General features: G+C 38.1%; 7 protein-coding genes and 1 pseudogene across 9 annotated transcripts in view; 4 read left to right on the top strand and 4 right to left on the bottom strand.

Annotated features, from left to right (window-relative positions):
• Window positions 1-395, top strand: part of G6PD2 (glucose-6-phosphate dehydrogenase 2) — a 3599-nt gene extending 3204 nt beyond the window's left edge. The window contains exon 10 of the mRNA XM_021958235.2: window positions 1-395. This exon is cut by the window's left edge and continues 80 nt beyond it. Coding sequence (XP_021813927.1) covers window positions 1-170 — 170 coding nt within the window. The 3' untranslated portion in view covers window positions 171-395.
• A 6170-nt stretch (window positions 396-6565) lies between these two features.
• Window positions 6566-8862, top strand: LOC110756785 (transcription factor TCP20). 3 transcript variants are annotated; one of them, XM_021958245.2, is made up of 3 exons: window positions 6566-7603; window positions 7686-7856; window positions 8309-8862. In XM_021958245.2, exon 1 carries the CDS (start codon window positions 6704-6706, stop codon window positions 7508-7510), a length of 807 nt encoding a protein of 268 aa, XP_021813937.1. In that variant the 5' UTR covers window positions 6566-6703; the 3' UTR covers window positions 7511-7603; window positions 7686-7856; window positions 8309-8862. The 3 variants fall into 3 exon arrangements, with proteins under 3 accessions (XP_021813937.1, XP_021813936.1, XP_021813935.1); XM_021958244.2 differs by having other exon boundaries at window positions 8306-8862; XM_021958243.2 differs by lacking the exon at window positions 8309-8862 and having other exon boundaries at window positions 7686-7940.
• A 20057-nt stretch (window positions 8863-28919) lies between these two features.
• On the top strand, window positions 28920-31789 carry LOC110756780 (ACT domain-containing protein ACR4). The gene is made up of 7 exons (XM_021958236.1): window positions 28920-29233; window positions 29442-29487; window positions 29611-29725; window positions 29805-29872; window positions 30331-30930; window positions 31043-31147; window positions 31235-31789. The coding sequence occupies exons 1-7, from the start codon at window positions 29160-29162 to the stop codon at window positions 31577-31579; spliced, it is 1353 nt and encodes a 450-aa protein (XP_021813928.1). The 5' UTR covers window positions 28920-29159; the 3' UTR covers window positions 31580-31789.
• Window positions 31790-37496: 5707 nt separating this feature from the next.
• PNSL5 (cyclophilin 20-2) lies at window positions 37497-40377 on the bottom strand. Its single transcript, XM_021958234.2, has 7 exons — window positions 40198-40377; window positions 39853-40083; window positions 39608-39758; window positions 39419-39507; window positions 38500-38554; window positions 38122-38207; window positions 37497-37886 (listed from the first exon to the last, which is right to left on the bottom strand). Exons 1-7 carry the CDS (start codon window positions 40219-40221, stop codon window positions 37734-37736), a joined length of 789 nt encoding a protein of 262 aa, XP_021813926.1. The 5' UTR covers window positions 40222-40377; the 3' UTR covers window positions 37497-37733.
• A 100-nt stretch (window positions 40378-40477) lies between these two features.
• Window positions 40478-43694, top strand: LOC110756776 (catalytic/ hydrolase). Its single transcript, XM_021958233.2, has 10 exons — window positions 40478-40732; window positions 40825-40896; window positions 41184-41263; window positions 41785-41884; window positions 41974-42027; window positions 42254-42331; window positions 42546-42643; window positions 42746-42803; window positions 43199-43320; window positions 43419-43694. Exons 1-10 carry the CDS (start codon window positions 40493-40495, stop codon window positions 43570-43572), a joined length of 1056 nt encoding a protein of 351 aa, XP_021813925.2. The 5' UTR covers window positions 40478-40492; the 3' UTR covers window positions 43573-43694.
• Window positions 43695-43915: 221 nt separating this feature from the next.
• LOC110756775 (uncharacterized) lies at window positions 43916-51664 on the bottom strand. Its single transcript, XM_021958232.2, has 11 exons — window positions 51227-51664; window positions 50277-50339; window positions 50065-50138; window positions 48931-49779; window positions 48735-48828; window positions 48505-48654; window positions 47599-48393; window positions 45326-47503; window positions 45153-45225; window positions 44896-45038; window positions 43916-44622 (listed from the first exon to the last, which is right to left on the bottom strand). Exons 1-11 carry the CDS (start codon window positions 51300-51302, stop codon window positions 44285-44287), a joined length of 4833 nt encoding a protein of 1610 aa, XP_021813924.2. The 5' UTR covers window positions 51303-51664; the 3' UTR covers window positions 43916-44284.
• A 5942-nt stretch (window positions 51665-57606) lies between these two features.
• LOC110756768 (uncharacterized) lies at window positions 57607-59049 on the bottom strand (annotated as a pseudogene).
• An 827-nt stretch (window positions 59050-59876) lies between these two features.
• LOC110756792 (uncharacterized) lies at window positions 59877-63575 on the bottom strand. The gene is made up of 10 exons (XM_021958251.2): window positions 63015-63575; window positions 62750-62922; window positions 62478-62636; window positions 62155-62304; window positions 61921-62064; window positions 61525-61681; window positions 61245-61417; window positions 61027-61082; window positions 60557-60659; window positions 59877-60298 (listed from the first exon to the last, which is right to left on the bottom strand). The coding sequence occupies exons 1-10, from the start codon at window positions 63226-63228 to the stop codon at window positions 60209-60211; spliced, it is 1419 nt and encodes a 472-aa protein (XP_021813943.1). The 5' UTR covers window positions 63229-63575; the 3' UTR covers window positions 59877-60208.
• Between the last annotated feature and the right edge of the window lie 6159 nt (window positions 63576-69734).

Genomic DNA, 69734 nt, shown 5'->3' with positions numbered 1-69734 from the left:
GTGATGAACTTGATGCTGCTTGGGCACTCTTCACACCTTTATTGAAAGAGATAGAAGAGAAGAAGATTATTCCCGAGTACTATCCTTACGGAAGTAGGGGTCCTGTTGGGGCACACTATCTTGCAGCAAGATACAAAGTCCGGTGGGGTGATGTTGGTGTGGAGCAGTGATTCTCTGACTGAAGTCCTCATTTCCATTACTATCAGATGAAATGGAGTAATTTTTTTTTTTGAAATTTTTGCTTTGTAATTTGTTCGCGGTAGATTAGGAGTGTGGTCTTACTAATCAACAAGCAATTAGAACTAGGTCTTGGATTATCCTTGAGTTTTTGTGAAATCTGCTCTTTGTCAACGGAAAGAAACATTGAAGTAAATTCACTCCAGGTTTCTTCTCCAGTACTGCAGTCTCGGCATATATGTGCGTAAATTAATTACTTGATAATTAGTGTACTTTGAATCTGTTCCTAGTACTGATTAAGAAACAGAGGCTTAATAGTAAGTTGAGTTTCACTGTGTAGGCTTGCGAATTACATTGATGGCATGTTTACTAATCAGGAATTGGAATTCTCATCCGGAATTGAATTCCGCCTATGGAGAATTCATTCGTTTATTTCACATCAAGGAATTGAAAAGTAAGCGGGGCCCACACAAAATTAGGAATTGAATTCCTGATTTTGGAGGAATTCAATTCCGGAATTGGAGGTGGTATTCTAATTCCGGGAGAATTCACCCATTAGGAATTTATCTTTTTTACCCATTATATCCTCACACAATTTTCAAAATTCCAAATATGCCATCTATTTTAACAAAAAAATGTGAACATTTTAGTAATTAGTAGCACTTCTACCCCAATTCCATATAGTTTAGTAAACAACTTCAATAGGAATTCGGAATCTAACTCCCCTCAATCCATATGGTTTAGTAAACAACTTCATTAGGAATCCGGAATCTAATTCTCCTCAATCCAACTCCTCCTCAATTCAATTCCCCCTAATTCAATTCCGGATTAGTAAACATGCCATGAAAGCCAAACGCCTTGTGGCAGAGTGAAGGCAACAACACATCGAGCAAATCCAAACAAACTCTAGAAATTTACTCTCAAAATAGTCCACAGTAATAGAGGGAGAATGTAACCTGAAAATTGATGCCACGATTGAGACTCAAATAACAAATTCTAACAATAATAATCAGCTTAGAATTCTAGTGAATGCCTTATCTAAAGCATTTAGATGATGCCCTATTTCTTACCGTTTGATCCAACGATTAAGGGATATAGGCTCATCTAAAAGTCTTCGGTAAGGCTTAATCAGCAGGCTTGTATTTTCTCGTAAATCAACCCTCAGCCCGGTTCGAAATTAGAAAATGGGTCATCAACTGAGGCCCAAATTTTGAAGCCACTTTTGCTCCGACGTGCAGTTGACCTTTTTTTTTTTTTTTTTCTCTCTCTCTCTTGGCCATAGGCCACAGCAGACGAGAACCCTCTTAGGCATCTGGTTAGCGAAAATGAATTCATGGAAATCAGTTCTTATGCCTTTTTCAGAGAATAGAAAATGGAAGATTGGTTTTCTATGTTTTCTATGTTTGGGAAAGTAATTGAAAAATATTAATTGATTTCCTTTTTCATATTTGTTTGTGCATGAATTGGGAACAAAATTTGTAGGAAGATATCTGGAAAATTAAACAAAATGTATCATTTGTATTTAAAAAAATTATCTTAAATTAGAAATATGCAAATCTGGGAAGAAAAAAAAAACATAATTCTTTTTCAATTGTTTAAAATTAATTTCTCAAGGGAAGGAAAGATGAACATCATTTTCCCAAATTTAGACTTACCAAACAAAGGAAAATAAATGATTAACCATTCAAGACTCCTTTTCCTGCAAACCAAACACCATAGGGTTTATCTTTTGACATGTTTTAACACCATAGGCTAGCCCAAGAATCATCACATGAATTGTAGGAATGAACACAGGGGCGACCCTAGAGTGGTGCAAGTGGTGCCATCGCACAAGGTCCCCGAAAAAAAAATTCTTTATATTATATATATATATATATATATATATATATTATAGGAATTGTATATATACTTTAGCATGTTATATATAAGCAAAAAAAACATGTGTGGCAGAGTTGACTCGTACCATTCTAGCTTATGATTTGGTTATGTTTTTGAGTTAAACTTGTGTTTTTAACCCTCTTTTATCTTTGTTTCAGTGTATTAAGCTTTGAGACTCACTTCATGCATTTTGGAGTCAAGTTAGCTCAAAATTGTGTCTATAGATCAGTTAACTTCATGGATTGGACTGTACGTGCTCAGGAAGAAGATAATGAGCTATACGTCATTGGACAGATGTGGAAGTCTAGTTTCTGGAGCATTTTATGGTTCATAATTCCGAATCTTTTAGAAGAAGTTATGCAAGTTTTGGCAGCTTAAGGTGAAATTCGGCAACTCTGCGTTATTGTGCCAAAAATGACATTTGAAGGCCTTTCCGATTTTTCCTTGTGATGGGCTGCATATGGTTGGAAATATAAGACAAAAAGCTTAAAGGTCCATATTTTTCCAGAATTTATTGAGAAGAGGAACAAGCCCAAATTCGGCCTACAAGCAGACTACAGTTCATTGTCATACATGACATATGCATGAGCTAATTGTTTTTTAGGGGGAAGTTAGGTAAAGTTGGTGAAGTAAGTGTTGTAGGTAGATGCAATACTCAAATCAAATTTTTACTTCCCTTAGGCCTATAAATAGTGAGGTTCTCCAAGCTATCAAACACACCCCAAGGGGGGGAGCTCTCAAACACCTCTTTACTTCCCTTCTCTTTCTCAAATTTTCTAAGTTCTCAAACAAACCCTAAGGGGGGAAGCTCTCAACACCTCTCCAGAGGTCCTCTTCCTTCTCTTCCTCAAATTCTCTAAGTTCTCAAACACACCCCAAGGGGGGAAGCTCTCAACACCTCTCTAGAGCTCCTCTCTCTTCTCTCCCTCAAATTCTTTTAGTCTTTCTTTTAAGTTCTCAATTGTTGTAATAAAACTCTTTTGCTAAATTTTCCTTTATGTTTTTCTTAGTTGTAATTTGTTTTTCATTATCATGTAAATTCTTATTTTAAGTTTTCAAGTTTAATTAGTTTCCAAGTTTCAATTACGGTTCTTGTTCTTATTCATTATGCTTATAAGTTAATATGCTTGTTTGAATGATTAATTACCATTAAAACTTATATGTTAGTTATCTTAGTTGGGATTAAGAGTAGACACCATATGCTTTAATTCGAATTGAACTATGAATAGGAAGAGTATGTATGGACATTCGACAACATGGATTGACACATGCTTGGTTGTTTAAAACATTCTTCTATGCTTAATGAATTTCTAATGCTTAATTTAGGTTCGACAACAAGGATTTAATTAGAGAATTAGGAATACAAGGTTAGGACCCAACACCATAGCTTAATCATATTTTAGCTAGAATCAATTTGAGAATCTGAATTAAACTTGTTAACTTATTTACTTGAGTTAGTTTCTTTTCTTTCTTTCTTGTTTTATGTTATCTTCTTTCTTGTTTTCTGTTTTGTGCAGGGAATCAAATTGAATCAATCTATCATCAATCCTCATAGGATCGACCTCGCACTTACATATGCTATACTACCGAATGGCTCGTGCACTTGCGAGTATCACAAGTTGAGGATGCAGCTGAATCGATTTTGGTGTAGCTGATCCGACACAACACTTATCCCCTTAACAGAAAGGGCCCTGGTTTGAGTCTCATTGAGGCATTCCATTCGCCTTTTTTTTTTTTTTTGCGCATTATAACAACAAATTTTAAATTAAAAAAACAAAAAGTACTTTTAACAAGGGAAACATCAAACTAAGCAGCAGTATATATATCCCCCCCACCCCAACTTGAAACAAAACAAAACAAAATTCATGGCTTCTTATTGCTCTTAAGTAATTATCATGATTCATCAATCTTTCTTTGGTTCTTTTTTCAATCCTTTGGCAATATTTGTTATTCTTTCAATTTCAGGAATTTCAACACCAAAAAGAGAAAACCCTAATTCCTGAATTCATGAAGACCACTCAAAATCAAAATAGTCAGATTCAAGTCTCAATTCAAATTCAGGAGACCATTGACCTGGTGTTTCATGAAAAGCAAAAATTTCGTAGAATAAAACATTTTGATGAGAATGCTTGTGAGCCATCCCAATCGGTTCTTGAATCAGCTTAAGAAAAGTTTAGAATTGATAATTTATTGTATTTAGTGGATCAAGCTATTGGTTCTTTACGGAGAAGGTTTCAACAATATCAAGAGTATGAGAATATTTTTGGGTTTTTGTTTACTTCGAAGAAGTTAAATTCAGTTGATGACGACAATTTGAAGACTTGTTGCAGTCATCTGGAAAGCATTTTGAAAAATGACAAGTTTTCTGATGTTGATGGGGATGATTTATTTGTTGAGTTGAAAGTTTTACAAGAACTTTTACCAAAATAAAAAATCACAGCTACTGCAATATTAATTTTTTTGAAAAGAATAAATAGTTTTCCGAATGCATCAATTGCATATAGAATTCTATTGACTATTCTTGTTATTGTTGCATCTGCAGAAAAAAGTTTTTCAAAATTAAAATTGTTAAAATCATACTTGCGATCAACTATGTCACAAGAAAGATTAAACGGACTAGATTTAATTTCAATTGAAAGTGAACTCCTAGAAAAACTTGATTATGAGCATTTGATTGATGTTTTCTCTTCTAAAAATTCAAGAAGATCAATTTTCAGACATTAGTATTGTATTGGTTGTGTAATTTTTGTTTTTTTGTTTTTGTGAAAAAGCTCTCATAATAGTTTTAATTCTTCGAATAAAGACAACAAATACAATGTGAGTATTTTTGTATAGTTATCTATATTTTTGTTGTTGCTTTTCAGTTTGCAGTATAATCTAATTTGTTAATGACATTTGTGTGCAACTACTCTTTAATTTGTGATTGGCAATTTTTTGTCCTATTAAACATAGATTGCTTATTGGAGGTAGCAAGGGACCTTATGAAGGCATAATGAGCTTATTTTTGTACCAAACATACTAATATTTAACTTTATCAAATAGAAACATTTAAATTTTTATGAATTTGATTTCTGATTGTCATTACATGTTTATTGATGACGACTTTTAGTTATAAAAAAATTATTTTATGACATTAAATTATGGCAAAAAAATGTATATAGTATTTTCGTATTAGATTATGGGAGGCCCCAATTTAAATTTCGCACAAGGCCCACAAAATCTCAAAAACGGCCCTATATGAACATTGGAATGAAACCACTCTCCTTCACTTTCCGTCTTTGGCCAAAAAGGTCGAAGAAAATTAAGAGCAAACTACTTATATATATATATATATATATATATATATATATATATATATATATATATATATATAATAAATAAAAAAGTAGAACAAAAGAATGGGTTTTATCTTTAAACCTACTCGTTTTTAAAGTAAGAATTTCAGCATAAACTTTAGAAATTGGGTAATTTGTCAATAGAAAATTTTATAAAGATCCCTTTTTGACTCCTGGATGGCTAACACATGAAAAAAATAACACAAGAATCAGATACATATCTCATACCTACCTACCCATTCATAATTGATTCATTAAAGAAACCAACGTCGACGAAAATAAAGACATTAAGCAAAGTCATCCACACTTTTATGTTTGCAAGTTTTTAAAAAGATTTTGCAAAATTTCGTTTGCTTTAATTTACTAATAAAATATTCTTCCAAACATTATCCGCTATGGTTATAAAAGTCACGTCTTCTTTTATGTATGCTCATCAAGTTGGATGATTTGGCTGTATCTCCGACGTTTCATGTGATGAGTTGTCAAAAATGATCAAAGAAAATAGGGGCAATTCCTCTTTCAATCAAGAATCAAGGGGGCCTACTTAATTATTGTTTGCACCAAACGCTTAGACCATTTCATCATTTTTTTCATGCCAATTTGGACCCATTACTATCAATCTCCTTAGTGTCAGAAACAGTTGAATCTATGCAAAGACGAAAGCCAAGCCTGGCCAATCAGTTACTGCTTTTGAGGCACAATAGAATAGACGCCCCCACTGCCTTACTTAAGGCGCAATGCAGTCTTTGACGTTTATCACGGTTAAAAGTTCTTCTAAAAGTGCTTTTATTAACTCCTGTGTTATAATATAATAAATATTTTATATTTTTAGTCACATGTCCCATAGTATAATTACATAGTAAGAGGTTCCCTCGAATTTCATTTTTAAAAAATCTTATGTAATTCGTATTTCATCATTTTTAATATGTAGTTTTTAAATAGATTAATATGAAGCACTTAAAAATTTGGAGGAAATTGACAATACTATGTGATGTTCCCATTTTTTGGAGCATGTGTGAACTATGATACGAAAAAACAAAAGAAAAAGAAAAAGGAAAAGGAAATAGCGTGAGAGGGAGGGTGGCGGTCCGAGTTGTAACTTTCCGACTTCAATTATTGAATTTCAAGATATTTCGCATTGACAAATTTACGCGTGCCAATAAAAGAACAAGCCTTGAGAAGTGGCCTTCAAATTTAAAACGCCCCCCCAAACTTCCTTCTCTCACTGAACCAAAGGGCTTACATCATCGTCCCCAACAAGAGGTGCCCACCATTTTGGGTCCTGAGCTGAGCTTGATCCCACAAAAGCAGACATGGCAGAGAACAAGCCTGCGCAAATCAAGGACTTGCAGATTCTGAAAGCAAACAAAGATGATGAAAACAAGAAGCACCTGGCGCCCAAGAGGAGCTCCAACAAGGACAGGCACAAAAAGGTGGACGGTAGAGGCCGAAGAATACGGATGCCTGCCTTGTGTGCAGCTAGGGTTTTTCAATTGACCAGAGAATTGGGTCACAAGTCTGATGGGGAAACAATTCAGTGGCTGCTGCAGCAAGCTGAGCCATCGATTATAGCTGCCACTGGCTCTGGAACTGTACCTGCTTCAGCTCTTGCAGCTGCAGGGTCCTCTGTTTCTGAACAGGGGAGCTCTGTTTCCTCTGTTTCTTCTGGGTTGCATACAAGGATGGAAGGACTAATAAGACCAAGTGTTGGGTCTGAAGGCAGTGCCAACTGGGCATTTCATATGGGCAGATCTAATGTGGCAAGTGGGGTTTGGCCCTTGCCCTTTCTCAGTGGGGTTAGGTCAGGTTTTGATCAAAATTCTGGTCAGGCAACAGTCAATTTTGGGAGTGAAAACTTGAACATCATGCAGCATAAGTTTGGGTTTCATGGGTTTGATGTTCCTGGTATGAATTTGGGGTCAATGGGTTTTCCCACAATTCTAAGTGGAAGCAACCAGCAAGTTCCAGGTTTAGAGCTTGGCCTCTCACAGGATGGTCATATTGGGGTTGTGAGTTCTCAAGCTTTGACCCAATTTCACCAGAACAAGGGACAGAGGCCAGGTAGTGTAGCTTCCTTCAATCAGCAGCAGCAGCAGCAGCCATCTGATACGAATGAATGATTTTCAATGATCAAAACAGAAGAGAAAATCAAAATAGCTCAGATACTGGCTTTTGCAGGGTTACCCTTCTTTCAGTATTTTTCATTTGATCAGGTGTTTCTCTCTCTCTCTCTTTCTTTCAGAGTCTCCTTTATTGGAAATTCTTTTTTTGAATGTTTAATTTTGTCACATGCAGGATGAAGTATGAAGAGAAAAATGGCTTGGAGATTGGATTTGCTTTCTATTTCTGGTTCCTTTTTTGATGTGTGTGCTATCATGTCCCAATTAGAATATGGCTGTTGCTTGCATCCAACCAAAAAAATTGTTGAATGTTTAGCATATACTATATAGATTTCATGCAGTGCAGGTATGCAATTTCATTTAGATATGATCTGGTTCCTGTTTCACTGAGTCTTTATATATATTTAGCTCAAGAAGATGCTCTTTTAAAGTTGCTTCTTTCAAACTTGGCAATGATTTGCCCTTGGTTAGTTCTTGGAAGTGGTGTGGTGCTTTCCTTTCTTGTTAAACAATACGTCTTAGTCTTGGATTTGATCTTAATGAAATAGGATTATTGAGCCTTAATTTAAAGGATACATGTGATGGTGCTCGTGTCGTTTTCGTTAAATAAAAAATGTAAAGGAAAAAAAGAAACTAAGGTTGTTCATAACACTAGTTAAAAATGAACAAGGACGATATATGTGGCAATGGGCTTGTAGCTTAAGTAGTTAAGAGGAGTTACACGTGCATGTACTTGTGGTAAGTGAATGACCCATCGTCATGAAAAAGTAACGGTTGTTGTTCTCCCAATTGCAGCAGGCCGTCAATCCAAGCCCAGTCAAATCAAACAATGCACCAAAGAAGATGGCAAATGAACCCAACCCATTTCCAACATTGAGTTTTACCATTGTTTACCTATCCCATCCAGGCACAACCCAACCGAACCCGGTTATGCACCAGTTTGGGCCATAACCAATCAAAAAGTGGCCTTTGTGTTTTCCGTTACAAGCGAGGTCATGGTGAAGGTGTGAAGCTCAATCTGTCAACACAGAAAATGTCCAGAAAGTTTTACAGATAGGGATGAGGACGAGACGTTGCCATAGCGGTGCCTGCCAGTAAGCTTAATCAATTAGTAACCAGAGACAAAAATTTAGGGTGGTCCAAGCAACCCAAGTGACTTGTTGGACCACATCAAATCAAAGATTCAAATATATATCGGACATTAATTGGATCGGATTGGATCTATAGACTATATAGCCTGTGTTCTCTCTGAGCCTCTAACTTAATATGGAGGCCGTTTTAAATTGTACGGACTGCAAAATATACCATGCAATCCCTTATCGGCAACAAATATCTTCTCGTCTTTTCTTTTACCCTTTTTGTTTCTTTGGCTGACAAAAGTTGCATGGCAATCAATACATTATACATGTATATTATATATATTACAAATATACATATATCATATTCTCTCTCTTATCTATTACATTAAAGAAAATGTGTGGATCCAATTAATACATATTAGTCGGCTAATCAGCTAATGGATGTGAGTATTGTAGTATTTTTTATTATTATAGAAAAGATGGTATTTCATTAAACCGAAAGGAACATTATATGGTACGATCTAACATGTTAACGGCGGCCTTGTTAAAACCTTCCCATAGAAACAAAATTCTGGGGTAAGAAATAGTACCGCCCATGCTATTTACTAAACAAAAGAGTCAAACAACTTATATGAAACAAACCAACCTAAACCCCAACCACAAAACCTTTAAAACAACATCCCATCACTACGTAGGTACTGTCAAAGAAGTCCTCCTATGATCTAGAAAAAGCATCATAGTTCTTTGTACAGAGTCAAAAATGTACTATGGATATCAGAATAGATCCAGTCAATCACCCAACCGCAAAACCATTGAAACATATCCCATCACTACGCATATATTGTCAAAGAAAGCCTCCTATGATCTAAAGAAAGCATCATACTTTTTCGTACAAAGCCAAAAACATATTGTGATCATCATAACTGATCCAGCTAAACAATAATCGCCACCTCCAATTTTCTTGATCCAGAACCCCAGCTAACAAGTAAGGGAGACTAAGATTGGCCTCTTAACCTGAAGAAAATTCCAAAGAAAGATCTTCATAGTAGGAACGTTTATCAGTTGCCAAGCCCACGAACGTTCCATAGGAGAATTATTAGGGAGATCTTGGAGACCCCTCGGGGTTGGTCTCCTCCGCCTTGTCAACAAAATCCTTGATACAAATACTATGCTTACCAGAAAAATCCATGCCACTAATAATCAAATGCCCAACACCAATTTTCGCACGCTTTTGATTCTCGCTTGGTGCTGCATACTTGTCATCCCCTTGATCAGAAGAGGCGGTGGCCATCTCCATAGTGTTAAGATGGAGACCCCTCACCAGAGACTGGCTCCTTAGGAACCCATAAAGGAAGCCCACGCAGCCACCCTACGGAGAACAAATGAGTAAAAAAATGTCATACCTAATTTACCAAGAAGAACCCAAATAGACAATCAGAGAAGACTAAGGGAGATGGTGCAGAGAATGAGTAAAGAAAACTGGAGAAACCCTAACCCTAGTAGTCAAGGCTCTTGTCGCATGAACGAGAGAGCAACCGTGAGTATTGTAGTGTTACATGCTAGGTTTTCTTAGAAATAATGAGAATTAAATTAAAACGAGAAATGTACTTAGAATGCAAAGTGAACTTAGACGAATGCGGAAAACAAAAGAGATATTTAGTCATATACCCATTCTTAGCACTAAAACTATAAATAAACCCTACACCATTTAATTTCTATAAACAAACCCAAAAAAAACCTTAAAAATGATAGCTGGGCTTATTGAATTTAATTTTGATTATTAAATTACTTTGATGCCCTATTGAGTGTTTTGGGCTTTTTTATGAGGTTTTGGGTTGGGTTTGTTTTAAGAAATCAATGGTAGTTTTGTAATTTAAAAGAAGTTAAAAACCTTTTTGTTATGTTGAAAATGAGTTTTGGGTGTGTTTCTAAAGTCCATTTCATATAAGTTTTTCTTTTTCTTTTTATAATTTGGGTTCTTATATTGGGTATAATAGTGAATCTCCCAAAAAAAAAAAATCTAAATTCTTTGTTTTATTGTTGGTAAGCACCAGCTCGGAGTCCCGGGCTTATGAAGATGTGCAAGTGGAATTGCCACTTGAGATCTGGTTTGATGTGAGTAGATTTGCACAACCTCCCCCAGGGCCAGTGGAATTAGATGAGCTGCTTTGTGATGCAAGTGCATGTGATGAAGATGCCAACACTTAACTTCACTAAACCCATCAACCATTTGCTAAATCCACTTGAAAAAGACATATGATTAATAAGTCCAGGTAATATTATATAATTATACTTGGCCTCAGGTACTTACATAAACCCTGAATTTGACTTTAATATACTTTTTACTCATCTTTGACTATTAAAATAATTTGAACCTCAAATTGCAATGAAGTTTGTGTGAGCATGGTATTGTGGTAATTATATTTCTTTTTTACTTTCTTTTTTTGTTTTGGGTGCTGTTAGCAACTGATGTTGCTACCCCATTTTATGCACATGATTTCTCAGCACATCAAAAATGCATTTATGGTCATTTATGGTCTGAGTGTCATTCTATGAAGTAAACACCATCAATGATTCATTTTTTTCACTTACAAGATTGTCAATCCCATACTCCTTGTTCATCTATCGGAAAAGGAAAAAGAAAAACCCAATCACATGGAATGTTGCCATGGCGGGTGGACCTAAAAGCCTTACAATCTTTACTTCCTGGTACTCACATGTTGTTCCCCTATGATTTTCTAGTTCCTCTCAATTAGAAGTAATACAAGAGATAGTTTAAACTATAAAGGAATGACAGTTTCTCACACATATTAACAAGGTATCATGGATTCGAATCTAAGACCATTGACCTACAAGTCAAAGCGAGCTCTAAGATCACATCTTTGGAATAAAATCCAATTAGAAAAAGGAAATCCAATTAGAAAAGTCCTTTTCCACTAAGTTAAACCCTGTGAACAGTGTTACTTCTCTTTTTTTTTTTTGGTTTCCCAAGGTAAACCAAAGCATGGCATAGGCCTAATCCTCCGAGGTATTGTCGGGCGCATATGCGGGGACCTCTCCCAAGAAAGTTTTCTGCATCCACAAGGACTCGAACCCGAGACCACTTGCTTAAGCGACCAAAGCCCCTTCCACTCTGACCAACCTTCATTGGTGTGTTACATCTCTTTTAAATGTTAGAAGAAGTTACACGTTCGAATTTCCCCACTCTCTAACTAATAAATAAGAATATCATTATATTTTATGCAGGTTCACATGGTTTTAAGCCCCTCCTTTTTTTTCTTTTTTCTTAGACTGTGTTTCTTCCATGTATGTGTCATGTGCAGATCCTACAGAATAGTAGTTATGGCAAGTGGCATGTTTCAATGAGTGGCCCTAGGCTCCCTCTTTATGTGTCCCTGTGATGTTTCATTTGTTTGACTTTACAGTCTTACTTAACCAATAATATCTTTTGCATTCAACTCTGCAATGCAACTATATAATAATATTTCAGATATAGTCAGTTTATTCCTAAGGCTGCTGGGGGGCTCCTACCGATCTTATGCCGTCCAGCTGTCCAGGGTAGAATATGATCCAACAGTATAGGGTGGCAAAGAATGAGAACAAGTTTGGCAAGTATTCTCTGTTTTTTGATTTCATGACACATGTTGTATTGTATCTTATAAGTTAAGATCCCTCCCTCCTTCTCTCTTCCCATATCAATGTCATTTATATACAAATACAATACCAAAGGTGTGGGCTGAGGCAGACGCCCTCCATATTCCGCATTAGATTCATAGAAATTTATTTTTCTTTTACACCCAGTCTCTGGCTCACAACTTCACCTCATTGTAAGACAATTCATTGTCTTAACCACGAATTGTGGTCTTCTAATCATGTGAGGACTCGAGAAGTTTGCATGTTCAGGAAGTATACTCAGATTTATCGAATTATTTCTGTATAAAAGCTACCCTAACAGAATTCCTAATTCTACATGGATTGAAACAACCTAATCTAATGCAACTGGAACACTCGACTGCTCCTTGATGGGCAAGACTTTCGTGTAATGCATATATACATAGAGGTCCCTTCTCTAGCAACAACATATGCTAAAACAGTTCTGTTTGTACAATATCTGGCCAAGCATTTCCAAGCATTTCCAAGCTAATCCAAGCAAAGGGAAGGGAGTCCCACATCGACAAAACACAAGAGAAGGGGACTCTCCCTTTCCTATAAAAGAAGACCCCTCTCCTTCAGAGGAGGGGGAGAAAGAAAAGAGGAGTTGGGCAGGCTACTGGGGCCCCATGGGTTTACCCATGAGCCCATTTACAAGCCCACGGATCATCGGCCATCAGCCAGATCCTCAGCCTTCGGCCTTCGGCCTTCAGCATCTGCCTTCAACCTTCGGTATTCTTCCTCTTCCCCTTGGGTCTAACCCTATGTACAATGTATACACACATTATCATAATGAAAACATACTTCTCCGTGGACGTAGCCCATCATTTGGGTGAACCACGTACATTTGTCTTCTGTATGCATGTCAATTTACTTACCGAATGCTCTTACATACTGAGGGTCCTCACCTTCAGCATCCACCTCCTCTTTAAGTTGGCCTACATACTACCTGTCTAGTTTTAGCGCAAACAAGTTCTGACCCCATCTAGAGAAATAGCATTGCAATGTTGCATAGAGAAGAAGATCCTCTACAGTCAATATGTCTGATTAAGGTTAGTGTTGCGTTATGAAAGTCTGGTACAGATTAACATGTGGTATCATAGCTCTAGGCTTTTGTTTCTTAATCTAACCCATGTTTTCGATAAAATCTGCATATAAGTTTCTATTTCAATTAATAGTCACAAATTTCAAACAGTTTGCATATCTTATCTGTTTAAGTATGAGCAAGGGCAAAAAGTATTACTGCTCGATCATACTGCAAAAGACTTTTGATCAAGTTTTGGGATCTACTGTGCAAACTGAGTAAGCTACAACTGCTCAGTTTGTATGAGAGATTTTAAAACGGCAATTTGATTTAAAAAAAAATTACATTAATATAAGTAGCCTTCTGTATTTTTCTCCATCCACATATGGGAATTGTATAGATTGATAACGATATTGATGGAACAATATGGACAATGTTGCGTAGATACAGCTGCACCAAAATGGATTCAGTTGCATCCTCAACTTGTGATACTCGCAAGTGCACGAACCGTTGGTAGTTTAGCGTATGTAAGTGCAAGGTCGATTCCATAGGGATTGGTGATTGAATGATCCAATTTAGTTTCCCTACACAAAACAGAAAAGAAAAAGAAAGGAAATAAATAAAACAAGGAAGAAAGAAATAACTAACTCAAGCAAATAAGTTCCCAAGTTCAATTAGATTAATGGATTGGTTCTAGCTAAAGTATAATTAAGCCATGGTGTGTGGTCATAACCTTGTGTTCCTAATTCCCTAATTTGATCATTTGTTGTCTAACCTAAAATTAAGCATTAGGAACCCATTAAGCATAGAAGAACAATTTAAACAACCAAGCATGTATCTAATCCCTGTTGTCGAATGTCCATACATACTCTTCCTATTCATAGTTCAATTCGAATTAAAGCATGGTGTCTACTCTTAATTCAAACCAAGATAGCTAACATGCAAGCCTAAATGGTGATCAATCATTCAAACTAGCATATTAACTTATAAGCATAATGAATAAGAACAAAAACCATAATTGAAACTTGGAAACTAATCAAACTTGAAACTAAAGAAAAGAATTTACATAATGAAAAGTAAAGTGGAACTAAGAAAAACTTAAGGAGAATTTCAGCACAAAGATCTCATTACAACAATTGAAAACTAGAAAATGAAACTAAGAGAATTTGAGGGAGAGAAGGGAAGGGAGCTCTAGAGAAGTGTTTGAGAGCTCCCCCCCTTGGGGTGTGTTTACAAGCTTAGAGAACATCCCTATTTATAGGCCTAGGGGAAGTGAAAATCTGAATTCAATATGGCTAATGCATACAACACTTGTATTATAAAATCTGAATTGGTTGATGCACTTGAATTAGAAAATCTGAATTGGTTGATGCACTTGAATTAGAAAATCTGAATTGGTTGATGCACTTCACCAATAAATCCCACCAGCAGCCCTAGCTCATCTTCATGTCACCATGACCAAGCTTCCAACCAGCTCAATAGCTCATGCCTAGCTCACCATGACCAAGCTTCCAACCAGCTCATCCTGAGGTCACCATGACCAGCAACTTCAAGGGCTTACGAATTGGGCTAGGCTGAATCAAATGAAGACTTTAAGATGTCCATTGTGAAGTTCAGAATGTGTATGATCCAACCACACAAGTATTGGCCCAATCCAAGCTCGGAGGAGGAAGTTAAGGCCGAAACAAATTGCTAACTCGTTTTGCTCGCTGACAAAAATCCATCCTGAGCATGGTTCAGTGTTTGCTAGGTAACAGACTCCATATTTATCCAATGGGGCTGAATTTTGGATATGTTATATTATACACCCATTGGAACAACATTCATGAAGAATGTTGCCTCATCCGAGCTATGTAGGTTGCTGAACCAAAGCTTGCAATATGACCTACGGAACTAGACTAGCAGGGGGCTGTAGCCAAAATGAGTTTGTCTTTAAGCTCTTCTTCCCTTCATCCAAATTAGGCCTTAACATGCTTGAATTGCATGAATTATGCTCTCTTGCTCTTTTGGCCTACAAAACACACAAAGGGAGGCAAATAACTCAAAATTATAAGAAACTAAGCAAAAGAAGTAAGTAAATTTGGGCATGTATATGTATGAAATTATGAGCTTAACAGACAACAGACTGCACAAACTAGCAAGTTTCTCTACATCCACAGATGTGAGATTTCTTGCGCAGTTTGCTGTTTGGGATTTTGGAATATGGCAATTTAAACGCACAGGTGTAAACTGACATATTTAAGTAAAGTTTTGGGGACAGTTTTGTTTATCTGATTTTATAAAATCTCTACAGTGGACCACAACACCTTCGAAACTCTGATTGGATCATGTTGGCACTAAAACTGAACAGATAGAGATGAGTGCAACTTACAAGTGGTGAGGACGATCTAGCAGATCGATTGAATGATAGATGCAGATTCTTCTTGTCCTTGGATGCAGATCCTGAATAGAAGAGAGTTGAGACTCGTGAGGTCTATGGAACCGGTGTAAAACCAGCCTAAGACCCTCCGATGCCAAAGTAAGTTTGTTTCTAAGAGCTCTTGCTGTTGACCATATAAAAGTATAAAAGTCAAGCTGAAAAGTCTTACCCCTGTATTGTAGTGGAGGGGCCTATTTATAGAGGGCATTTCGTATGCTCTTAGTACTTAATTTCGATGTGGGACTCGTGGGAGGGCCCTATGAGGTTGACACGAGTCCTTAGATATTTCGGGCGGGTGCTTCGAGGTTGATTCTGCAGAATCGGTAAGGGATACCGATTGTAGGCTGTGTTGGGCCTGTAGCGATCTTTTGCTGCTTTGAGACAATATCATCGGTAGCCGATGCCGATTGTTCGGAGCCTTTGGGCATTTAGGGAGTTTAAGAGATCCACATGTTAATGGATGAGTGGAGGATCAGATATGGTACAAACAGTAGTCCCCCAAGTTACCGATTGAGAAGCTTTCTCGGTTGGGGACTTGAATCTGTCTTCGGCATTCTGATCCGGATTCGATGGTCTCATTGTTGCCGATGGTGGCATGTAGTCCCCCAAGTGCCCGAGCGGGTGAGCTTGGAAAAGAGATGGCATTCGGTACCGAATGGCCTGAGAGGATAGTGTAGGGCAAGGTTTAGGAACACCTGCCGTTCGGCACGAGAGGTGAGTGAGAACTCATCAATGTGCGCCTGCCGTTCGCTAATGGAGTTGTGCTTGAAAGTGGCTAGGGGTGCAACGTTCGGGAAGTTGAAGTGTCGCTGAGGATTGAAAACGTTTCAACTGACAACGCTTGGGTTCTCTTGTGCATGCGTGACACGTGTCGGCATGGCTGTGAAGGGTCGCGTCGTTTCGTATCCCGATGCGTCGCTTCGCTTCCCGATGCTAGATCGGCTTTATAAATGTGAGGAAGGGACGAGAGTTCGAATACTTGGAATTTTTGAGAGCGATCAGAGCTTGTGAGAGGCGATTTCCGGCGACCGTGCGAGGCTGAGCAGGCGATTTCCGGCGAGTGTGAACTAGGCGGAGGCGATTTCCGGCGATCTTGAACCACCGTGCAAACAAGGTATGTTGCCGTGTTGTTGCATTTTTACGAATCAAAGTGTTGAATTCGTTGATTTTTTGTTTGATTAATGTATGAACGAGCATGAATGAGCATGAACATAAGTGTTTAGGAGGTAGAATAGGATTTTGATTCTAGCATAGCACTTAGTTTCCCGTCATTTGTGTTTGTAGATGTCAGATACCGAATCCGAGAGTAGGCGTAGTCCGAGGGCCTATGAGGACGAATCGTCCTTGGGGAGTTCGTCCGAGGGGAGTGAAAGTACCGATTCTAGGAGCTCTTCAAGTTGTGAGATAGTGGAGGGGGCAAGGGTGCGTGCCGAGGCTGGGGGCACTTCGACGAGAGTGCTTGAAGATGGTGAGCCTTCGACTTCGGGTCGTGAGGCCGATGGGGGTGGCGTGTCCGTTGCCGCCCCAGGGGAAGGGGTGTTGAGGGTTTTCAGGGGGAGGCAACGGATTCCGATGGCGAAGCCCACGGAACCTTTGTTCGGAGTAGATGACTTAGAGCCGAACACACTGACTAAGGCTGAGCTGGCGAAGATTCGAGCGAAGTTCAATATTCCGGAATCGGTAGGGATGCGAATTCCGGGGCCCTTAGAGTCGCTCAGTGACAATGACAAGGGCGTAGTCTTCTTCACCGACGTGTTTAAGCATGGGCTTCGGCTACCGTTGAGACATTCGGTGCAGAAGATTTTGGCTGCGATCGGGTATGCACCAGGGCAGTATAATCCAAACTTTTGGATTACGTTGCTCGGGACGATCACGGCGTTCAGCTTGGCTGGTGAGGGGGAGCCGAGCTACGAACAGTTTGCCCAACTGTATAGTGTGACGAGGGCGAAGAGTGCTGATGATGGGGGGTGGGTTCAGTCCAACTGTCTATCGGCAGGGCAGCGTGGACACTTTGTGGTTGGGGTGCCGAGCTCTCAAAAGACCTGGCGCAAGCGTCGGGTTATTGTCTCCGGTGATTGGGAATCGGCACCAGGGGTTATCATGGCGCGGAAAAAGCAGGGGCAGGGGGTGCCGTTCGGTAGGGGGCCTGATTTGTCGCCGGATCCGCTGGGAATCGGTCATAGTGTTGTGTCGAAGGCTGACCGGTCGGTACCGTTTTGTTTGGTAGGGCCGAAGCCGATCCTTTGGAGTTGAAGTTCTCGGCCTTGGCGTGGATAGCTGCCTGCTTCATCAATTCGGAGTAAGTGGTCCAGTTGCTACTGTGGACCAGATAGCGAAATTGGGACGACCGAAGGCCGCTTTTGAAGGCACCGAAGGCTGCTCTATCATCAGTTTCCGGACACCGGGAATATTCATGGCTGAATCTAGCCGCGTACTCCCGTAGGGGCTCATTGTCTCGCTGCCGAACGGTGTAGAGGTCATCGGCGGAATACAGACGATCGGTCTGAATCATAAAATGGTTGAGGAAGGTTTGTTTCAACTGATCGAAAGAGTCAACCGTACCTGGTTCCATTCGGTAGAACCAATTCAGAGCAGCTCCGGTCAGGGTGGAGGGGAATAGTAAACATTGGCCCTCATCCGTCAGTCCCTTGCAACCCAAAGCTGATTGGAAGGTATGAATGTGGGTAACGAGATCTTCCACCCCTGAGTAGAACGATATTCGGAGTGCTTGGACCTCTTTCTCGTGTTTGAACGTCCGGATTCGATCGATGAATGGCCCTGGCTGTACTGTTCCCCACGTTGGTGTTCGAGCCTGGTTCTGTTCCTCTTCAATGCGGTTCATCTTTTGTAAGAGGAGGCGAATGGTTGGATCGGTAGAGGGAAGATCATCACCGAAGGGCTCAATCGCTCGGTTCCCCGTGCGTTGGCCAGCATTGTGGCCTCGTATTCCTTGGTCTGCCGAACGGTTGGGGCTTCTCACGTAATCTCCCCTTCGCCGATCGTTGTCCTGGTTCGATCGGTGGCTGTAGTGTTTTGTAGAGGGCCCCGCTGATGAGATGGTGGTTCTTGGAGATGTTGGAACGTAATCTGATTCGTCCGTTTCTTCCAGACCGATCGTACTGTACCTTTGGCGTATGGGGGATTTTGGTCCAAGTACCTCCAGGCGTGGATCGTCGAGCTTCGCCCCGACCTGGATGGGTGAGGACTGCCGTTCCCTCTGCCGATCGTTGATCCTATCGCGGCAATCGGAATAAACTCGATATTCGGGATGGCGCTCCTTTGGAGTGGGCACGAACAGTCTTCGGGAGACAGTCGGTTCGTGTGCGGCTTGCTGCTTCCCTCTATCCTGGACAGTGGGCTTTCGTACGCTTTTAAACGATTTCTCCTGCCGAAGTTGTGTGGTTGGTTCCCGACTGTTCTGCAATTGGGCGGAGAGTGTTTGTTGATGATGCAGCTGCCTCTGGGTGTCATCCAGTTTAGAGGCGAGAATATTGTTGTGCTCCTGCATCCTTGCCATATCCTGCTGTAGGGTCTCCATACGAGCCTCCAGGGTGGTCGGTCCAGTAGGTGTTTCTGTTCGTGGCGTCTGAAGCAAGGGAGCTAGACTTGGCTCGCTGCCGAGGCCAAGGATAGGACCATCGGCAGGGAGGATCGAAGATGGATTCATTTTTTGGTCTCAGAGCTTTTTGAGATATGGGTTAATCGATAAGCGATTCCCACAGACGACGCCAATCTGTTGGCACTAAAACTGAACAGATAGAGATGAGTGCAACTTACAAGTGGTGAGGACGATCTAGCACATTGATTGAATGATAGATGCAGATTCTTCTTGTCCTTGGATGCAGATCCTGAATAGAAGAGAGTTGAGACTCGTGAGGTCTATGGAACCGATGTGGAACCAGCCTAAGACCCTCCGATGCCAAAGTAAGTTTGTTTCTAAGAGCTCTTGTTGTTGACCATATAAAAGTATAAAAGTCAAGCTGAAAAGTCTTACCCCTGTATTGTAGTGGAGGGGCCTATTTATAGAGGGCATTTCGTATGCTCTTAGTACTTAATTTCGATGTGGGACTCATGGGAGGGCCCTATGAGGTTGACACGAGTCCTTAGATATTTCGGGCGGGTGCTTCGAGGTTGATTCTGCAGAATCGGTAAGGGATACCGATTGTAGGCTGTGTTGGGCCTGTAGCGATCTTTTGCTGCTTTGAGACAATATCATCGGTAGCCGATGCCGATTGTTCGGAGCCTTTGGGCATTTGGGGAGTTTAAGCGATCCACGTGTCAATGGATGAGTGGAGAATCAGATATGGTACAAACAGATCAAACTACCAAAAATGGAAGTAGAATCTAGAAATATCCCTTGGTTTTCTAGACTATGATCTTGTTCTCAAAGAAGACCTTCCTCAAGAACCTGCTACAGATGCTTCTACAGAAATCAAGACCAAGTTTGCTAAATGGAGTAAAGCAAATAAGATGGCTAGATTAATTATGCAGAGAGCTATCGCATCATCAGTCAAAGGTAGCATTCCCAAGTCCGAGAATGCTAAGCAATACTATGAGGCAATTGTATAGAGGTTTAAGGAATATGAGAAAGCAGTCAAAAGCACTTTACTGAATAAGTTGATTGACATGAAGTATGATGGACAAGGCTGTGTGAGGGCTTATATTCTGAATATGATTGACATAGGAACCAAATTGCATGAACTAGAGATGACAGTTGATGAGGACATGATGGTGCATTTTGCTTTGAACTCATTGCCAAAGGATTTCAAGTCCCTTAAAGAAACCTACATTGCTCAGAAGGAATGCTAGACATTAAATGATCTGATCACCATCTGTGTTCAACAAGAACACAACATCATAAGGGAAAGAGGAGCAAAAGTGGTGAACATGGTTCAGACCAAGAAGAAAAAGGAAAATAGGCACAGTGCAATGACTGGAAAAGGAAAAGGTTGCAGCACTGAAAAGTATCTGAAACCAGCAACTGGGATGAAATATTTCTTATGCAAGAAACCAGGACACATGAAGAAAGAGTGCAGGAAGTACAAAAAATGGCTGGATAAGTAGAAAATTAAAGGTAACTGTGAACAAACTCTAGTTTGTTTTGAATCAAATTTGGTAGATTTCTCACATGATTCATGGTGGCTAGACAGTGGTGCTTCTATTCATGTAGCTAATTCTTTGCAGGGATTCATAAGGACGAGACTGCCAAGCAAGGATGAAGTAAAGGTGTTCGTTGGCAATGGAGAAAAAGTTCAAGTAGAATTCATAGGGAGCAGTTAGAATTGAATTAGATTTTGGTTTTGTTTTGGAGTTAGATGAAGTAGTTTACATTCCTTCTATGAAGAAGAGTTTAATTTCAGTTACTAGACTTGTAAAATCAAAGTTCAAATTGAATTTTGATGGAATTGGTTGTTCTATTTTCAAGAATAAAGAGTTAATTGGCAAAGCAAGGCTCATTGATGGAATGTTTCAATTAAATTGCAAAAGAACTTAAATGGAAGTTAACACTGTGCAAACCAAAACAAGCAATGAAGTCGCCTATAAACTATGGCATAAAAGGCTTGGCCACATTTCAAAAGAAAGGATTAATCAACTATGCAAAGAATCAATCTTGCCACCAATGAATCATAACAATACAAATGAAATATGCATTGAATGTGTCAAGGGGAAATTGACGAACTTAAGGAAAAGGGAGCAATAGGAAGCAAACGTGTCTAACTTATTCACACAAATATTTGTGGTCCTTTTCCCAATCCAACTCATGAAGGATTCACTTACTTCATAACCTTCACAGACAATTTCTCAAGGTTTGGACATGTATTTCTCATAAAAGAAAAATCAAGTGCCTTAGACATGTTCAAAATTTACAAGGCTGAAGTAGAAAATCAACTGAACCTCAAAATTAAAGTAGTTCGATCGGATAGAGGTGGAGAATACTATGGAAGGTTTGATGAAACTGGGAGAAATCCTGGACCCTTTGCAAAATTCCAACAGCAAGAAGGAATTATAGCTCAATACACAAATCCAGGTACTCCTCAACAGAATAGAGTCTCAGAAAGAAGATATAGAACATGAAAAGACATGATAAGAAGCATGATGAGTTGTGCAAACTAACCAATTTTCCTCTAGGGATAAGCCTTGAAAACTACAAATTATGTTCTAAATAAAGTCCCAACCAAGAGCATTAACCAGATCCCTTATGAGATTTGGAATGGAAGAAAACCTAGCCTAAAACATCTAAGAACCTGGGGTTGTAAAGCAGAAGCCAAACCCTATCATCCTGCATAAAAAAAACTGGATCCCAAAACCATAAGTTGTCATTTTATTGGTTACCCTGAGAGAACTAAGGGCTATAGGTTTTAATGCCTTCATCACACCAAGAGATTCATAGAGACATCAAGAGCAGTATTTATAGAAACTGATGAAGAGAGAACTGCATAAGAGAATTTCAATTTTGATGAGATTACTGCAGACAGCTTGACATCAAAGAATTCTGCAAAAGAAAATGTCAGATTACCTCAAATAGATTTAGACAACTCACAACTGGATCAGATTAAGGATACAATTACAGTCCAAAATGAAACTGCAGAACCAATGCAAATGGACAATAATTAGACATTGCCATCTGAAAACCAAGACACAGTCTAAGTAGAAGAAGATGCAGAAATGCAACAAAACACAGAACTAAGATGATCACACATAGTAAGAAGGCCTGCATTGACAGATGATTATTTCGTGTATCTACAAGGAGCTAAGCATGATATAAACAGAACTGATGATCCCATGACTTTCAAACAAACCATGATGAGTGAAAAGAGTGATATTTGGTGGGCAGCAATGAAATCAGAATTGAATTCAATGGAGAAGAATGGAGTTCGGAAGCTTGTGACCTTACCTCAAGGTTGCAAACCAATAGGTTGTAAATGGGTGTTTAAGACAAAGAGAAACTCAAAAGGGCAGGTGGATAGATATAAGGCAAGAGTGGTTGCCAAAGGGTTTACACAGAAGGAAGGAATTGATTACAATGAGACCCTTTCATCAGTCTCAACCAAAGATTCATTAAGAATAATCATGGCACTAGTGGCATAGTTTAATCTGCATTTGCATCAGATGGATGTTAAAACTACGTTCTTAAATGGAGAGCTTGAATAAGAGATTTACATGATGCAACCAAAAGGTTTTATTCAAGAAAAGGAGAAGAATTTGGTCTGCAAACTGTACAAATCAATTTATGGATGAAAGCAAGCCTCAAGACAATGGTACTTGAAATTTAATAAGGTTGCACAAAAAATGCATTGGATGAGTGCATATATATGAAGATCAGTGGGAGACATCCCATTATTCTGGTTCTCTATGTGGATGACATTTTATTGGCTTGTACAAATCTTACCATGTTACATGACTGTAAAAGTTTTCTGTTCAAACACTTTGATATGACTGATCTGGCAGAAGCAAGCTATGTTTTGGGCATAGACATAAGTATAAATCGAGAAAAGGATTTGCTTGGACTATCACAGAGATCTTACATAGAGAAGGTGCTCAAAAGGTGCAAGATTGTGCAGGCAGTTATGTTCCCATCACAAAAGGTGATAACTTAAGCATTGAGCAGGCACCTAAAACTGAACAAGAAAAGCTTGAAATGGCTTACAAACCTTATGCTTCACTATTCAGGAGTTTAATGTATGCACAAGTGTGTACAAGACCTGATCTGGCTTTTGCAGTTAGCATGTTAGGGAGATTTCAGTCAAATCCTGGACAAGCACATTGGGTTGCAGGAAAGAAAGTTATGAGATACTTGCAGAGAACAAAGGACTACAAATTGGTATTCACAAAAAAGTGAGCAACTAGAATTGCAAGGATTTGCATATGCAGACTTTGCAGGATGTCAAGATACACTAAAATCCACATCTTGATTTGTGTTTATGTTTAGAGGAGCTGCAGTTTCATGGAGAAGCATCAAACAGCCTCTTACAGTTGGTTTTACAATGCTTGCTAAATTTCTAACCTGCTATGAAGCTACTTCTCAGGCTATGTGGTTAAGGAATTTCATCATCAGCTTAAGTGTGGTGGAATCAATACACAGACCTATCCAACTATGGAATGACAATAGTGTGGCAGTGCTATTTGCTAAGGGAAACAAAAGAACAAGAGGTTCGAGACTGCTGGATGTCAAATTCATAATAGTCAAGGAGAAAATCAGTCAAGGATACACTACTTTAGATCACATAGGAACATATCAAATGATTGCAGATCCGCTTACTAAAGAAGTACCAAATGCTGTTTTTCATAGGCATGTTTAGCTGACATGGATGCCTAAATCAGTGGGAGCTCGATTTGTTTCAAGTTTTAAACATTTGTTTTGTTTTTCTGTAGTTTCGATGGATGTTGATTCAGTTTGGTTCAAATTAAAGTTAATTTTATTTTAAAATTATGTTGTTATGTTTTGAAAACGCATGAATAACATTTACTAGCATTGCTAGCTTAAAGAAGTGATCGGTTCATAATTGTATATTATTTCTTACCCTTCTAGCTTATGATTTGGTTATGTTTTTGAGTTAAACTTGTGCTTTTAATCCTTTTTGTGTTTATCTTTCAGTTAATTGAGCTTTAGGTAACAATGATGGCTTTGGAGAACATAATTCATGCAATTCAAGCATGTTAAGGCCTAATTTGGATGAATTGATGAAGAGCTTAAAGACAAATTCATTATGGCTACAGCCCCCTGCCAGTCCAGTTCCGTAGGTCATATTGCAAGCTTTGTTTCAGAAACCTACATAGCTCGGATGAGGCCACATTCTTCATGAAAGTTGCTCCAATTGGTGTGTACTATAACATATCCAAAATTCAGCCCCATTGGATAAATCTGGAGTCCGTTACCTAGCAAACACAGAACCATGCTCAGGATGGATCTTATCAGCGCGGAAAATGAGTTAGCAATTTGTTTCGGCCTTAACTTCTTCCTCCGACCTTGTATTGGCCCAAATAACATATGGCTGGAAAGAAGACATTCTGAACTTCAATTTAGAGTGCTTAAAGTCCTAATTTGATTAAGAGAAGCCCAAGTTGTAAGCCCTTGAAGTTGCTGGTCATGCTGACCTCAGCATGTGCTGGTTGGATGCTTGGTCATGGTGAGCTAGGTATGAGCTATCATTTCTGGTTGGAAGCTTGGTCATGGTGACATGAAGATGAGCTAGGGCTGCTGGTGGGATTTAGTGGTGAAGTGCATCAACCAATTCAAGATTTTCTAATACAAGTGCATCACCCATTTCAGATTTTCTAATACAAGTGCATCAACCATTTCAGATTTTATAATTCAAGTGTTGTATGCATTAGTCTTATTGAATTCTGATTTTCACTTCCCCTAGGCCTATAAATAGGGAAGTTCTCTAAGCTTGTAATAACACCCCAAGGGGGGGAGCTCTCAAGCACTTCTCTAGAGCTCCCTTCCCTTATCTCCCTCAAATTCTCTTAATTTCCCTTTGTAGTTCTCAATTGTTGTAATATGATCCTTGTACTAAATATCAAACACTTTTCCTTTCTCTTCTTCTAAATTCTTCAAATACTCTCTTCTCCAAACACTTCCCAAACACTTCTCCCATTTCCTTCATCAAATTCTCTAAAGCTTTCAAACACATGTTCTTCCAAAATCCTCAAAGTTCTCAAACATCTCTCTACTTCCCTTCTCTTCCAAAAGTCTCCATGTCTCAAACACTTCACAAACACATTTCTCTTCCTTCCCTAAGTTCTCAAATTCTCCAAGTTCACAAACATCCTCCAAGTTCTCAACCACTCTCTTCCAAATTCTCAAAGTTCCTAAACACTCTCTTCCAAAATCCACAAAGCTCTCAAAACACCTCTCTACTTTCTTCTCCAAATCCTCCAAGTTCTCAAACACTCTCTTCCAAATTCCCCATGTCTTAAACACATTCCCTTCCAAAATCCTCAAAGCTCTCAAACACATGTTCTTCCAAAATTCTCTAAAGTTCCCAAACACTTTCTTCTCCCTCCTCAAAGTTCTCAAACACTTCCTTTCTTCCTCAAAGTTCTCTTAGTTTCCTTAATGTTTTCTTAGTTGTAATTTATTTTTCTTTGTTATGTAAATTCTTTTCTTAAGTTTTCAAGTTGAATTAGTTTCCAAGTTTCAATTATGGTTTTTGTTCTTATTCATTATGCTTATAAGTTAATATGCTAGTTTGAAAGATTGATCACCATTTAGGCTTGCATGTTAGCTATCTTGGTTTGAATTAAGAGTATACACCATGCTTTAATTCGAATTGAACTATGAATAGGAAGAGTATGTATGGACATTCGACAACAGGGATTAGATACATGCTTGGTTGTTTAAATTGTTCTTCTATGCTTAATGGGTTCCTAATGCTTAATTTTAGGTTAGACAACAAATGATCAAATTAGGGAATTAGGAACACAAGGTTATGACCACACACCATGGCTTAATCATACATTAGCTAGAATCAATCCGTTAATCTAATTGAACTTGGGAACTTATCTGCTTGAGTTAGTTATTTTCTTTCTTCCTTGTTTTATTTATTTCCCTTCTTTTTCATTTCTGTTTTGTGTAGGGAAAATGAATTGAATCATTCAATCACCAATCCTCGTGGGATCGACCTCGCACTTACATACGCTATACTACCGAACGGCTCGTGCACTTGCGAGTATCACAAGTTGAGGATGCAGCTGAATCCATTTTGGTGCAGTTGTATCTACACAACAAGAAGCTACGCATGGTACTGTATTCATGACAGTGAACACAATAAGACCTTGGCAGTCAAATCAGGGACATTGACACAAACATGGTAATGTTTTAGCTTTTAGAGTATATCATGTTGTTCTGCTGTTTAATCTTGATCGAAGCTTATGTGGCTTTAAAGGGTGATGAGTGTGGTTATAAAGACCTTGAAGTACAAGATATTCAAAGAAGTCTTGATGACCCCTCCTCGTACTTTACAATTGACAATTGCTTAGTGGGAATTAGTTTGAGTCATATTTCACAAGGCCTTTAAGTGATCTATGCAAACACTCTTATGATTAATTGACCAAGTGGGAGAATGTAAGACAATTCATTGTCTTAACCATGAATTGTGGTCCTATAATCATGTGAGGATTCAAGAAGTTTGCATGTTCAGGAAGTATACTCAGACTTATCAAATTATCTATGTATAAAAGCTATCATAATTGAAATACAAGAGATAATAGAATTCCTAATTCTATATGGATTGAAACAACCTAATTCTAATGTGACTGGAACACTCGACTGCTCCTTGATGGGCAAGACTTTCGAGCAATGCATATATATATATATATATATATATATATATATATATAGAGGTCCCTTCTCTAGCAACAACACATGCTAAAACAATTCTGACCCCATCTAGAGAAATAGCATTGCAGTGTTGCATAGAGAAGAAGATCCTCTACAGTCAATATGTCTGATCAAGGTTAGTGTTGGGTTATGAAAGTCTAGTACAGATTAACACCCATTCTTTAATAGAAAATTTTACTTGTGTAGTTCTTGTTTGATGATTTCATCGGGAGAGATTCTTAAGTAGGGTTTCTGCCTAGGGTGGAACTCACGGTACCCCAAGTGCAGGAGACTCACCCACCCTACTAATACTATGAGAGGAGCTTACATACACTCCATTTCACTCAAGAAAGACTCTTAATCACAACATGATCCTATATAAAATCAGTTCAATGAATTAGAGAAGAGTTGCGTTTAAAAATAATAATTAGTTACTAACTGAAATATCACAACACCGAAACCTAATGTTGACCTCCACAACGTTCAAGCCATCTTGACTAACACTGTGGCATTTGCCAACACTTGGGTGCTATTTGTGTTGACTCATGCCTTAGTGTTGGCTTTTCTCACGTAAGTGATGTTGGTGATAGTGGCCAATGTAAAAATAACAAGAAAAATAAATGAAAGGCATGTGTGCTATTTCTCAATATAATAAAAATGTAGACTTGTAGTGTCTAGTGGCGGAGCCAGGAATCTTACCACAAAGGGTCCTACTATATGGCAAGTCCAACCACTTGGGTGCTATTCATCTGGACTCTTATCCTGGTGTTGGCTTTTGTCACACAAGTATTGTCGTTGATAGTGTACGTTGTAAAAATAAGAAGAAAAATAAATAAAAGGCATTTTAGGATGTATCCTTGGCAAAAAAAAAGGTTCTTATGCGTGCTCTTTCTCGATATAATAAAGATTTAATAAATCCAATTGAAAGATGTTACATGTTATTAGTGTATAATTATGTAACATGACATATTTTAATGCCATGTGATGTGAGAGAGTCACTTACAACTTAAGTTTTCCTCCACAGTGAGGAGCAGATTGGATACTGAGGTCAGGTTCGAAAGTAGCCAAGCAAATCAAATCAGAAAAAAAAGGCAGATGCTTAGTAGCAAAATAGAGGGACAAAAGGGGATCCCTCCAGCTGAGGACAGCCCGACTAAATATGGAAAGGCCTTTATTTATTTTATTATTATTTGAAGGGATCAGAAACTTTGGGACAATAATTGAATGAAAGAGAGGAAATCAGACATGTTCAGGTTTCCTTAAAATAAAGGGATGCTTATAGTTAAATCCTTCTATATTCAAAATGAAAATCCAAGAGCGATCAGTGGCCAAAAAGCCCAACAAAATCCCTCTAGATTTCGAATAATTATGAGATAAGAGAGGCTTCCCCAAGTCGGAGGAGGGGTCTCGAAAGCTGTAAAGCACAGCATAATCCTACTAGATTTCCATATGATATATAGAGAGAGAGAAGATAAAAAAGCCGATGTGTCATGTGTACCTTTAATTTATAAGATTTGGGGGCACCTTATCCCTCCTGGGAAGACCAACTTGCATGGATAAAAGGATAAGGTACTAGATTAATTGATAATCCCTACAATATTAAAGATCCCTAAAAATATAATAAACGTGAGTTATATCAGTTGGTTAAGGAAGTGTACTCGGACTTGTCACACTTGAATTCAAACCTGTTTTAGTTTAAAATATCGCACTTGTCAAAAATAAAATTAAAAAAAGGGAAGAGAAAATTAAGAAAAATTCGCCGCCTTGTCCTTGTGATTGTGAGAGAAAAACACAAACAGAACCCTGGAAGACCAAGTTTTTTAGGAGGCGAGATGGGTCCCACTTGGCATTGACATAAGAGTCGCATGCGCTCTTTTTTTTAATATATATTTTGATTATTGAATATGATTTTGTTAATATTTTGTTGTTATGTCCCTCCAAAACTCTTCGCCAGCTCAAGAGCCACCACCACCCAACCAACACTTAACACACAGCCACAAAGCCTCGTTCTCATTTCATTTTCGAAGCAACGCAGAAACTGCGAGAGACTCTCAGAGAGAGCAAACTAGAAAGCCCTGTCTCAAACACAGAGCTCAAGTTTTGCTCTTTTTTTTGCGCTTCTGGAATCCCAACCTCTCTTTTCATTGTTTCTAATGGATTGGTCTTCCTCTTCTCTCGCTGTTGACGATGAGTTTGAGAAGCTCGCGATGAGAATTAACCCCCCAAGGTAATTCACTCTCCGTTCTCTTCATTTTTGGTTTTGTTTCCTTTATGGGGTTTTTTTGGGGATGAATTGCTCTTGGTTTTCGTTGAACAAAATGGGTTTTGCTCATTTTCTTGAAAGTTCATTGTTTCTTGAGCTGCAATTGTCCATTTTGAGTGTTTTTAATGATACAGTTTTTTGATATGGTTTCTTCTTGATATGGGATTTGTAGGGTTACCGTTGATAATACCTCAAGCAGGAAAGCCACTTTGATAAAGGTATATCTGACTGAATTTCTTGAATTATCTTTGCAAGCAATCCAAAAGGGCCATTCTTTTTAACATTGGTTCTTTGTCCTTATCCTTTTTTTTTTTCTTTTTTTTTTTTGGAGAAAATTGTAGGTAGATAGTGCAAATAAGCGTGGGAGTTTGCTGGAGTTGGTTCAGGTTCTGAATGATTTAAATCTCATTATAAGACGAGCTTACATTTCGTCGGATGGGGAATGGTTCATGGATGGTGAGCTTTTTATTTCCAAGTGCTGAAAAATCTCAAATTTTTATTCTTTATGAATAATTTTCAATGATTCTTTTTGCAGTATTTCATGTCACTGATCAACAGGGGAATAAGCTCTCTGATGATGGAATAGCTGAACGCATTCAACAGGTCAATCCGCAAAACTAGTAGCCCTCTTTCTTTCTTCTAATATCGAAATTGAGAATGGGGTTTAGACTGACTTTTAATAGGTGGAACTTTCCGCAAACTTGATTGATCGATGTGTTTTCTATCTGTATTTTGGAAGCAATAGTTTGAGTCTTACTGCATTTGGAGGTTTACTTCATTCAGTTTTCGTATGGTTCTATGTGCTTCTTGACCTGCTCATATATTAACTGAATTTCAGTATTAGTCACGATTTGTATATATTCACTTTATAAAACATGATGCACATTGTGGCAAGATCTATTCAAGAGGATAACTCTCTTTCCCCACCCCAGGAGAGAAGACTGTCTAGAACCTTACTAGACACTCTTCTCTATTTGGTTTGTAATGGAAATAATTAGCAACATTATCTGTGAATCTTGTAAATTTTAATTCATATTGATTATTGAATTCAAATTTTGCAGTCACTAGGACCAAGAGCACGAAGCTTCCGTTCCTTGAGAAGGTCTGTGGGTGTCCAAGCTGCCGCGGAACACACCACTATTGAATTGACAGGAAGGGACAGGCCAGGCTTGTTGTCTGAAGTTTTTGCTGTTCTTTCTGATCTCAAATGCAATGTGGTCACCGCAGAAGTCTGGACTCACAATTCAAGAATGGCATCAGTTGTTTTCATCACCGACGAGGCAACTGGGAGGCCTATTGATGATCCTGACCATCTTTCCAAGATAAAAAAACTTCTCCTTTATGTGCTTAAGGGGGACAGAGATAAGCGCAGTGCCAACACTGCTGTTTCTGTGGATTCCACACATAAGGAAAGGAGGCTTCACCAGATGATGTATGCTGATCGCGATTATGATATGGATGGTGCTGATTGTGGATCAGCCAGTGATCGAAGCAAACCTCTTGTAACTGTTGAAAATTGTGTAGATAAAGGATATACTGTTGTGAACTTGAGGTGCCCAGACCGTCCTAAGCTGCTCTTTGATACTGTTTGCACCTTAACAGATATGCAATATGTGGTATACCATGCAACTGTGATTGCTGAAGGACCTGAGGCTTATCAGGTTGTCTTTATTTCCCTCAAGTTACTCGAAATTTCTTATTTTAGCTTTAAGATGCATATCGCAATCAACACAAATTTCTTATTTTAGTTAACATTTAATCTTTGTTTAATAGGAATATTATATCAGACACACGGATGGCTGTCCTATTAGTTCTGAAGGAGAAAGGCTGAGGGTTATCCATTGCTTGGAAGCGGCGATTAGAAGGCGGACGTCTGAGGTTCAAACATACAGTAATTTTAATTTTGTATATCTTTTTCCCGATTTCACATAGCATTTTGAAGTCAATGCATCATTTCTAATGCAGGGTATAAGACTAGAGCTTTGTGGTGAAGATAGAGTTGGCCTTCTTTCTGATGTGACTCGCATATTTAGAGAAAATGGTCTTTCAGTCACCCGAGCTGAGGTTACAACCAGGGGTTCCCAAGCCGTGAATGTTTTCTATGTGATAGATGCATCAGGAAATCAAGTGAAGAGTGAGACAATTGAAGCAGTTCGGCAAGAAATTGGTTCAACAATACTGCGTGTGAAAGAAGACTTCTATTCAAAATCTCCACCACAGGAGAGTGTGAAATTCTCTTTGGGGAATCTCTTTCGGACTAGATCGGAGAAGTTCCTTTACAACCTGGGTTTGATAAAGTCATTTTCATGAGTGTCTCATTAGGTAAACTAGGTGCTGTCTGTCACTCTGTCTAATGCCTGTGTATATTAGGATGCCTTTTGGTTAGCTGTAAATTGTGCTCTGAAACTGCAATGCAAAGCTTCAGGTCAATCCTTTTGTTGATCTTGAATCCGGCCTGGGACTTGTAAATCAGATTTCTGACTTGGACAGTTCCAATCTACATACATTTCCCCAGCTTCATCCTTTAGTCTCTAAAGATATGATAAATACATATATGACCTATTCTACCAGCTACTGCAGAATCTCAAACCTGGTATGCCTTTTTGGCACTTCATATTATAAGGGCTAGTTCTGATATTCAGCAGGAAAGCTTACAGTGTGAAGACACTAGGATCTAAGCAGTCAAAAATTGAATGATCTATCTAAACTCTCAATTAGAGAAGAATCCTTAAAAGCATAAAAAGCATGTCTTTCATCAGGGTTTTCAGTTCTCCAATTTTTGCTATAAAAAGCTTGCATTTTTACACCTAGACACCTAGTGTTCCTATCAATATGAAGAAGACAGAAAAACTCACGGCACAAATATTGTAGCAAGACCCTTTCTTCTTGTTTGTTTTATTTTGTGGGCTAGGGCTCCAATAGATGAATAAGCTGCCAAGATTGACCTGTGTGTTGTTGCAATTTGATTAGACAAGTGCTTTTGTGACACTGCGCATTTGGATAGGATTGGCAATTCAGCTTGAACATCAGGCCTTAGTTAATTGCAGTGACAGGTGTAGGTGTGAGTGTGTGTGTGTGTGCGCGCTCTTGAAGTTGAAAGTTGTTTTCATTGAGGGCATTTCTGTGGGGTGTGCCATGTAGTGCTATGAGTAGGTAAGGTCACTATGGGGAACATTTGCCTTTTTCGGAATCAACCAAACATCTGGCAATAATAATAATAATAATAATAATAATAATAAGTAGGCAATGAGTTTGTAGTTTAAATGATCAAAACTATTTATTTTTGGACTCGAATTCCCGTATTCAAATTCCCCTCTTTAATATTCGTGTTCAAATTCCCCTCTCTCTCTCGATGTGTAAAAACACTATCATAATTACATTGTTGGAACAAACAAAGAAATGATGAGGGAAATGAGAGCATCATGATAAGGGAAATGAGAGCATCATGATGAGGTAATTAAGGCGCAATTAAGAGGATTTTTTGATTGATGGATGGATGGATAGATGGATGGTGATGATGAGCATAATGATTTTGTCAGTCTAAGGAGGAAGGAAGAGAATGAAGAGGAAGGGAAGGAACGACATGTCATCAATGAAAGGGAAAGGGAGACTAATAATAAAAAGTCTAACACCGACAGAATCTCAACGGAGGCAGAGAGGTGGTGGGGGTGTCGTCACGAATCTCCACGCCCACATGATCCGTCGCTTTCCATTTTTGCTGTCGTTTAGGCTCTTCTCCTTTCTATAGCTGGTCTTAGCTGTGAATGGTCTCAAACTCTAGTACCACGTGGCGCAATCTGAACCGGACAGACAGCCGCCAGTACAGGTGGGCCTCATTTTCTCCATTCGATTGATGCCATGCCGTGGACCGCCTGGGGGGCTCACCAAAAAGAAAAGATGGTCCCTCCACCAAGGGTCACGTGGTTAGGATCGTATCGAATCCGCCTCGACGCGCGTGCGGCAAGTTGTGACTACTTTCCCTACGGCCAGAGAGACTCAGAGGGGCACAGCAGACTCAGCAGAAAGACCTTTTATTTTATTTAATTTTAAAAAAAAATTATGAGAAATTAAATCAGCTGACCTAAAATGTGTAAATAAACATCTGAGCTATAAATTAAATTCTGTGAAACTCAAACAAAGAGATGGGCACATTTTATTTTTATTTATTAGAAAATAATTTCTAATTTTATTTTATTAATCTATCAATTATGGTTGCAACTTGCAATGGGAGCTTGAGCCTTCCACGTGTATGTATTTAGAAACAATAGCCCCCATGCATTTCAGAGGCATCGTCTGCTCTGCATAATTTCTAAGGTTTTTGTGTTGTATGATAGTTGCTCTCTTTTTCTCGTCAGGATGCTTTTTTTTCTGCCACAAAAGATACTAACGTAGATTAGCTAGACAGACAAAAAACAAAAATCCTAAAATATTAAATATCGACAAAAATATCAACCACATGTACAAATTAGAAACTAAAATTGTAAGTGAATCATAAGAACATTGGATTGCATATCCCTTTATAAGTAACTAGGATTTTATTTTGTCAAGTTTTTCATTGAATATTAATACTGAAACCATTTTGTGGTAGATTGAATGTTTTAGTTGTTACAAGTATGTGAGATTAAAAGTTGAAACTAAACATGGAATTTATAGTACAAACTGTTAGAAAATTATCATATTTATATTTAATTTTTTAATAATTGAATGGAAATTAAATTGTGCGACCCGTGACTTTAAGTACATGACTTTTACGAATTGGTATGCATTCATTGGGAATAGTCATCTTCTTAACCGAGGAAAAATAAAATATTATTTATTTTGTTTGTGAATAAAATAATAATACTTTATGTGAAAAGTTGCATTGTTTTATAGAAATTGAAACATTGCACTTCTTGGCTTAAGTTGCATTGTTTCATAATAATTGAAACATTGCACTTCTTGGCTTATGGTTGCAAAATGAAAACACACATTTGTTGATATTTTTCAGTCACATCTTTTCTGAACAAATGCCTTGTTGCCTATAAATAGAGAGGGTCCTACAACATTTCATTCATCCAATTGTCATCCAACAATAGTAGTTTTTAGAGCATTCATAGCATTCATGGTAGTGTAAATTTTAGTAGTTCTTCCAAAAGGATTGAGGGGTTGACCAGAATGGTGTTTCATTGGGATTTCTAATCGTGAATCGAAAAAACAGGAAGAAGATGAAGAGTGATTTTTGTTGTTGAAAATTTAATGTTTTAAACTTGAATTAATAATTAAATGGTATTTTAGAAATAATGGTGGGTGGGAAGATAAGATTGTGTTTTTTTCAAATTTACATGGTGGGTGGGGAAATAGGGCAGGGGGTGGAAATAGTAGCACTCTTTGTTTTTGGAGTAGAGATTTTTGTAGAAATGTCACTTGACTTATACCTCAGTTTCAATTTATCACTTTAAAGAAAAATTTAAGAGAAATGTCATCTTAACTTTTCAAAATCCATGATTTGTCATCCAACTTTAACAACATCCAATTTTTCATCTATTTTTAAGGCTATTTAAGTCTTTCCATTTTCAAGGAAAAAAATGAGAGAAAAAAGAGACCTCACTCCCTTTCTCCCCCACCTGCCCCTAAAACACATCGCACATGACCCTCCTTCTTTCTCTCTCTCTGAGCATGTATAATTTTTTTTGAGTGCTGCTATTTACACCTCCTATCCTATTTTCTCATTGAGCTTGTCTTAAATTTTCAGATACGTGATTTAAAACTACTTAAGCTTCCCACCCAAAATCCAACTTCTTTCTTGTCTTCATAGTTTCATTAACTTACACCAACTGTGTTTCCGTTGAACGATCTAAAGTTTGCTTGGTCACCATCTGTTACGTAGGTTACTGAATTGCTGGTTTAGTAGTTGTCCTTCCACAAATCTTCAATATGCAAATGGATAAATACCAAAAAGAAAAAGGTGGACTCAGTTTGGGTGGGCTGAGGGAATTTGTGTGTGAGGTAGGTGTTCCATGGTAGATGATGAGGGTCTCAAATTACGTCTTTTTAATATTATTTTGGAGACTTTATGATATAAATTTGGCTTAATAAAGATAATTTCACTTGCTATTACATTTCATTCTCACCAATTGGATTTATGAATTTTCTGTATTTAATTTGGTGAACTTATTAGGTGAATTTATCTTTTGTGGAAAGCCAAAAGATGATATATAATTGTCCAAGTTCAAGCCAAGTGTGAAGAGAATTGTTGGTGGATTTTATTGAATAATTGATTGTGAGATTATTGTGATTATAAAGAGAAGTAAAGAGGGAGAAGAGAAGACAAAATCATTGAAGCTAAAGAGCCTATTTCATATCATTCATAGCTATCCATTTAACGCCCACTACCTCACCATTATTTCTTTTCCACTAACTCTCCACCATCAACACATGTTTAATCCAATTAACCCCTCACTTAAACCCTTCATTACCCACTATGAATGTATTAGCTTTCCACTCACCTCATTGACTACTATAAATCACCCATCAACTTATTTGACAAGGAGACCATTATGACAGATTTCTTTATCCATTTCATTCAAGATTTAGTTATGTTTTTCTTTGTAATGAGTTGCTAGAACTCTAGCTAAGGCTAAAGGGAATGTCTTTTGAGTAAGTTTGTGAATTGTTTTTTAATCCAATATACAGTATGAATTGCTAAATTTTTTTATTTTTGATTGTTCAATATTTTCATATTCTTTTATTTTGATTGATGTTAAGTGCTACTATCTTTTCATGAGTTCAATTATACTTTTCTCATTGTTAAGAACTGACTTAGCATGCTTTTAAATTAAAAGATTAGATATTAAGAATCATTAATAAAAGATAACATTGAAAAATTAAATTGGTTTTAATTTCTTTATCTTCCGGTTAAAGTTTCTCAATGATAATTTTAATCGAGTTATAATTTGGATTAAAGAGCATGAAACATATTTTGCTTAAAGAATTGAACCTTGAAGCCTTAGCATTTCCATTATTGATATTTCGTTTTTAAACTCAATCTCTACAACATTCAAATCAAATTACTTTTTCATTTTGTTTGTCACTTTTATTTTGGTACGTTTAATTATTTCTTTGTTTTCAAACATTTGCCTACTTACTCTTTGAGAATACGATACATGGACTTCCAAGATTATTACTAAGTGTGACTACTTGCACTTGGGTAGACGCAATAGTAAAGAGAGAGAAGGAGAAAGGGGAATATGGAAGGAGGAATGAAGGAATGGGCTGTGAAGAGGGAAGGGGGAATTGATTTCAAGGTGGTCGGGTTGGTTGGAGCCACTAGTGGCGCAGCACAAGGGATAGGGGAAGGTGAGATTTTTTTTTTCTTTTTCCAATTTTAATTGTTTAAATGCTATACAATTTTTTTATAATGATTTTTCCATTTTTAAACTACCCTTGAAAAGGGGGAAGACTTAAAATATCCTTGAAAATGGATGGAAAATTGGATGGAGTTAAAGTCATATGAAAAATTAAGGATTTTGGAAAATTAAGGTGACATTTCTATTAAATTTTTCTTTAAGGTGACAAATTAAAATTGAGGTATAAGTTCAGGTGAAAAATACCTTTGAAATTTTGACTCATTGCGTAGGTATTCTTTAGATAAAGAGAATATGTATCAAGTTTTGACTTATTATTCACTCTCCTTTGGCAAAAGTCATTAAGATAAATAAAATAAAATAAAATAAAAAAGGAAAACCCATTTGTTATCGATTGATATATGATCTCGATGATTGCATCGCACCGCATCGCATCGTATCGAATCGAATCGAAAATAATGAGATGAAGAGTGAATTTCTGAATCTTCAATTATGCATGGCATGGAAAGAAGTAAAAGAGCTTAATCATTTTTAGTACAAAGGAGCCTCTTGGTTGCATTCCTCTCCTTTCCTTGTGTGTACGAAAACAGTACATGACGTTGGTTGGTACTAGTAGAGCAGCCAAGGTTTTGGTTTGGGGAACTAAATCAATATGGACTTGGAGTTGCAATAAATTGACCCAAAAAAGAAAACCATTAAGGACTTAACATGAACAAGGCCCATATGTATCTGAATCAACATCAAACTCGAGCCCAATATTACACCAAATGGGTAGCCCAAGAGCCATGGTATGCTGCTAATTTGATACTTTCCATGGATTGGATCACAGCAATTAACAATATTAATCAGTCCACCCATCATCACATTTTCATTTCACTCGTAGATTTAGAAAATGTTCTTTCCTCTAATTGGCTATAATTCCCAGTTCTCAAACTCAACTATCTGGAATACAGATATGTGGAAAAGAAAGAAGAAGAAAAAAAAAGTTGACGTTTCTTGTGCAGGACCTAATCCCACCAAACAAAAGCCTCTTGACTGGGTAGATAATACAAAAGCCTACATTTCCATAAGGAAGCAAACTGATAAGAATCGCTGATAACTCAAACTGATAAGAAAACTCATCAGGCCACCGGCAGCTCTCCGCAGTCAGCAATGACCACCTTCTTTGTAGGACGGTCGCCTCTGTCTGTCTCTTGAGACTCAATCAGCCTAACCACGTCCAGGCCTTCCAGAACTTGCCCAAACACAACATGCCTGTTGTCGAGCCATGGGGTCTGCAACGAAATAATTATACTTAAGCATGTATCAAGTTACAAAGCTATAATGCTACCTCCTCTAAGCTTCAACTACCTTCTGAGAAGAAACTAAGAAATCTTGTCAATCTTCCATGTTAGGAAAATTGAAGTTTATGCATTTTTGCTTTGTGCCACAATTATATGAGGCTTCAAACAATAATGCCATAATTTTCCTACAAATTGATTTATCATATAGAGAATGAATGACTCTTACCTTGACAGTGCATATAAAGAACTGGCTCCCATTGGTATTGGGGCCTGCATTGGCCATGCTAACAACTCCTGGTCCAGTATGAGACACTGCAAAATCATGATTTACAGTGTTACGTTTGCAATGAAAGTTAGACACAATCATATTCAATATCTCATATTACATCAGAAAGAAAATCTGTTGTCAATAAAAAGACAGTTCATACTGTTGGAGTGTAACTGAATGCAAAAGATCCAGGAATACATCAATGACTATTGAATAATTCCAATCCAGTAATCATTGTATTATCTATGTTTTCTGGAAATATTATCCTAGGAAGGAATGTATCTAGCACGTAAGTCACAACCAACTATGAGGCATGAGAAGTGAGGAATAACTTACACTTAAAGTTCTCATCCTTAAAAGTACGACCGTAAATGCTTTTACCTCCAGTTCCCTGCGACATTATTCCAGCATTGTAATGTCATTGTTATGTCCAACAAAAGGAAAAACCTCTTAACAAAAACAGACTATGAAATTTTCAAAAATAATTTTTTAAAAAGCACGAAGAAATGTTACATATTTCAAAGTAATAAACGGAACAAAATTGTGGGGAAAATCTTGGAAAAGTGAGGCTGTGAGATACGAATGAAAGGCCAAAAAGGGTACTCTCAATAGTTTATTAAGCACGAAATCACTAAAAAGTTAACTCCCAATACTCAGGAATTCAAGCTCTCATTTACTAGCAGGCAACATTGATTAGAAGACCTTTAGTAAACCTATGTACCTTTGGGAACAAGAGTAAATATGTACTGCAAGAAGTTGTTATAAATAATACAGGAAAGCTAATTTTTTCAAAGTTCAAAACGCATATCTGACTTGGGAAACAGAACAGAGAAAAGATACATAAAACAGGAAAACTAAAATGGTCAACCAGCCATATGTGCGAGGTAACTCCACAGCTGTTTTTATGAGGCGATGCCCACTGCAAACTTATAGACTCATTAGTTTAGATGTAAAGTTTTGGGCTAGAAAAGAGACCTATTCAAGTTATCATAACAATCTTAACAAATGCTGAATTGCTTTTCCGTTTTCTTCTGTTTAACCTTGCAATCAGTGTTCAGCATAAGTGAACCATTAGTACCCTTCCTTGTATTTTGATAGATTGGCTTTTAAAGTAATCTTACCAAAACCAATGTAAAATCAATCTTATACTAGAAACCTAGATCATATATCATCGTTAAACCTATAGTCAGCCAATGTTGCAATTCATAAAATAAACCAGAAACAATGAGGCTACAAGGCTAGGAAGAGCACCCACATTGCCTTTGTCAAAATCCCCTCCTTGAATCATGAAATCCTTGATTACACGATGGAATGCTGAACCCTTGAACCCAAAGCCTTTATCACCTAAGAAAGACACACAGCTCATATGAAATCAAAATACATTCAAGAGGCCGCTTTAATCAGACCACTTACGCCATAAACAAAACCAAATAAATCTTAAAACCTGTGCACAGGGCACGGAAATTCTCTGCGGTTTGGGGCACATCATCACCAAACAATCCAATCACAATCCTTCCAGCAAGCTTCCCAACTGGATTCCCAATGCTAATGTCAAAATACACCTTATGGGTCACTTTTGATTGCAAAGTTGCTTCCTACAATTGAAAAAAGAAACTTAAAAACAAAATTATAAGCTCACCAAATGCAGCAACTTTGGTTAAAAAAACAAAAAATAATTTTCATTCAAACCTCAGCACTGGCCCGGACTGAGCTAACAAGACTGGCCCTTTTCTGAGAATTAGGGTTCGAAGAGAATGTCAGAGGGGACGAACGCGACGACCTGGAGAAGAAGCTGGAGGATAACGTTGCCTTTTTGTTAGAAGACAATGGAATTGTTGGAAGCGTGACTGAAGTACAGGTAGGGGTCAAAGCTCTGATCTGAGATACGCTCCGAGAACCCGGAAGCGAACCAACATTTGACTGCGAAAGCAAAAACAGAAAGAAAACTTCTTTTATTATACCATCATTAACATTTATTTTTAATTTTGGGTTTCTCGGGAACCAAACAAAGTGAGAGAGAAGATGGGTTTTTACCAGGGTGGTCAATGGAGCCGCCATTGAAGGTATAGTAGAGCTACCTCTGCTGCTGCTGCTGCTGCTAAGCTATGTGTTCTGCTGATAAGGCTCAATGTGGATGGTGTTGTAATTTATGGTATCAGTATATTCCTTCTTTGTTGTTGCAAAGAAGCGATGAATTCGAGACTAGCGAGAAGGTCACTGACTCACCAATGCAATGACTCTGAAATTACCAATATAATGTCCAAGTTTTCCAAAATGTCTATTGCATCCTAAACGGGCCGAGTTGGGCTTTCATATATGTGACTCTAAAATGAAAGGGTCTTTTAGGCATAATCTGATGGCTATGGTAGTGAGGCTAACGCCTCTTCTGCTGTCAGCTTCAGCTCAAGTCCCTGTACCTGTGGTGCAACTTAAATGTCCATGGCCATTTGCCCACATTTCAACAAAGACCCGGTTCATAGTCTCTGCTGCGAGAATGGCTGCCAATGAACCCCAGAGTAGAACCAAGATCATAGATTCACATCTGCATGTGTGGGCATCTCCCCAAGAGGTAACCCAGCTGAGTTTAACTGTTTTGCAAGTTCATACTTTTTTCTTTTCTTTTCTGAAGCTGAAGTGTTATTGAAATTTTGGGTTGTCAAGGCTGCGGATAAATACCCTTACTTTCCTGGCCAAGAACCTACTTTGCCTGGAGATGTCGATTTCTTGCTCAAGGTATGACTTTCATGAAGCTATCACTGTGTGTGTGTTTCTTGCTTAATCCCAATTGAAATTATATGGATTTTTTAGGATTGCCAGCATTGTAACTGTGATCTCATACATACTTTGTCTTTATAGATTGTCTCCCAGTCTCAGTTCTAGTGATTTTCAGTATGAGGAGAACACATCACTCTCATATTTCTACCATTTTGTTGCCCCCCTTATTTTTCTTCTATATGGAAAGCTGATAAATGACAATGTCTATTGCCAACATATATTCATGTTTTTTCTTCTTCTCCCAGTCTATGGAAGAAGCAGGTGTTGACGGTGCACTTATTGTGCAGCCCATTAATCACAAATTCGATCATTCTTTGGTGACAAGGTCTGTTTAAATATGATCATGTCCTATCGAAGTTGAAGTCATTTTTGTTCATTTTTTCTTAATGTAGTATAGTTTAGACAAAATATTAGCAGTCATGTTAGCTACAGAGCCACTTGAAATTGTAGCTGACATGGTTAAATGTGTATATGGTAGTTGATCTTTACGTTTTGACAATGACTTTAGAACCCAGTAACTAAACTGCTGAACTTCTAAATTCCTGCAATAACATGATAAGCATCATGGCTCACAGTATCCCACCTAATGAACTTTTCATTCCGTGTAGACTTGAATTGCAAAACTAATCAACAAAGTTTAATATTCAGAAGTTCATCAGGCCTACAATTCTTACTCATGCTCCATCTAAGTAGTGGCCTTATGATCATGTTTGCAAGGGCATGAGTTGGTAGGAAACATGGTATAGGACTACTTGATGCATATCAGTATATGGTAGTAATTTCCTCTTGATTTCTTCACCACATATTATATATGGTATTGCCTTATACTTGCTTATCTTTGGACAGTGTGTTGAAGAAGTATCCATCTAAATTTGTTGGTTGTTGCCTAGCAAATCCAACCGAAGATGGAAGTGGGGTTAAGCAACTTGAACATCTCATTCTGCAGGTCTTTGGGAAATTCCAGATTATTTTAATCAGGGTGTATCTCTGGTGCCTTAAAGGAAATCACTTTGACAAAAATTTCTTTTATGCTAGGATAATTATTGTGCTGTTCGCTTCAATCCATATCTGTGGCCTTCTGGTCAACAGGTAATTTAAATATTTTCATACTTTTGCACATGTTTTAAGATAGATGTACTGGTTTCCTCATAAAATAGTTATAAAAAATATATAAATAAAAAATAAAAAAAAGATAGATGCTCTTGTATATATGCCTGCGAACACCATTAAAGGTGGAGCAAGTTCCTTCTAGAGCCAGATAACTTCTATACATCCACATCGATGTTATTCTTATCACATTGGAGGGTTTCTGCAGATGACCAACGAAGTTGGGAAGGCAATGTTCTCTAAGGCAGGAGAACTTGGAGTACCAGTTGGTTTTATGTGTATGAAGGTATTGTTTTTCTTTTCTTATGACTATTGTAAAATGGATGGTTCTATATTCCAAGCAATTGATGTGGATGGCATATTCGTTTAAAACATTTTATTACTTTACATTGTACTACATGATGGCCTACTCACCAAATAGGCTAGTCTCTGTATGTGGGATGTTACCAGATGGAGCTTATCGTAGAAATGATTATTTACTATAAAATGGTTAAATTCAGGGCCTCAGTCTGCATATTTCAGAAATTGAGGAGCTGTGCACGGAGTTTCCATCAACAACTGTATTGCTTGATCATTTGGCTTTCTGCAAACCACCAATGTGAGTTTTCTCGTACTTTACATTGCTACAAAGAGCTTTCAAGAATCAATATTTGGCTAGACCATTTGTAACTTTTCTTACTTTAAATATCTTATCTTGCAGAAACGATGAGGAAAAGCTAGCTTTCTCTGCACTTTTAAAGCTATCCAGATTCCCACAGGTAAAGGTTTCCAGAGTACCTTCTCTTAACTGCCTGGTTGCTTCTCTACTATTGCTGCCATCTTGAGTAAGACAAGGCCATCATATTTATGTTGACCTAGACCATTACTTGAGAGCCTTATATCTTTATTTGTTCTGCCGAGGGCATTGAGAATGATATAGGTTGTTGAACTTACTGAAAATCAACCAACTTAAATTTCTATTAGGCACTGATAAAGGATTGTCAAGAACAATTAGGTTATTGGATAGGGCATATAAAGCACAATCATGAACCCTTGGATCCTCTGTGATATCTCTGTCTAATGCCTTATGATTTGTATGTTTGTTTACCAATTTATACTTAACGCACATTAAGAGTCCGATTCTTGACGTGTAATGTGATTTTTTTATGGTCAGGTCTATGTGAAATTCAGTGCACTTTTCAGGGTGTCAAGCATGCCATTTCCATATCAGGATTTATCTCACTCACTGTCTCAAGTTGTCTCGAGCTTTGGTGCTAACCGTGTCATGTGGGGCAGGTAGAGCTCTGTGTTTCTCTTGTTCTTCCAATCAAAACAAAAATGCTTCCTTCTTGACCAGGTAGGGAGAAGATGCTAACAGTAAGTCTTCACTGCAGTGATTTTCCATTTGTTGTTCCCGAGTGTGGTTATAAAGGAGCGAAAGAAGCCGTTTCTCTTATCGTCAATCAAATACCTCTATCATCTACAGCCTTGGAGTGGATCATGGGAAGGACGGTCTTGCAGCTCTTTCAAAATCAATGGCTTCCGTAAGCAAAATGTAAATGCCAGTAACAACTTTTTGCAACATTTGGTTGTACAAAAGATAAGATAAAAGATCGTGTTCTTCCATTCAAGTTCTGATTAATGTTAAAACTTTCTACTGCTTGGGAATCCGAGACTAGCCTGCCCCTTTCTGGAGCGTATTCACTTTCTTAAGTTCAAATTGCAGCAAAATATGAAGCCGTGCCCCCAGTCTCTTTTCTTTTGTCCTTTTCTGTTTCACTACCAATTTTGCCCTCAGTATAAAACATTTAGCGTTGCTGTGCTGTATGAATCTGGTCTTTTCACCACAAATATTAGTAGTTGTAGAAGTGTAATTGTGACGAATAAGGCATATGCAAACCTAATTTTTCAACATATAAAAAAGACCCAAACAGAGGGCTCAACTAATAATGTTAAAGCTTTAAAAAAATTCTAAACAATATACACATATACCGCCGGATCACTAACCTAAGTAAACCCTCCTAGTCTCATACAAAACTTAGATCCTACTAGCCGTTGCTGCACACTCAACCGCACGCTAAGCAATCTTTATCATCAGTGACAGTGTGTCAACCATTAACCACTGGGATATGGACGGGGAGAAAAAATAAAAGAATTTTCACCCGCAGATGCTTTACACCGAGTGTTCTAAACCTATATGACTAACTAGACTAACTATCAAGAAATGGAGATTTACACAGAAATGACAATCAATGGTGCGCTAATCGTCTATTCGTTGAATTTCACCCATCATTATCCGGTTGCTGGTAACTTTAAAACCAAGGAGGGCGGGGTCAATTTGCCTCCCTTTCTTTCCCTTCTTTTTGCCACTTCGGCTCCCTTGCATTGCATCGGATGCTTCTGAAAATCCTGCTGCCGCATGGGCATCCATCGGACCAACCTTCTTGGTATTACTCTTAAGCATATCCATAAATGACGCCTCTGACACATCAGCATCACTGACGGATAAAGCACGGCGAAAATGCACTTCTTTCTTTGTAGATGAAATGACATCAGAACCTTGGTTTACTGGATTAATGACTTGGTCTGGCCTCCCCCCTGAAGATTTAAAAAATACATACTTATTTGTCTGAAACTAGTATTTGACAATTTGATTGTAAATTCAGAGTCCCCCAGCAGCATTGTTTCAAAGTGGTACAATAAAGTAATAAGAAATAGAATGCAGATGATAGCACTGCCTGTTTGGGGTGGCACGAGAGTTAAAGAGATGGTGGGTGTAGCTATAAAGTCCATAACCTTTGAAATAAGCAAATAGACATCAAATCTACCATACACAGATAAGAAATTAGTAGAGCGTTAGAAGTACGATACCATCTGAAGCACCACTTGAATTTTTCCCTCTGAAAACTGGATTGGAAATCAGTTCTGACAATCCTTCTTGGGATGCTGAAGCATTTGTGACAGGAGGTCGTCTCAGCAGAATATTGTCTTGACCTTTGGATGGGACCGGCAGCCTGTGGCAATGTAAGGAAGGAAAAAGAATTACTTCTACACATGATAGGAGGAATTCACACAAGAATTTGGGTGATAAAGACAAGGGACCAATAAGAGTAAGGTCGCATATGTACCGATCCTTGGTAGTTTCTTCTGCAAATGAATTACTTCGGCCAATCTTGTCACCGTAAAAGCCTGCATTCCCACCTGGGAAGAAGCAAATTTAGAAAACCACGACTCTCACATGAACAATTTTGAACACAATGCAAGGGAGTCCAGACTAAAAAGAAGCAATAAAGAGTAGTACCTGAAACACCAGATGAATTATGCATGCCAAGGGCATTTGTTGCCCTCTCCCCATAATCTTGGGCAGCCAAACCTGCTTGTTCAGCCATTCGTTCTTGAGTCTCAAAAGCTCGACCCATAATGATCGCCTCACTCTTGGAACCACGCTTCCTTCCCTCCAACTCTGAACGTTCTTTATTGATAGAAGACTTACTAATCATGTTAGAATTTGTGTAAATTGACTGAGTCGTAGCATTGATGCCTGCCAAGAATGACTCTCTCTCAATCAATGCTCCAGAATCAGGTCTATACATCAATTTTTCATTGCTTTCCACACTGCAGGCTCGCTCTTCCTGTGGGAGCTCACATGGATTAGAACCATAGGATCCTACTCGAAATGAATTATTTAGACCTGCTTCTTGGTCTGTGTGAAGAATGAATGGGTGATTTGAAGAGCTTGATCCAGAGTAGAGGCCAGATGACAGCCTTTTATCAGAGAACATATCATTGCTGACATTCAATGACTCAGTAGGTTGATGGCCTGATTTTTTATGGAGTAACTCCATCAATAGTCTCTTTGAATGCTCTTCATTAGATCCATCTGACATCCATAAAGTTCGATCCTGAGAAGGAATTTTGATTTCTGACTCCCTTTTCTGCCGCTCAGCATTAATATGCAACTGTTGAAACCGAGAGTCCAGCCAGTCATTTTCTAGCTGCTCATTCTTCTCAGACCAGTGTCCCTCAAGTGCATCCAAATGTGAGACATGAAATTGGTTAGGAAGAGGGTGATGAGGATTATGAGAATGGATGCCAGACGAAAATGTTCCCAATTGACCAGCTGATTGCATACGTCCAGCGGAATCCTGCATATCCAAACCCTGAGCACGAGCCATAGCATTTACAACATCCAAGTTCATCCCTGGTGCACCAGCAGGCAATGACATTGACCGCTCAAACGGCAATGAGCCAGACTCATAAAACCCTTGCTGAAGTCGATCCTGCAATGAATGATTCCGGTCAAGGTGACTCAGCTGCTCCTCATGGGATGGCCTCTGTTGCCTCTGGTAAAAATCCAAAGGACTAAATCCAGAAGAGTGAGCTCGCTGCTGAGTACCAGCATGGCCCCTCAAAAACTGATTTGATTCATCTGCTGGCCAGACAGAACTGACATGCCTCTCTTCTTCCATCCTCTGCCTCATTCCCATTGGTAACTGCTGCCTGGCTTGCATCTGATGTTCCAACGATTGAATTTGCCCATGCTGCGCACGAGACAGTAGCTCAAACAAATCTGTTTGATGTCCTTGAGGTGTGTGACCAAACTTTTGGATAAGCTGTTCCATAGATGGATCAACATGCCTTGGAAGATGGTGAGACCGTTGTTGAAGCTCATGCAGAAGGTGCTGCTCCAATAGAACCTGATCAAGAACATTGTTTGCTCTGACAGGATCAACATGTTGCTGCCTAAGTGCAGGATCATGCATTTGACCACGCAGCAGTTGTTCAAGAAGCACCTGTTGTACTTGAGATTGCTGTTGCTCCTGTAAAAGCTTCTGCTGTTGATGAAATTGCTGCTGCTGCAATTGATGATGTTGCTGGAGCTGAGCCTGTCGATGCTGTTGCATCTGAAGTGCCAAAAGATGATCCACGTCGGCAGAAGAATGGTTGGCTAACTGTTGGTGAATAAGATTCTGATTTGGCAAATGCTCTAATACTGCATCATTCAAGTGCCCAAAACTAGACAACATATTACGCTGCTGGAGCTGCTGCTGTTGAATTTGCTGTGTCATGAGCTGCTCCGCTAAATCATAATGACTGGGTTCCTGTTCCATGTGTGCCAATTGCCGAGGAGATATCATGTCTTGATACAGGTTTGTATCAGAGACTGTATTTTTTCTGTGAACATCAGGCCACGTCTCAGCAACAACTGCTGGATCAGAAATTGCACCAAATGGAACCGCCCTCCCCACACTAGAAGGCGTATTGGCTGACTTGATATGTTTTGTTTGACCGCCTTCTAGTTCAGACCATAGCAAGCCAAAGGGGTGCAACTTATTATCATTCTGAATAGGCATACCAGATTCAGTCAGCTCGGTTGGAGGAAGGTGGCTAATAGAATTAGCTATGGGATCATGAATGGTCCCTGAAGATTTTGCAGCAGAATAGCCGGTGGTTCCAGGTATTCCTGGAAACACAATATCTGGAAAATTGCAGATGAAATAGGATGAGATAAATGGAAAACCCATCTGTCAGCACAACAAACAAACCAAAAAGAATTGATCATTAAAGCCAAACCTTCATCATCTGCAACAAAATCATTAAAGCTTTGACCCCTGGAATTTGGCAGTTGTAATGGAGCTTCAGGCTCAGATGTTCTGGGTAGAATATGCTGAGCTGAAAGGTTGTTTAGTTCAGGCAATGGCCGCCGAAGGTCATTCCCCATAAATGAATCAGTAATTTCTGAAACCAGAGCAGAAGACGGTAAACTGGACTCTAAGTTCCCTATCAAGCCACTGGATTCTTCTTTATTAGAACTTGGATTCATGATATTCCCTTGCCCGTCCCAAACTTTCAGATGTGGCATGAACTCCCCCAATTCGTTGAAAGGTGTTCCTTCAGGAGTATCTGCCAACCGAACAAGCAAGTCTGTCCCGAAAAAACCTTGTTCAAACCATGAAATAATGTCTACCCCCAGGTATGGTCCCTGAATAACCCCTTGAGGATCAAGGTAATACAAACATAAGTCCTCGGGAGGGACATCCCTTTCTAATTCTTTTGCCCGAGGGTTGGTACTCTGCATCTGCTCAGAAGAGCCTAAAGCATAAAGAGTATTTGAATCATCAGGAAGTTTGGATCTTATGTCAGAAGAAGGGATAAACTCAATGTCATCAGAGAGAGAATGACTGGAAAAGGTAGAATCTGCAATTTGCCTACTGCCACGGACATGGAGCTGATCTGTACTATTGTAAGCACCATCAGTCTCAAAATCACTGCAGATACCATTACTTTTTTGAAATGTTAGGGACAATCCATCAAGGTCCTTTCCTGCAGTAGCTTTGTTTTGCCATTCTTTATGATTGACATCTTTTTCTGCAATAAAAATAATTCGGATTCTTCAGATGTCAAATTCCAGTAAAAAATCCTTGCATACAGTTTAATATAAAGGATAACATGAAAATATAAAAACAAACTGCAACTCACCATCTACCACATTCCTCTGTGGACCATAATTCCACAAACTCCCATTAGCATCAGCACTTGCAGCCTCCTGCAAGGTATTAATAGACTCTTCAGGGATGTTTGAGGGCAAAATACCCAGAACTCCATCGACAGCTTCCAAGTCTCCAACACCTAGAGAATGAGTGTTTTAGACATTAGACTTCAAATTTCCAAAAATTGACATAAATTGGAAACCATTGAGTTGAAAGTACCTGTACTGCTCTCAGTTGATCGCCCCTTTCTAAAAGAATTGTATACTACCCCGCTACTTGTAATCTTTCCCTTCCATATATCACTAAGGATGGCCTATTAGCAACATATGAACCAGTTAAAACGCATAAAAGGAATCAATCCATCAAAGAAAAATAATCCAAATAGCCAAGATGATCCAAGAATTTCATTTCTTACCTCTTCTTCAGCATCTGGGGCAAAAAAAGCCAGTGGTTCAACAAATCGTACTTCAGTTGTAGGGAGTGATTCCTCCATCTCATCTGGCATGGTAGCAAAAGATAGATCAAGCCTTCTCTGACGATAAATGTCAAGAAGCTTTGCCCTAGGGTAGCAAAAACTATCAGCTGAGTGCCTAGGTTTCCCTGGGACACTTTCACTTTTTCCAGAAGGAGCAGAGCCAATAACGCCTGCAGATGATCTCCCAATGGCATTTGACCTCCCTCTTCCAAGGGTAAATCCCAAATTTGAACCCTCCGCCCGTCCTCTTTCTCCAAATCCAGGTGCAGCACGGTAAGTACTTGACCCACCAGAGTGAACTTCCATTCTATGGCGTGGCCTCCATTTGTCCCGAGAATCTGACTCACGCTCAAGAGCTGAACGATTGTTACCTCCAAGGGATTGATTGTCATTGTTAGTGTTAGCATCTTCCTTCTCTACATCTGTTCTCTTCTCAGTTCGAGGCTCCTTTTCTTTGTCTTCAGGACCCCACCTCGATGACCATTTGCTATCACGCCGCACTTCATGCACAGAATTACGGCCATCATGCCACCTTTCAGATGCAGGCAATGTCCTATTGTCAGTTGTGTCTCTAACTGGAACACTGTCAACACGGCGTTCTGGTTTCCTGCGATCTCTTCTACCACCAAGCAAGCTAGTTTCTCTTTCCTCTTCACGCCAACGACGGCTATTTTCACTTTCAGTGGCAGGCCGCCTCCAATCTTTTTTGTCATCAGATCCTTCCAAACGCCAACCTTCCTTCTGGTTGCTATCAGTGGAGTTTCCAAGCGAACTTGGGCCGCGCGTTTCCTGTCATATACAGACAATTTTATGACTAGTTAGCTAAGTTATAAATTTCCATGCAATCCAGGGTTAAACAACTGTTAATTGACAGATAAAGTGAGTTTTTTCATCATATCAAGATAGAATCTGAGTATCAACAACGCAGTAGCACAACTCCACAAGTTGAAGTCTTTTGATAAGTAGAACAGATTCAAGTAACTACAACTAATCCTGATTCAAAGAGATAACAGAGAAACATATAGCGAATAAAATTTCTCGACTAACACTAGAAGAAGTCCAATCAGCACATACCAACTTAGACTCACTAGGTTTGGCATACAGCCATTGGGGGGACAAAGGTATGCTGCTCTCTGAGGCTGCTGGATCTGCCAAAAAAAGAAGTCAAATAGCAATATAAAATCAGATCAAACGAAATAAACAACAAATGGAGGAAGCAAAATAGATATTACTTTGATTCAACAGTTCATCAAATTAATGCTACAAAATAGAATGACAAAGCTCACCTTTTGAGTCATCAGATGACCCAATAAGCACCTTTTCTTCATCATTTCCTCCAGAGGCTTCAACTGCCATAACATGAACATTAATTAAAAGACAAATCTATGCCTATGATTTCACTACAAAGCCCAGTCAATGTCACACACTAATCCAGTAATGATGTTACTAACCCCTTAAACACAACTTGAAGGAACTGTACATATTTGTCAACAACAAATAAAATTAGATACACTAGAATTTTAATTAGACTTTCCAAACGAGAAAAGAACTGAAAGCTTCGATAATTAATTTCCTAACATAGTTTTTACTGCAGACCAAAATTTTCACACAAGCATAAATCTCAAGAACTCGGCATCCATGGTGATACTATTGTTCATCAGAAAAATATAGGTCCTCTCCGTTCATTGAATCACCGAAGAGTTAGTATAAATGAACCATGCCATGGAAAGAATCAACTGTTGAATATTTGAAAACAAATAAAACGAGAACTGGAGCCTAACCCAGGGACTGTAGCACATGCAAATTCCTTTATTTGATCTTCAAACAAAAACATAAAAGAGACACAAAATATAGAATTGATAGTTTCAAGAAAAACATGAGATTTTGATAGTAAAACAATCGAAGGATTACAATATAGTGTTACAGATCAATTTCGAATGCTAAAATCACAAGTAAAATATGAGAGAAAAGAAAAACTGATCTGAGAAAAATCCAATAAACAAAATATTAAAAAAACAACGTATAAGTCTTAATAGCTCAAGATGCAGAAAGCCGAAATTAAGGAAGTTGATGTTGAAAGAGACTTAAATGAACTGGTCCACTATACACTTAAACGCTTCAGATCAGTAAACTTCGACCTTACATTAGCTTAATATGGATCAAATCCATTCAATACACAAATCGAGAGAAATGAATTACTCAGAAATAAAATGCAAAAATGAAAGCGCGGAAGTACCTTTGGAGGTCCAGGACTGATCGGACGGTTTGGACGAGAGGAGATCGTCAGGCAGATCGAGCTTGCCTTCCGCCATGGAATGGTCGAAAAGTGACGAAGTAGGGGAGGGAGGGAGATCGAGAAAGGGAGAAGAAGCACGCAGTGGATTGAAGCTCCGCTGCTACAAAGCCAAATAGAGAGAGATTGAGAGCGAGATGCTTAGGTCTGGATTAGTGTTGAAATTTCAGAGAATCTAGGGTTTCGAAGAACAGTTTTGTACAACACTGAGAGCAGAGAGGGAGATAGAGGTCTGGGAGAGGTAAAGGGTGAGGGTTTGGGTGGTGGTCAGAACAGCCAAATCAACTAAACAAGTATAAGATTTCAGGTTGCTTGTTTAGTAGAATAAAATATTGTTATATAAAACAATCAGAGTTTTAAATTAAATAATACTAAAAAGATTTTTATTTTTAGATTTTTAGCTTGCTGGAGAGAAAGGCCTTAAAGAAAGGTTTCATAACAGAAAAAGCTCATGAAGTCTATTTTTTTGTTTGCGTTTAGTGGCCGTCAACTGGATAGAAACGCAATATTGTCCATGAAGTCAATGGGTCGGGTTGGTTTGGCTCTAATTTGCAATCCAAGCCCAACCTCTAATACGGCCCATGAGCTTTAATTATAAAGTTACAAATTGTTAGGCTGGTTTGTTACGCAGGACTTTCTTAGCATGAATTAAGCTTAGGAATTGTCTTGGATTGACTTGGCTTAGTCTAAGCTAGATAACACTTGTCCTGTATTTAGTGTATGTTTGGACGAGACTGGGACTTGGTTATTATAATTTTAAAAAACAGGGGCATATGGATTTATTTTTTCTTTTTCTCTTATCTACATCTTCTTCCTTCTCTCTGCGCAGGACTCTTTCCTTCTCTTCTTCCTCCAAGCCAACTTCTTTCTCCTAGCTTGGCTTGCTCAATCCTTCAACCTCCTCAAGACCCGTGCTTCAAAAGTTTCCAATTTTACCCTTCAATGGCAAGACCTCGAGGAACATTTCCTCTCCATCGACAATTCCATCCAATACAAACTCCACCAACTCCAAACAAATATATATATATATAAGAGTCTAAAAGCAACTAGGTCGGAAATATTATCCAAAAAATTGGTATCCTAAGCCTACGCCTCCAGATGTTCAATTTGAAGAAAGAACCCAAAGCCAATTCTCAGTATCTTCCGATAAGCTTTACGAATGGAATATAGATGGTTTATCCGAACAGGAAATACTTAATAAATTACAACATATGTCTATGGTAGCCAATAGTTATGCCACTAATCACCAATTAAAACAGTCAGAAATAGTCTCCCTTTTAGAAACGGGATTTACAGGAACACTTCGTTTCTAGTGGGATAAACATCTCACAGAAGATGCCAAGATAAGAATAATCCATGCCTTTAAAACTAATGAAGATGGTTACCCTATTTTAGACGAACGAATAGGTACAAGCATAGAAGATGGAGTCAATGTCCTTTTATATACAATCATTGAACATTTCATAGGTACGCCTAGTAGTACAACAGCTAGGATTCATGATCAATTAAGTAATTTAAGATGCCCTAAGCTAAGCGATTTTAGATGGTATAAAGATGTTTTCATTTCCAAAGTCATGCTTAGAGATGATAGTAATCAAGCCTTTTGGAAAGAAAAGTTCATTAATGGTCTTCCCAATTTATTTGCCCATAAGATTAGAACAGTCCTAAGCAATGAATCATGTCAAATTAATTATGATGAGTTAACTTATGGTAATATAATTAGTACAATTAATCAAGTTGGTATGAAGATGTGTGTAGATTTAAAAATAAGAAAATCAATCCAAGCCGATAATAAAAATGCCAAGTATGAATTAGGTAATTTTTGTGAACAATATGGTCTAGCTTCGGTCCCCCCGTCTAGACAAATCAAAAGAAGCCATGATAGACGCTTTAGTAAAAGACGCCATTATTCTCGTAGACAAAATTATTTCAAAGATGATAATGAATTTTATAGTAAAAAGAAATTTACCCCTAGGAAAAGCAAATGGTCAAAAGGTTATTCAAAAGGTTTTAGGAAAAGCCCCCGACAAGGTAAAAAGAATTGCTTTAAGAAAAGTACGGATAAAAGCAAAGTTAGGTGTTACAAATGCAAAAGGCAAGGTCATTATGCTAATGAGTGTAAGGTAAAAGAAGCAATTAAGCAATTAAAGTTAGCATCCGAGGAAGAAGCCAAATTAATTAAAGTTCTTGAGTTAGCCAATACTGAGTCAGAACCTATGCCCTCAGATAGTTCAGCCAACTATAGTTCAGACAGCTCCCAGTCTAGTGAGCCAGAAATCCAATTAGGTTGTAAGGATAAATGTTGCAGAATTTTAAATAAATCAATTTGTGTCTTAACTAAGCAGGAAGAACAGGAAGAATTATTAATCGAGTTAATTAGTAAAGTCCAGGACCCAGAGTTGAAGTCCGAGTATCTTAGAAAACTTAGGAAAATCATAAGTCAGGAAGAGTCCAGTTCCCCTATGCCTCCTAAGATAAGTCTTAATGCCACTTTAGAAAGATTTAACAGAAAGAAAGAAGTCACCCTCCAGGATCTTCAGTTAGAAGTAAAATTAGTTAAAAATTAAAGATTTTGATGCAAACCCAAAATCTAAAAAGAGGGCATGAATTCATGTAGAAAGATAAACCTGGTTTAGGATTAGGGTGTGCCAAGGGTATTTTTGGTAGTTAAATAGGGTGTACTTAGTTAATTTTACATTTTGATTTAAATATTAGGGTGTACTTAGATCATAGGGAGTACTCAGTTAATTTTACGGTTCGTTTAGCAACACTCTAAAATTTTGTGTAAGCTCATCCAAGTTTGTCCCGTGTAACAAACAGGCCCTTAGTCCCTTCGTCAAAAATCTTTCTTTTTTGGAAGAAGATTTCATTCATAAGCCAAAATGGCATACAAAGGTTGGCATGAATACAGCAGCATCATTAAAACTTTCCTAGGAAAACCACTTAGGACAAACCCCAGGGTAGGAAAGAGTACCACACATGTCAATGACTAACAAGAGAGCCCGACCCAAACCACAAAAGACCGTTACCAACTAAACACCAACACAGTGGACCTAGAAAAAGAACCACATTACATCCCAATTGTCAAAAGAAGCCTTCTATGAGAAAAACTCATAGTCCTTTAACCCCCCACAAACTGCAAAAACACACCAAGGACAGAAACCCAAGAGAGCACATGGAGGAAGAGCACAAAAACAATAACAAGAGAGGCCCTTGAAAAACACCTTAACACAACTCAGAACCTAAAAAAAAAACTCCTATGACCAAACATAAGTCTTCGGGTAGCGTAGAGCAGAGATGAGCTGCAAAGGAGCAATGTAACAATGGAAAAGAACACCACAATATACGCTAAAATCGAAGACGAAACCCCTCAAAGGGCACACCACGACATCCCAACAACTACCACCAGTGTTGCTGTTGTCGTTGTCGTCGAAATAGAGACATAACCTCAGCCACCAGGTATCACAACTCTCCTAAAGAGAGACTCAATCCAGCGTCACTACTGCTGCCGTCACCGAGACAGAGACAACACCAGCCACCTAAACCACTACAAAAACAACCAAACAAAACAAACACACAAACATGCCTATATCCAAACAGATCGAGGTTAAAAACTCAAGATCCAAGTAGATTTGGAGAGGAGAAGAGGAATGGGAGAGAGGGGCCAGCAAGATCCCCTAGGAAAATGGAAAGAGAGGGAGGGAAAAAGAAGGGAGAAGATGAGAGGAAAGGAGAAGATGGGCGGAGGGGAAGATGGGCAGTGGCTGCCTCACCTTAGCTTAGAAAATGTTGGTTGTCAAGAAGGAAAAAGATCGAGGGTTTCGGCTAGGGTTTTTCAGCAAGGAGAAAGAGTTTCCTTCGTCAACAATCTTACTATCAAGTTAATCTTATTTTTGTTGTTAAAAATAAATAAATTATTTTTGCGATCTAGTATTTGACTACATAGACATCATATTAATCACGTGAATTAACAGTTGTTTTATGAACAACAAATAAGATTTTCTTTAAAGAACACTCAACTTTCTAATTATAGAACAATTTGAACTTGACATACGTCTACATAATTAAAATATAAGTTCATCAAGTGCCACATTAAAAAAAATAGCAATAAACTTGATAGCTAGACAAAATGTCACAAACTTAACCCACTTGAGGCCTTCTTCAACCATGGGGGCTAAACCTAAAAAATCTCAAATTTTAGCCAAATTGCATCCCCAACGCATGTATAGGGAGGGGGGAATTTTGGGCATACTGATTTTTGGGGGGGTATTTGGCCCAACTTTCCAGTACAGGCAGAAAATTTGTGGGCCCCAAATTGAAGGCAACTTGCAGCATAGAGGTGTCAAACGGGCCGTGCCGGGCCGGCCCGTCCCATTTAAACTCGTGCTTTTAACATTTTCGTGCGGTGCCGGGCCGGCCCATTTAATTTATCGGGCCGTGCCGTGCCGGCCCATTTAATAAAAGCATTGATCCCGGCCCGGCCCAAAGCCCATGTCCATATTCAAACGGGCCGGGCCGGGCTCGTGCCGTGCCCGTGCTCGTGCTCGTGCCATACTCGGGCCCAAGAACCAACCCATTTAATTTGAATTTTTTTCACTTGATTTTTTTTTCGCACTAGATAATTAAAATTATAAACATTAAAAATATAATTAGAGACAAGAAATTATGAACTATTTGAAAACATTAATCAATCAAACATCCAAACAATATGAAGGGGCGGAGGGCAAAAAATGTCCAACTCCACAAAGTCCACTTGAACTTTTTATCTTTAAACAACTTATTATTTTATATGTGAAGAAATGTTTTGCTTTGATTATAAGAGAAGCATATATGTCATATGTATTGATTTGATATCAAGTCCAATGTTGTTTAATTAATTTGTAGTTGATATGTTTCATTAACTAAGGACCCAAGTAATTTCCCTAAAATGAAAGACATCAAATATATGTTTATGATTTTTTTTTTTTTTTTAAAAAAACATATAAACAATGACATTAGATGTCAAATTATTGCATTTTGACTTTTTGAGAAGAAAAAAAAATGCTCAATGGGCCGTGCTTGGACCGTGCTTGGGCTCGTGCCGTGCTTGAAGCGGGCTCGGGCCAAGCCCGGCCCATGTCGGGTCATGGGCCGGCCCGATCCATTGGACCTATTTCTTGATCCCGGCCCGGCCCAAATTTTCGTGCCGTGCCGTGCCTCATTTAAACGGGCTGGGCTCGTGCCGTGCTGAGCCGGCCCGTCCCGTTTGACACCTCTATTGCAGCACATGAAGAAAAGCAAGAGAAACTGAGGAGGTGGGCCAGCCATGTCGACTACTTGAAGGGGAAGTTACTGACGTGTGGCGCAAGATGGGCTTGTAGTCGTTGCCATCTAATGGTTGTAATTCAAACAGCCAAATTGATTTTTTTTATTTATTTCAAATGTAATGGCTAGTTTAAACCAACGACTATGATTAAAAAGTGACTTGATCAACAAAAAAACAAAGGATCCAATGACTAAAATTAAAATCCAACAGCTAAAATAAATAAATAAAATATTATAAATCATATCTAACCCCAAAACACATCCCAAACTCTATAAATCCTTATTAAAGTCTATGAAATAAAATGTTGTTATATATTTTTTTTAAAGTGAAATTATATTATATTTTGAATTTTGGATTTTTTTTAGGTTAAAATCTTCATAAAATTAATTCACTAAGGTTGAAACAAAAATAATGTCAAGAAAAATTAATGAGAAAAAAAAAATTAGGGGTTAACCTCTTTTAAACAATTTAATAAAGTTGCGAACTCAAATTACGAGTCTGCATGGTTGCAGGAAAAAACTGTTTGAGTCCAGGCAATACATGAATAATTGTATTTTGAAGATGAGAAATTTGGGTTGGAGATGACTTGACTGGAAAATGTAATTAGCCCAAAAAATAATGGTTTCAAATTTAATTTGGTAAGAATCCTCTAGTGGCAAGCTAAATTAAAGCCATAAAAAGCTCATTACAATACACAAGTAAATGAATATTGGGGCTTTGGTAAAACAATAAAAGAAATAAGAGTGGTCATAATCATGCCTAAAATTTGAGTGGATTCAGTGGATTGGGTTAGGACCCAGTTAACAGGGCCTTGTCTTGGATTCTTTTATAACGACATATGCGTTAGTTTAAGATGACAAGTCCCAATTGAAAACGCCTTACAGGTTAAGGGTTACAGAACAAGATCATAACTTGATCCAATCAACTTCACAAAATCAATTTAGCAAAAAACATTATCAACTATTCAATTTTCAAATCCAAGAGCAACACGAGCAACTTACAATTACAAAACCAGAAAGAGAAAGAAAGAAAAAAGTTTTATTGTTTCCTTGCATTATTATCTGGTGGTTTTTACAACACGAAATCTGCAGCAGCAGCAGCTGCTTGCCTCTTCTTCCTTCTCCTCAGCCTCTCGCACACCAGAGCTCTCTCTAGCTGCTCCACCCTCTGCGACAGCGAGCTCAGCATCCGAGTTTGCATCTCATTCCTCTCGAAAAGCTCCACCATCATACCCATCATCTTCTCATTGTCCTCCACCATCCTTTCCAGAAGCTCTCTGCTTCTCTTGTTCTCCTCTCTGTCTCTAACCCCAAATCCAATGCCATTCCCTCCCTCATCTTCAGCTTTCACAATCTCCACACCATCCTCCTCCTCGTCCTCGTCCTCTTGCTTCACCAACGGATTTTCCTCTACACCCTCCATCATCGAATTCTGTGGATTATATGACGACACAGACTGGCTCTCACTTTCACCTTCTTCTTCACTTTCATCTCCAACAATTTCTCTAATCTCATTCACATTTGTCACTCCATCTGTCTCAGCAGTTTGTTCCGAAGATGGAAAATTCAGAGTTCCATTCAGAGATTTAGGGGCTGCATTTGAATTGCAATCTTCTTCACGGGCTACAGATTGCAAGTCTTGGGTTTGATCCACTTGGGCCGTTTTACCACCTTCAAAATCCTCCCCTGAATCTTTATCCTCCATGGCTCCTTCAACTGTTTCAGAAATTGATTCCCCATTATCAACCCCTGATGCTTCCCCAACCTCACCCAGAGTATGATCATCATCAGCAACCGCAGCGTCCACTCTCTCCTGCAAAGCAATCGCCTTCTTGATCACGGCCTTCCTGAAATCCCTAACTCCAGAGTCGACGCCTTTCACGGAATCCAACCTGAACAGCAAGCTCATCAGCGTCTCGTTCACCTTCAACCGCTCCTTGGCCTCCCTCTTCATCAATTCCACCGTCTCTTTCTTCGAAATCCGCTTCTCGATCTCGTCGACGTCGCCTTTGATCGCCGCGATCTTCTTCACGCTTTTCCTCACCAGGAACCCTCTGAACGCCTTCTGGATCTTCAGTGCCGAGGCCGACCGGTTGCGCTCCAACCCGACGAATTGGACCGGGATCGAGACCACCTTCGGCGATGGCGTCGCTTGGCGCTGGACTGGGACTTGGCGAAAGCTCGGGGAGTGGCCATGGTGTGGCGCGAAACTATTCCAGTGTCTTTTGAAGTACGAATTATCCATGTGTTAGACAAGAATCTTCAAATTTTGAATCGAATTACAACGACTTTGAGTGTAGAAGAAGATAGTTTTCTAGGGAAACTTTCTAATTTGACGATGCGGAAGGAAGTGGGTTTCGGGTATTTATGGAGAAAGGAGGAATTTGATCGGCGTCCAGGAGGGGCGGGAAAGTTCCAGAAGGTTCAAGTAAGATTCTAGAGAGTGGGCTTCTGTAAAGGAGAATGTAAGTTCTAGCTTTCTTTCGATTCTTCTTATTTGCCGCATGAAATTTGGACTTCACGTGATCACGTGCTTCCTATACATACCCTGCCACGTAGAAGCTCTTTGCCAAAGGCTGGAAAATAGGAAATTTGTTTTCTATGTAAATGCTGGAAAACTCTTCCTTTTTCCTTCTCCTTCTCCTATACAAATCCAAAATACTTATGTGGCAATTTTCTGAACCCAAAAAAAAAAAAAAAGTGGTAATTTTAATACAAGAAACCCAACTGCTAACATAACCAAAATCTCTCTAAATTTTGATATCTTAAAATATTGATTTACACACATAATTCTTTGAATCAAAAAATAATGAGTGCTGTTAAACAAACCCTAAAATTAACTAAGTACACCATATGATCTAAGTACACCATAATATTTTAATTAAAATATAAAATTAACTAAGTACACCCTATTTAACTATCAAAAATACTCATGATACACATATACACTCTATCACACAACACCTTAATACCAATCCTAAACCAAATTTCTCTTTTTACATGAATTTGTGCCCTATGTTTATATTTATAAATGTATTGAATTTATAGACACACACATTGAACTTATTATTTGATTTCACAAGTTATATGAAGGAATTTTCATGGGCCCTCAACATATTATTTGGATCTAAACCAGAAAAGCTATAAAGGCATTTCCGATGTTTGTAGCAAGTCTGTAGCATACCCACACGGTCATGGATCTCTTCAAATCATCAATATTAAACAACCCAGAAATTGCTCCCTTTGAAGACCAAATTAAAACCAATTTCCAGAGGAAGGTTACAAAACATTGTGGGCAGTGAAGAACAAATCAATACAGTATAACCCATTTGATAACAAAATCAAAATGAGATTTACCAATATCAGAGGACCACAACGCCAATAAATAGTTTGGTAGTAGGGTGTACTTAGTTAATTTTAGGGTTCATTTAGCAGCACTCAAAATAATTAATACAAACTAGAGGAATAATGTTGAACTTGATCAAGTGACATTTTCACATGATGGGTCATTAACTTAGGTGTGTGTGGGTTTTGATAGAATAAACATCAAATATCAAAATCATGCAACAGTTGGTTTTGCGGAAGAACAGCAATTAGAACACCGTTTCTACAGTTCTAGCATTATAGAAAATTCATTCTGCTTGGTATTTTGATGCCTGCCCGTTTTAAAAGTTCTGCCGAAGCATGCTTTGCCTTTGAAAGAACTTCTTCCTGTCCAGTTAAAAAAGTGAGAGATGAGATGTTGTAGTTTATATAGTCGCTTGCAGAAAATCTAATTGCATCGTTAACATATGGATCACTAGTATACTATTTCATAAACCAAACTAGCAAACATAGCTAACTTTATTGTCTAGCACATTCACTAACAGATATTTACAGTTAATTTTGTGTGGAAATTGGGCTTGGCTATCCACAATTGATCTTTATTCAACCTTGATCGTTTAATAAGAGAAAAGTATGACAGAATACCTCATCCACATTCAGAATCTTCTTGTCCTTCATAATCCACTCACCATTGCACATTACAGACACTACATTTTCAGTTCGCATACTGTACACGAGGCTGGAAATGCTGCATATGTAGTATGGCAAAACATTAATCTACCTGAATAGGTATGTTGCAGGAAAGGAAATGGAGCTAAATTTTATGAATTTATCGCTTATTAGATTGGAACCATATCCACTGAAAACCCAAACGACGACTTAGAAAAGCGTAATCCTGACTGATGGCCACACATTAGTCCATAAATCTTGAACTATCCCATTGATCATGAGTCATGATAATGGAAACTGTCAAAAATTCTGTATAAGAATATTAGACACATGCATAATCCACAACATACTAAAATGCACCTAGGATACAAATTTTAAGAAGCCAGTTAGGAGATCTTTCTTCATATATGAATTTTAAGGATCACTACTTTGAGGAAGGTTCTTACCTGTCATGGAGAGGAACCATGGTCCAAGAGGAGGGATTGATAACAACCAAGTCAGCCTGCCATATCATGGAATAAGGAAGCTAACAGCCTTTTTAAAAATATTAATTTGTTGGGAACTTGGGATATAACGAATGCATATGTTGTGACTTAAATAAAAGAGAAAGTTGTATGAGAGATGAAGAAAGACACGAGAAACTAAACAGAGCCAAAAGTCCAACCTTTTTCCCAACCTCAAGGGATCCTATTTCATCATCCCAGAGTACTGATTTTGCACCATTTATAGTCGCCAGCTTAAGAACTGTTTCAGCAGGAAGAGCAGTAGGATCAGTTGTCCCATTTGTATGAACTTCCCGTCCTTTGTTAATCAGAGAAGCCAGGTACATCTCATCAACTGCAAGGAAGAAAATTCATGCATGAAATTCCAGGTCCAAACATTAAATTTTCCAACGTTCAAACCCATAAATAAGGAAGAGGTGCAAGAATAATCAGGAAATCAACCTATGCTCATTCTATTATTTGAGGGCGCCCCGTCTGTTCCCAAAGAGACACAGATGCCAGCATCAAGCATCTCTCTAATAGGTGCAAATCCAAGCATTCGCATTGCAGCAGCGGGGCAGTGAGATATTTTGACCCCACCCCTTGAAAGACAATCAATCTAAACATACAGAATAAGAGTTACATACCAATTTTCAATATAAGAACAAGATTTTAACCAATATAATAGCATAAATAACACTTCACAGGCTTGAAAACTCATAATGTCTTACTGTTGGACAAACACAAGCCTCATCCTACTCTTAGTTTGTGTATAAGACAGTACAAACAAGAAAAACCATTTGATGAGTTCTACCAAATTTGCATTAGTTCAACACAGGAATAGAAACAGTAACTCACCTCAGCAGGATTAACCCAAACTGTATGAGCCGCTAGCAAATTGTCCTGAAGAAACTGTATCTTCTCCAAGTGCGTGACTGTTCCATGGTCAACTTTTCTTGTCTCTGTCACAAATTGATTCTCATATGCTATCTCTGCAACATGCTAAGCATTGGAAACATGAGTTTAGTGAATGTTAAATTTCAACATCAACCATAATGTATCCTAGAAAGTAGAGAGATAAATGAGTAGTACCATGTGAATGCCAGTTTTCAGTTCTTTGGCAGTATCTCTTGTTGCAAGTAGTAATCCATCAGTTGCATTCATAATTTGCCTAATTCCTAACCACATTCTGATGCGCCCATCTCCCGTATTATGGTGCTTCTTGTAAAGCTCTTTTTGAGACTGTGCCGAGTGAGTGAGGACATCAATTTCAGTGAGTGAGTGAGCTCTTCTTGTAAAGTGTTTGAACAGTGAGTGAGTGAGTGAGGACATGAATTTCAGCTAAACATAACCAACCAAAACCGAGTAACTTAGAATACAAGTTATGTCATTAGTCAAGAAGTATATGCTCAAACCTGGATACAAGCATCGGTGCTCCGACCGGCCCAAGAAGCGGGCAAGCCGTCACCAGCGTCCATGATGGATTCAGCCAAACATGCCCTTAAGCCCAGTAACTCCACTGCCCTTGCCATTCCTGACGCATGTTGCCCTCCTGCTTCAGCAAAGCAAGTAACCTAAATTCAAACAAGGAAAACCAATCACAGGCCTTCAAATTCACATTTGTAGCTCACTAGTTTGTGGCAAATAAAAAAAAATTAAAAAACCTAATAGAAAAGAGAAAGCTTACACCAGAGTGAATGAGCTCAATGCCACAAAGCAGAGTGGAAATGTATGAATCTTCCTCGCTCATATTGGACTCGTACGGCCAAATCCGATGGTGCAACCAAGTCATCAAATCCACATCATCGGCTATCCCTCTTCCCAGCTGCTGAGATGTGTGCACGTGCGTGTTGATCAATCCTATTTTAAACATTTTCAATTATTTCAGTATTTTTTAAAAATAATAATAAAATAAATAAACATGGAAATTATGAACCAGTGGGAGGGAGGACCAGGGAGGACGATTTGGCCGTTGAGATCGAAAACCTGATGGGCGAGAGAAGAGAACTGGTGAAGAATATCGGAAGATTGACCGACGGCTACGATTGCGTCTCGCTCGATGACGACCCCACCGTTGCGGAAGACTCGGGCGTCGGGGTCCATGGTGACGATGGTGGCATTGTGAAGTATAGTTACTGCAACTGATTTGGTCTGCTGCGCCTCCATCGCTTTCTCAATCTTATCCGCCCTCCTCCTTGTACTTGTAGATTTCTTACGGCGCTTTTCGAATTGAAGTTGAAAGGCTTCGTCTATGAAGTCTGCGATTTTGTTGCAAATGTCAAAGTAGACTTCAATTGAAAAGGAAGGATCACCTTCGCAGGCTCCATACTTTAAATTCGTTTAATCTCATCTGTATAGGAAAATTTGCACCTTTTTGTTCCCAATTGCTAAAAGCTGAAAGGAATTTATATTATTATTATTAAACAAATGCCCAATATTAGCTCTTTCAATTTCATACATTTTTTGTGTAAATCATTTTCATAATGACTTGAAGGTTGTTGCTGGTTGCCCTGTTTTTGGTTTGTTGCTGTTATTGTCTGGGGAGCTTGGGGAGCTTCTATAATGAGGAGGTTGAGTGAGGAGTTTATTTGAGGAGCCCCATCTCACCATCAAAAGGGGTGTGGACCACCCAATGCACCCCCCCATGTGCTTTGTTTTTAGTTGTTAATGGTGAAATTTCACCTCCTCAAATAAGCTCCTCACTCAACCTCCTCATTCTAGCCTCTCCATATTGTTTGTTTGGTAAGGCTTGGCTGCTGGCTTGCTGCGCTTTCCCGGTAGCTTTCGCTCTTTTTTGGTTGGGCTGCTCGTCTATGTGGGCCCTTTTCTCTTGTTGGGCTCTTATCCCTCTCTATTGTTAACCGTCATCTTTTTTCTTCCCCCCTCCTTTTTTATTGAAAGGCTTATTATTACAAATGGTCCTTTAGATTTGTGAAATTATCACCTTTCGTCCCTAAGGTTTTTTTGTGACACTAATAGTCCTTAACATTACCATCCACACATCAAAATGGTCATTGCTGTTAGCTTCCGTTAAATTTTATGTTAAATTGATGATGTGGCACATATGTGGAGCCTACACATACAATAGTATATATAGCCAAGGAATTTTAAAAATTTTAAAAAGAAAATTAAGTCTTTTTATAAATAAAAAAACATTAAAACTAAAAAACTAAAAATCTTGCAGCCATCCCCTCATCGCAGACCCACTCATCGAGCACCTTAAGCCAAGAAATTCCAAGAGCTCCCAAGTGTTCAAGAAGGAATTGGCCTCTCCATTGGCTGATTTTGAAGCCAAAGAGTTGAACTTTAACTTGGTGATGAGAACTAAAGCCAAAGAATTGCAGGGCATTGTATAGGAGGTTGAGCCAAACAAACAAGCATTGATTGAAGAATATGACAGAGAGATGAAATCCAACGAGCAAAAACTTGGTTCGATTCAGAAATTAGTGCTAGAGTACTCGAATGCATTTGAATCGAAAATAAAATATTTTAATTTGCTTGAGAGTGGGTCTGCGATGGGGGAGGAGGGGCGCTGGGAGAGGGAGAACGCAGAGGATGGCTGCAAGTTTTTTAGTTTTTTTATTTATAAAAAGGCTTAATTTTCTTTTTAAATTTTTTATATGGATTTTAAGTTTTAAAATATTTAAAATATATTTTATATTTTATTTAAAGCCACATGATTCTATACCATTGGATGTGTGGGCTTCACATATGTGCCACATTTTCAATTTAACAGAAAATTTGATGGAAGCTAACAACAATGACCATTTTGATGTGTGGAGGGTAATGTTAAGGACCATTAGTGTCACAAAAAAACCTTAGGGACGAAATGTGATAATTTCACAAATCTGAAGGACCATTTGTGATAAAAAGCCTTATTGGAAAATATGTTTTATTCAAAACCAAAGAAAGTACGGCGTCTTTGGTCTTCTACGGAAGTCTTGGCTGAATCACTTGCTCCTTCCTTTTTTTTTTCTTTGATCACTCAATAATTTATCCATAATCCATCTCTTAAGTATAATATTTGTCACTTATATTTACAACTATCCTTCCTACCTACCCTTATACGTGTGTCAATATGCCTTTTTTTTAATTATTATTTATAAATATATCTCTTCATCTATAGAGAATTTTTGTTGTACATGTACTCTTATGTCCTTTTTTATTTTTTACGTAGTTGGCACTTTAAAATGAAATAATTGTGTTTTGAATTTTCAAAAAAAATTAAATGAGGATAATTTAGGGATATTTGAAAATTTCATCATACGGGTCTTTCGCTATATAATGGTATTTCTTTTCCCACTATTAGATGTATTTCTAATTCCATCATTTGAAGATTTTTTTTACTATAGCAAAATTGAAGATTTTGTGAGAAGCAATATAAAAGTTCTATTAGGAATTTTTATCTTTTAGGCTAGTAAAGATAAATTATATTAACAATTAATTTATATATATATATATATAAAGAGATAAAAGTTTATTAGATCAAATATTAATTTTTTAAAATATAAGCCATCCCAATAGTAGCGGACACGGGCAAAACCTTTCCTAATGACGTGAGCCAGCTAATAGTGATTGAGATTAAAAATAACTATATAACGGATCTCTAAAACTAAAACAACATATAGTCATTTCCAAATAAAATTGTTCAGAAACCAAGATGGTTGGTGTGAGTGGTTCGGCACTCTCATTCCTTAAGAGAGGTCAGGGGTTCGATCCCTGCTCTCGTACGGAGTCACCACTTTGGCCAACACTTTACCCCTTACGGGCCGACCCGGTGTGAGTGGGGATTAGTCTGGATTGTGGTTAAGGCTTAAATGTGCCATCCATAGTTGGGGCCCATCCAGGACCACCTCATGGTTCAGACCCAAAAAAAAAAAAAAAATTGTTCAGAGTATAAACATATTAGACCAAGCACTCCATGCATCTTACCGCTTGAGAAATGTCCTCCAATGAATTTAAGCAGTTTTGGGACGTTTGCTTTTGGCAAGTAGTCAATTTCCTATCTTTGGACTTCTACCCTACAAACAAATAAAAAATTGGGATATTTAGTCAAATACCCATTCTTAGCACTAAAACTATAAATAAACCATAAACTATTTAATTTCTATAAACAAACCAAAAAAAAAACCCAAAAAATGAAAGTTGGCCCTATTGAATTTAATTTTGATTATTAAATTACTTTGATGCCCTATTAAGTGTTTTATGCTTTTTTATGAGGTTTTGGGGTTGGGTTTGTTTTAAAAAATAAATGGCAGTTTTGTAATTTAAAAAAAGTTAAAAGCCCTTTTGTTATGTTGTAAATAAGCTTTGAGTGTGTTTTTAAATTCCATTTCATATATGGTTTTTTTTATAATTTGGGCTTCTATATTGGATATAAAAGTGAATCTCCTTAAAAAATTTCGATAACGAAACACATCCATATCATATCAATTTAGCGAACAGATAGAGCAGTACCCGGTCGTGTAGGGCATCAAATGTCAATTCTCTGGAAGCAAAGGAATACATAAAACAAAATTTTAGGGATGTTTTGATAACAATTTCAATTTTATTTTTTAGTTTTTATTTTTTGCGCTAGAGAATAGAGGAAAAAGAAAGAGAATGGAATGAGAATAAGAGTGAAGATTGAATTGAGATGGGAGGGAAAAGTAACAAAAGTGAAAATTAAAACTAAAAACTGACATATAATTTAAATTGTTTTCACTTTTGTTAGTCCTCCCTCCCATTCTCCCCTCTCATTCTCACTCTCATTTTCCTCTATACTCTAGCACAAAAAATGAAAACTCAAAACTAAAATTGAAATGGTTATCAAACGGGCCTTAGTTGTCTATTTTATTTTATTATTATTTTTTTCTGCTGACAAACTATATAGTGAGTAAATTAAAAATGTTTGGTTTGAAAAGAAAAATAATAATAATTTTTATTTTATTATTATGTTTGTTTGTTACCAACTCCACCAGGACTTAACCAAGTATTCTAGCACAACCAAACAAAATGAGAAGAAGAATAAAAAGAAAAATAAATAAAGAATGTCTAATGTCAACTTTGATGAATGGCATGCGTGGTGGGGACATAATGAATATGGGATTGTAGCATCCTCAATGATGCTCTCTATTTCTTAGCTAAAATTTAGCTAAAAATATAAGAAAGCTATTTTAGGAGCTCTCTAAAAAATTTCAACTCCAACCATACTCCCTAATTTGGAGAGTCATAAATGCTATAACTCTTTTTTGATTGGTACATCTCTATTAACAAATAAAATAAAAAATAGTTTGCATTAAATAAAGGTTTGAAATACTCATTAAATAAGGCGGCATTAAATTATAGGGAGCCACTAGGAGTCCTTTCTCTTTCCTCATATTTAGGAGCTCCTAGAGGACTCCTTATTTTAGGAGGTGGATAGAGAGCATGGTTGGAGTTGCATTTTTACAATTCCTTCCTAAAATTTGTCTAAGGAGGTGATTTAGGGAGCCTATTGCGGATGCTCTTAGCAAGCTATTATTGCTTATTAAGAATAAAGACAAACTTTTCTCCAACTTAATTAAAACTCTGCCTTTTGCTTTATATATAGGGTAATGCTATGCTTACCACATGATTATACCATATTTTTAATACCATCTCACGTGGCAGTTGAGGTGGACATCCAACTCACTAAAATTATATATATATTTTTAAAGATATCAGTTTCTTATAATTTTCATTAATTAAAAAAATTAAAAAACTTAACCCTAGAGACTTTTCAATTTTCACGTTATCTGTTGGCCTCCCCAAATTCCCTCCTTCCTCTTCCTCTCCTCTCCCCTCTCCCCAAATTCCCTCTCTTCATCTGCCGTCGATCCGCCACCGCTCCACTCCCTCTACCTTTAATTTTTGGTTAGACCACCTTTGAGATGATGTCTACAGTCTATGGTCAATGGTAGTTGAGGGGTCATAACAATGCTCCTTGCATCACCAGCTCCGACCACCTCCCATAACCTTTTCATAGAAGGACCATTATACCGTGATGATGTTGATCATGATATGGGTCTTGATCAAGCATATTTGCAGTTGTTATTACATGTGTACTGACCAAAAAGCCAAGGAGGAGGGAGTCTTGCGGCGGCGAAGAGGCGATGATCGGCTGCATAGGTCCGGTAGAGTGCCGCCGATGGGGAGGAGAGGAAGTAGGGAGAGATGGAATTGGGGGAGGTCGACAGACAAGGGTTTAGGGTTAGGTTTTTTTAATTAATGAAAATAATAAGAAATTGATATGTCAAAAAAACACTAATATAATTTTAATAAGTTGGATGTCCATCTCAACTGCCATGTGAGATGGTATTAAAATGCGGTATAATTATGTGGTAAGTATAGCATTACCCTTATATATATAGATTAAACACCAATATTCAATGAGATTGTTAATTAAAACCCTTCCAATTTGCTGCGTTCATACCCAAACCAAGTTATATATAATCAAGTACCAACTGTAAATGATTATATACAATTATACAAACACATACGAAAATCAACAGAAATAATTACTATTAAATGGTATTCCCATTTCTTCCATCCTCTCTCATTTCATCACACCTTTCACTTACATAAACTAATATTTAAACGAAAGTAAAAAAGAAGAAAAACTAGTGGCGTAACTATATTGATCAAAGAAGAAGAACGACATGCAATCAACTAATATTATATTTTAGGTCATTGAAATATCAATTATGTCATTCATTCATATTATAACATGTGAACTAATAATACTACGTGAAAGTGTGACCGTTACCCTAAATCAACAAATAAAACGAAAACTAGAGCCTAACCCAGGGACTGTAGCACATGCAAATTCCTTTATTTGATCTTCAAACAAAAACATAAAAGAAACACAAAATATAGATTGATAGTTATAAGAAAAACATGAGATTTTGATAGTAAAACAATCGAAGGATTACAATATAGTGTTACAGATCAATTTCGAATGCTAAAATCACAAGTAAAATATGAGAGAAAAGAAAAACTGATCTGAGAAAAATCCAATAAACAAAATATTAAAAAAACAACGTATAAGTCCTAATAGCTCAAGATGCAGAAAGCCGAAATTAAGGAAGTTGATGTTGAAAGAGACTTAAATGAACTGGTCCACTATACACTTAAACGCTTCAGATCAGTAAACTTCGACCTTACATTAGCTTAATATGGATCAAATCCATTCAATACACAAATCGAGAGAAATGAATTACTCAGAAATAAAATGCAAAAATGAAAGCACGGAAGTACCTTTGGAGGTCCAGGACTGATCGGACAGTTTGGACGAGAGGAGATCATCAGGCAGATCGAGCTTGCCTTCCGCCATGGAACGGTCGAAAAGTGACGAAGTAGGGGAGGGAGGGAGATCGAGAAAGGGAGAAGAAGCACGCAGTGGATTGAAGCTCCGCTGCTACAAAGCCAAATAGAGAGAGATAGAGAGCGAGATGCTTAGGTCTGGATTAGTTTTGAAATTTCAGAGAATCTAGGGTTTCGAAGAACAGTTTTGTACAACACTGAGAGCAGAGAGAGAGATAGAGGTCTGGGAGAGGTAAAGGGTGAGGGTTTGGGTGGTGGTCAGAACAGCCAAATCAACTAAACAAGTATAAGATTTCAGGTTGCTTGTTTAGTAGAATAAAATATTGTTATATAAAACAATCAGAGTTTTA

This window comes from Prunus avium, chromosome 1 (genome assembly GCF_965620075.1).
Source record: "Prunus avium chromosome 1, drPruAviu1.hap1.1, whole genome shotgun sequence".
Taxonomy (NCBI): domain Eukaryota; kingdom Viridiplantae; phylum Streptophyta; class Magnoliopsida; order Rosales; family Rosaceae; genus Prunus; species Prunus avium.
The sequence above is the reverse complement of the archived record's forward strand: the minus strand, read 5'-3'. Positions and strand labels throughout refer to the sequence as shown.

What these genes read in the sequence shown, in the direction of transcription:
- LOC110756792 (XM_021958251.2), bottom strand. Translation starts at nt 63,228, where the DNA reads ATGGAGGCGCAGCAGACCAAATCAGTTGCAGTAACTATACTTCACAAT. An exon ending in CGGCCAAATCGTCCTCCCTG is followed by an intron (nt 62,923 to 63,014) that starts GTCCTCCCTCCC and finishes TGTTTAAAATAG; the next exon opens with GATTGATCAACACGCACGTG. An exon ending in TTGAGCTCATTCACTCTGGT is followed by an intron (nt 62,637 to 62,749) that starts GTAAGCTTTCTC and finishes GTTTGAATTTAG; the next exon opens with GTTACTTGCTTTGCTGAAGC.
- LOC110756780 (XM_021958236.1), top strand. Translation starts at nt 29,160, where the DNA reads ATGGATTGGTCTTCCTCTTCTCTCGCTGTTGACGATGAGTTTGAGAAG. An exon ending in TAGCTGAACGCATTCAACAG is followed by an intron (nt 29,873 to 30,330) that starts GTCAATCCGCAA and finishes CAAATTTTGCAG; the next exon opens with TCACTAGGACCAAGAGCACG. An exon ending in AAGGACCTGAGGCTTATCAG is followed by an intron (nt 30,931 to 31,042) that starts GTTGTCTTTATT and finishes TTTGTTTAATAG; the next exon opens with GAATATTATATCAGACACAC.
- LOC110756785 (XM_021958245.2), top strand. Translation starts at nt 6,704, where the DNA reads ATGGCAGAGAACAAGCCTGCGCAAATCAAGGACTTGCAGATTCTGAAA.
- LOC110756775 (XM_021958232.2), bottom strand. Translation starts at nt 51,302, where the DNA reads ATGGCGGAAGGCAAGCTCGATCTGCCTGACGATCTCCTCTCGTCCAAA. An exon ending in GTCATCTGATGACTCAAAAG is followed by an intron (nt 50,139 to 50,276) that starts GTGAGCTTTGTC and finishes TTTTTTTGGCAG; the next exon opens with ATCCAGCAGCCTCAGAGAGC. An exon ending in ATCAACTGAGAGCAGTACAG is followed by an intron (nt 48,655 to 48,734) that starts GTACTTTCAACT and finishes CTCATTCTCTAG; the next exon opens with GTGTTGGAGACTTGGAAGCT.
- PNSL5 (XM_021958234.2), bottom strand. Translation starts at nt 40,221, where the DNA reads ATGGCGGCTCCATTGACCACCCTG. An exon ending in GGGATTTTGACAAAGGCAAT is followed by an intron (nt 38,555 to 39,418) that starts GTGGGTGCTCTT and finishes ATAATGTCGCAG; the next exon opens with GGAACTGGAGGTAAAAGCAT. An exon ending in TCTTTATATGCACTGTCAAG is followed by an intron (nt 37,887 to 38,121) that starts GTAAGAGTCATT and finishes ATTTCGTTGCAG; the next exon opens with ACCCCATGGCTCGACAACAG.
- LOC110756776 (XM_021958233.2), top strand. Translation starts at nt 40,493, where the DNA reads ATGAAAGGGTCTTTTAGGCATAATCTGATGGCTATGGTAGTGAGGCTA. An exon ending in TGTGGGCATCTCCCCAAGAG is followed by an intron (nt 40,733 to 40,824) that starts GTAACCCAGCTG and finishes TGGGTTGTCAAG; the next exon opens with GCTGCGGATAAATACCCTTA. An exon ending in GATCATTCTTTGGTGACAAG is followed by an intron (nt 41,264 to 41,784) that starts GTCTGTTTAAAT and finishes ATCTTTGGACAG; the next exon opens with TGTGTTGAAGAAGTATCCAT.